This window comes from Pan troglodytes, chromosome 22 (genome assembly GCF_028858775.2).
Source record: "Pan troglodytes isolate AG18354 chromosome 22, NHGRI_mPanTro3-v2.0_pri, whole genome shotgun sequence".
In the NCBI taxonomy this organism is placed as follows: domain Eukaryota; kingdom Metazoa; phylum Chordata; class Mammalia; order Primates; family Hominidae; genus Pan; species Pan troglodytes.
Window position 1 is genome coordinate 14211110 of NC_072420.2, and position 72089 is coordinate 14283198.

At 38.1% G+C, this 72089-nt stretch overlaps 1 long non-coding RNA gene, 1 other non-coding gene and 2 pseudogenes across 3 annotated transcripts; all 4 read left to right on the top strand.

The window, feature by feature from the left end:
- Nucleotides 1-23642: 23642 nt before the first annotated feature.
- LOC134809219 (uncharacterized) lies at nt 23643-24412 on the top strand (annotated as a pseudogene).
- A 13718-nt stretch (nt 24413-38130) lies between these two features.
- Nucleotides 38131-52042, top strand: LOC749566 (putative ankyrin repeat domain-containing protein 30B-like; annotated as a pseudogene).
- Nucleotides 47570-47676, top strand: LOC129138356 (U6 spliceosomal RNA). Its single transcript, XR_008541592.1, has one exon. It is a non-coding gene; the product is annotated as a U6 spliceosomal RNA (small nuclear RNA).
- Nucleotides 52043-60025: 7983 nt separating the features above from the next.
- Nucleotides 60026-67832, top strand: LOC129138274 (uncharacterized). 2 transcript variants are annotated; one of them, XR_008541429.1, is made up of 3 exons: nt 60026-60830; nt 65127-65654; nt 66812-67832. It is a non-coding gene; the product is annotated as an uncharacterized LOC129138274 (long non-coding RNA). The 2 variants fall into 2 exon arrangements; XR_008541428.1 differs by lacking the exon at nt 60026-60830 and having other exon boundaries at nt 63108-65654.
- The last annotated feature ends 4257 nt before the right edge of the window (nt 67833-72089 follow it).

Genomic DNA, 72089 nt, shown 5'->3' on the forward strand with positions numbered 1-72089 from the left:
GAGGCAGGAGATTTGCTTGAACTTGGGAGGTGGAGGTTGAAGTGAGCCGAGATCCCGCCACTGCACTCCAGCTTGGACCACAGAGCGAGACTGTCTCAAACAAAAAAGAAAAGAAAAGAAAAGAAAAGAAAAGAAATTACTTCTTTTACACTTGTTCTTCTGTGTTTAGTTTCGAAATTATCATCTTCATGCAAAGTATTTAGCACAGTGCCTGGCAGATAGAAAAAGTTAACTATTATTTATTTATTTATTTATTTATTTGAGATGGAGTCTTGCTGTGTCTCCAGGCTGCAGTGCAGTGGTGCAACCTTGGCTCATTGCAACCTCTGCCTCCCGACTTCAAGCGATTCTCTTGTCTCAGCCTCCTGAGTAGCTAGGATTACAGGCATGCACCACCACGCCAAGCTAATTTTTTTTTAATTTTATTTTTTAAGTAGAGATGGGGTTTCACCATATTGGCCAAAATGGTCTATGTCTCTTGACCTTCTGATCTGCCCACCTTGGCCTCCCAAGGTGCTGGGATTACAGGCGTGAGCCACTGCACCCAGCTGCTAGCTATTATTTCTAATCCTTTGCCATGCTCAGGTATAATCTTCTCAAATCCAGAAGTAATTTTATAACTTCAGCTAATTGCAGTGATAAATTATTGAAATATTTTCCTAAAGAAAATACACAAATGAAACCTTAAAAATACAAGGACTGGGCCGGGCACGGTGGCTCGCGCCTGTAATTCCAGTACTTTGGAAGGCCGAGCTGGGTGGATCACCTGAGGTCAGGATTTCAAGACAAGCCTAGCCAACATGGCGAAACGTCGTCTCTACTAAAAATACAAAAATTAGCTGTGCATGGTGGTGGGCGCCTGTAATCCCAGCTACTCCGGAGGCTGAGGCAGGAAAATCGCTTGAACCTGGAGGCGGAGGTTGAAGTGAGGCTAGATCTCACTGCTGGACTGCAGCCTGGGGCAACAGAGCAAAAGCTGTCTAAAAAAAAAAAAAAGGCTGGGCGCGGTGGCTCATGCCTGTTATCCCAGCACTTTGGGAGGCCAAGGCGGGCAGATCACGAGGTCAGGAGATGGAGACCATACTGGCTAACACAGTGAAACCCCGTCTCTACTGAAGATGCAAAAAATTAGCGGGGCATGGTGGCGGATGCCTGTAGTCCCAGCTACTCAGGAAGCTGAGGCAGGAGAATGGTGTGTACCCGGGAGGCAGAGCTTGCAGTGAGCCGAGATCGCGCCACTTCACTCCAGCCTGGGCGACAGAGGGAGACTCTGTCTCAAAAAAGAAAGAAAGAAAGAAAGGAAGAAAGAAAGAAAGAAAGATGGATGAAGGTATAGTAAATTATGAAAGAGAAAAAGAGAGAATAAGCATCTTCAACAAGAAAAATGAAAATAATAAAAACTATACAATTGCAAAACAATAACTCTTGTTAAAATATTTTACATGTCATATTGTAAATAAGACACCCTCCGTGTATGCAGAAATGATTACATTAGTATAGGAAACAGCTGTGTTTGTAGATATATAAACTAGAGAAATGCGAATCGGAAATAAGTTTATCAACTAGAAGAGAGAAGAAATTTTTATTTGAGTAAATCTACTGTCTACAATTTAAAAATACACAATGGTATTTCTTTCATTAAATAGCTTTATTTAAATATAAAAATAAAAGCTTATACATAGGCCAGAAGAAATATTGCTGGTTTATAATAAGGTTCATAGGAACTAAAACAGGGTAATTAGATAAGATGGTGTGTAAATAATTATGTTATTTTAGTAAAAATATCCAACACTGTACCTTTCAAATAAAAATATACTTTTTTAAAGGTCAACAAAAAGTTATTGTGCTTCAAATTTTAACATTTATCCTCCAAGTGAAATTACTATAAGAAGAAACAACTAACCTATAAATAAATAATCTACTTTTTGGAAAAGTTAACAAACCTCTCTACACACAATATAATTAAGAAAGATAATAAGAAACATATATAATTTCAAGATTTTCAATTTTTTTTTTACTAAGCCAGAGAAGATAAATGAGTTAATCATTCATGTCAGTAAGTAAATACAGGATCAAAAAACATACCTAATGGAAGGAAATTAATAACAGAAAAGTAAAAATTGTAATCTAGAAAATGAAAGATATAAATCGATTCATAAATGGATAAGACTTTTAAGACTTTTCTTGAAGAAATCATTTCAAACTAGAATAAGCAAGAGGAATAGATCAAAACAAAAAGGAAAACAGTGAAGGTGATATACACATCCTCTTACTGAAAATTAATTTTAAAGAACTGCTTTGTAAACACTAAAACTCAGAGTCATCAATGTGTCTGGATATGGATTCATTTTTACTTCTTCTGCTCAGCACTTGTTTTATACTTTAAATTAGAGTCCTCAAGTCTTTCCTCTGCAATGGAAATTTTATGGCATCATGTAAAGTATACAAATAGTGAAGGCATTGCCAGTGTTTTCTTGTGTGTAAGTATTCTCTACCATTAGAATGGAAACGTCATCAAAGTGGGCCCTTAGTGAGAGTTTGCTGAGTGGATGAATACTGTCCTTAAATATGGCTTCTCCATTCTCTTTGGACTCCTTTTGAAACTCCTATCATACATGTGTTGGGGACTTTCTTGACTGGTCTTTCTGACTTTTAAATACTTTTATCTGGATAAATTCATCATTATCTCCCAATTGACTAATTCTTTGTGTTTATTGCATTTACACTTCTTTTTTATATAATTTTCATTTCTAGAGCTTTTATTTTATTTTTTCCTTTTTTGAGATGGAGTCGTGCTCTGTCACCCAGGCTGAAGTGCAGTGGCATGATCTCGGTTCACTGCAACCTCCTACTCCTGGGTTCAACTAACTCTCCTCCTGCCTCAGCCTCCTCTCCTGCTTCAACCTCCTGAGTGGCTGGAATTACAGGCATGCGCCACCACACTCGGATAATTTTTGAATTTTTAGTAGAGATGGGGTTTCATTATGTTGGTCAGCCTGGTCTAGAACTCCTGATATCATGATCCACCCGCCTCAGCCTACCAAAGTGCTGGGATTACAGGTGTGAGCCACCACGCCTGGCTGCTTTTAATTTTTTATATCAATCTTTACTTTGTTCTTTTTTGCCTGCTTTTTTTCCCCCAGAGTCTTACTCTGTTGCCCCGGCCAGAGTGCAATGGCTTGATCTCTGCTCACTGCAATCCCCCAGGGTTCTATCAATTCTCTTACCTCAGCCTCTGGAGTAGCTGGGATTGCAGGCACCCGCCACCATTCCCAGCTATGGTTCGCCATGTTGGCCAGGTTGGTCTTGAAGTCCTGACCTCAGGTGATCCACCCACCTTGGCCTCCCAAAGTGTTAGGATTACAGGCGTAAGCCACTACGCCTGGCCTTTTGCCTGTTTTTATTTATATTTTTTTTTTTTCTTTTTTTTTTCTTTTTTTTTTTTTAGATGGAGTCTAGCTCTGTCGCCCAGGCTGGCGTGCAGTGGCACGATCTCAGCTCACTGCCAGCTCTGCCTCCCAGGTTCACGCTATTCTCCTGCCCCAGCCTCCCGAGTATCTGGGACTACAGGTGCCCGCCACCATGCTGGGCTAATGTTTTTGTATTTTTAGTAGAGAGAGGGTTTCACTGTGTTAGCCAGGATGGTCTTCATCTCCTGACCTCGTGATCCACCCAACTCGTCCTCCCAAAGTGCTGGAATTACAGGAGTGAGCCACCACACTCGGTGTCTGTTTTTATTTTTAAGTCTTCTATTCTTTTTGATGAATTTTATTTTTTTATTTTTTTTTTTTTTTGGCAGAGGCTCACTCTGTTGCCCAGGTTGGAGTACAGTGATGCCATCTTGGCTCACTACAAAGTCCGCCTCCTGGGGTCAAGCAATTCTTCTGCCTCAGCTTCTTGAGTAGCTGGGATTACATGCACCCACCACCGTGCCCTGCTAATTTTTGAATTTTTAGTAGAGATGGGGTTTCACGGTGTTTGCCAGGCTGGTCTTGAACTCCCGACCTCAGATGATTTACCCATCTCAGCCTCCCAAGGTGCTGGGATTACAAGCGTGAGCCACCATGCCTGGCCCTGGATGTTTTCTTCTTAAAAAGCCAGTTGAGAATTCTAAGTGTACTCACTTAAAAGGAAAATTTAGTTTGCTATAATATTTCTCATATTTGCTGTGGTGAATTCATCTCTAGGAGGTTTCTTTGTATAATTATTTCATTATCTCTCTAATAGTTAATTCTCCACATGTTTTGTAATATTTTTGCGCACTCACCTTGAATGAGAAGTTCTCTACATGTCATAGTCATATAACAAACAGAATTCACCCTCCTTCACCACTAATCACACTTCTGTATATTCAATAAAATGTGCATTTCTTCATGGATACTCTTTGAATCATCTAAATGGAGACTCTTTATAGAAATATTGAATCATTAATCCTTCCAACTACTGTACTCCTTTCCAACATACTGTCTTACTGATTTTTCACTTTTTCCTATTTATATCCATTTTGTTCTACTAACCCGTCTGTCATTGGCCTTCTTCTATAGCCAACCTCAAATTTCAGTTCACACTAGCTGTGAACAGCACTCAAATTGCTGCTGTATTCTTAAAATATAAATTTACTTCATAAAGCAAAAGTGAATTATATGCATGTTACAAAAAATATTCCTAGCAGAGACAAGATGGGATGGTATTTGCTGGGATGTGCAGCATCGTTTTTTCCAAATTAATTTCTCTCAGAATTCTCTCCTCCCTCCTGCCAGGCAGAGCTCACCACTCACATGTCATGAATGACATTTTTAGTCATTTTTCATCTTATCTGATCATATGACTTGAATTAATGTTTAGATCTGCTAAGGGCAAACACCACCATGGAATTAAATTTGCAAGAGGGAAGAAGGAGGAAGCAGGAGAAGGTGGGTAGAGTCTTCAGACTAGGGTGCAGATCTTACACCTGTAGAGGGAAAGAAGGAAGGAAGGCTGATTGGGGTAGAAAGAGACTGCAGCATGGTTCCAAGAATGCTTTGGCCTAGGTCACTGTGGACTCCTTAAATTAAAGTTACTCATTGGAGACTCTCACAACTCACTGGAAACGTCCTCACATGCAATCCCCATGTAGCTCTATGACTGTTGGAAACATGACTGCTGCACAAGTGTAGAAGTGCTTCTAGAGACAGAGGGCTAAAGCCAGGCTGTCGCTGACTTATGCTGTCTGATTCAGGATATCTGCATTGCAAATTTCCTTGGTCATTAAAATCCATTACCCCCACCTCCTAACCCCACCACAGCACACACATATTTGTCCAAACAGGTTCTTCATACCAGCTCTTCCAAAATTCCCATGATCCTCTCTTTTCCAAGTGGAATCTTAGAAAAGGAAGGTTAATGAGACCAACTCTAGCCCATGCTATAGCAGTTGGTCTCAGAACTGCCTTTGAATGCCCAGTTGTGTGAGGGGGAGAGAAAGAGAGAGAGAGAGTATGGGAGTGGGGAGTGTGTGTGTGTGTGAGTGTGTGTGTGTGTGTGTGAGAGAGAGAGAGAGAGAGAGAGAAAGAGAGAAATTATCTCTGCTTCTTTTGTAGAAAAGTAGCCCTACCTCCTCCTGCTAATCAGGGTGTGTTCATCCTGCCCCAGTGGTGACGTATTTCTTGTCTTTTGGTTACTGGACCTAAGGAATCTAAAGCACCCAACAGATAACATTCTTTAGAGAGCAGGACTTGCCTGCCTTCCAGATCCCAGAGCTGCAGTGATGAGAAGCACAGGAAAACCTGAGAAGATTATTGGGAGCATTTGTAATTAGGGACATTCGTTTCTACCTCTGGTTTTCTGAACCTGTAGATTCTTCCTATGGAAGAAGAACTACTATATAAAGATCTGTGATAGAATATATATAAAAGATGGTGCCCCCTGCATTCAGAATGTCTCCTTTAGCATAGTGCCTCAGTTGCATCTTTAGAATGTTTCTCCAGGGCTCCATGAGTCTAGCTGCTTCTTGAAGAGTGTATGTAATACAAATAGTAGATTACATGGTCATGGACCCACTTCTGCCCATCCTTTGCTGTGAACAAGGAACCCTGGTCAGATGCTATACCATGTGGGATTTTATGCCTGTGGATCAGGAATTCTGGAAGCCTCAGAAAAGTGGTCCTGGCTCAGGCTCTGTGAACAGAAGTGCCAAACCCAGCCTGGAATAAGGATATATCCCTCTGAGGATGAAAAGATGGTCATTCAAGGTCAAAAGACTTGCCATATAAGAGTCTCATTATTGATTTATGCTGTTGAAAAGTAGGACAGTCAGATGCAGCAGTAGTTAGATAAACCTTGATACATAGAAGTCCAGGCTGTGGGGCCCATATGTATCGTCCATCTCTGCCAACATGGTCATATGAGTGACTGCATATGTGTGACTGTTGTGCTTGTTGTGGGAAAGCCAATCTCCAAGGCTGGCAGCTTGTCAAGTCATTTTATCTGATTGGTTATTGAGTGCCTCTTCTGTGGTGAGTGCTTTCTTGTGAGTGTTAACGTGCAATACAAGATTCTTTACACTCCGTGCCTGCTCCTGCATGTCCACTCATATGCTTCTAACCCAGCTTCCTTGTCTCAGATGTTTCAGTTCTTTTCTATCTAAGTCTCTGACCAGATGATTCACCCACTGACTACGGCAAAGAAATCTGTTTATATTCCTGCCTTAGGCCATGTTTCTTCTATGTAAAGTAGATGGCCAGGGCCACTGCTCCCAGTGCTGCTAATAGGGAATATTTTAATTTCCTTCTGTCTTTCAGAGTCATTCTTGCATTGGGCTGCAATGCAACTACACCTTTAAACAGAGATTGCCCCTTTCTCCCTCCTTCAGATGGCCACAGGGACACAAATGCAGTCACAGGTGTGAGCTGAAGGAAGGTTGTTGGTGCAAACATGGTGGGTGACATGAGGATCTGGGTTACCTGCTATTCAACTTATCCACTTGCTCTCATCTTGCTTGGCCTTTGTCTCATATTTACTATTTCCACCTCATGATGAATGACTTCTCTTCCCTTCTGGTGTCATGACTTGGTTCCAATAGAACTCAGCCTTCAAGAGGTAGCGCCAGAAGCATGGTAACTTATCAAGCACAGCATCTCTCCTAGGTCCAACGTATAATTCTCTGCTGTGGAAGGCATGGCTTTGTTTCAGAATCCCAGGAGCTGGTGTTGTAATTCTTTCACTGAGAATTGCCATGTGTGCCACACTGTGACCACCATTGACACCTGCAAGAATACAGGTCCTGCAAGATCATATGACCCAAGCTGCAGGGCTGTTCACAATGGAGCCTGGACATGCCTGCACACTTCAAACCCTGTGGTCTTCCTATCTCCCTGACTTGTCTTATGGCTTACTTGTGTTATGTTGCTTAGAGTTTCTTGAGTTTTATGAGTTTGTATTTTTATAACTGTATAGATATAGATGGATATATATAGATATGGTCAAAGAGGAAGAGTACGAGAGAAGAAAAAGAATTTTACAAAAGACTTTACTGGACATGTAGAAAAAAATATCAAACTCCACCTCTATTTCCAGCACTTTGGAAGGCCAAGGTGGGTGAATGAGAAGGTCAGGAGATCAAGACAATCCTGGCTAACATGGTGAAACTCCGTCTCTACTAAAAATATACAAAAAAATTAGCCAGGTGTGGTGGTGGGAGCCTGTAGTCCCAGCTACTCAGGAGGCTGAGGCAGGAGAATGGCGTGAACCCAGGAGGCAGAGCTTGCAGTGAGCCGAAATCTTGCCACTGCACTCCAGCCTGGGTGACAGAGCGAGAATCCATCTCCAAAAAAAAAAAAAAATCAAACTCCATGGTGAGAAGTCAAACAACACAATAACAAAATGGGCAAGAGATTTGAGTAGACGACAATAACCAAAGATATATTAATGATTGATAAACACTGAAAAATGCATCATTAACCACCTGGGAATGGAATTTAAAAATCAAAATGCAATAACACTGCACAGAAACTATAATGGATCCAAAAAATGTCAATTCTGAATGTTTGAGAGGACATACAACACCCTGAATTATCATATTTAGGTGGGAGTATAAAGTGGATAATCAGTTTGGATTGCAGTTTGGCAGTTAAACATACACTTACAATTTGACCTAGAATATTCCATTCTTACTTACTCAAGAGAAATGAAAACATGTGCATACAAATGAACATAGCAGCTTTACTTGTAATAATCAAGGAATAGAAACATGTGTAAATCGTTCACCAACAGGCTAAAGGATAAACATATTGTAGTATTTCCATACAATAGAATAAAATAGAAAGAACCACTGATTTTGCAACATAGGTGATCCTAAAATATATTGAGAGAATGAAACAACAGTAGGCATATTATAAAAGTTTATTACTACAAAATTCTAGAAACTGAATTTATAGTGGTAGGTTGCAGATCAATGGCTGCTTGGAGCCAGAGGTTTTGGTAAGGAGTACAAAAGAACTTTTGAGGTGATAGCTTCAATATCTTCATTGGTGGTAGCCACATAACTTTATATGTTTGTACTTAATTTGGATGTATTTTATTATATTGAAAGTAAACCTCAGTTAAGTTGACTTTTAAAATTTATTAGATTCTAAAACATTAATTTGCTTCCATCCATTATATTTATTCACAAATCCTACAATAGTATGTTTTGGGAGACCTGTAATAGACACAGTAACTGGCATATTCATAAAGGAAATTTCCTTATGTAGGATAGTTTTTAGGGGAAATGCCTGAAACAAAAAAATCTGCATCTGCTTATCATAATTCGCTGCATAAAAGATCTAAATGTGTAACTGGCAATCAGCTTTAGCTTTGATTATCTTTCATAGCAGCGTGGATCAATTATGTTTACCCAGTTGGCTATTTCTCCATGCTAAACTCATATTGCATACATGCCTCTGAAATTCCAGTCATGTATAGTCTATAATGTATACCTATATTACACAATTTGTATACTTTTCCACTTTAAAGGGGGGATTTATACCTGCAAAGGGACTTGACCTACAACTATCATCCAATTCTGTTCCAAATTTTGGATACTATGACTCTCTTCTGGAAATGATTCAGTAGTTTTGTTTCATTTGACTCTTCCTACAGACATAATGTGTTGAAGTAAACCTGTTTTTTATGTTTGGAAAGTAGCCTTTGGATGGGTGTTTTCTAGCTTTTGGAAAACATGTACTCGAAGCAGAAGTAACTAGTTGTTGAGGGAATAGAACCACAGCATTTCTGACCTAGGCAAATTGAAACCTTGCCATCCTTGATGACAAATATGACATGACACATGATTGCCTTTTTCAGGGAGTTCTTATGTAAAATATTTTATCCCCAACTAGTTGGTATCATTCAAATCAAATTTTGTAATTTTACTCTGTATTAGGATGCAGTTTTATAATGTCCAAAGCATCTTTACGCATATTTTTTCTCAAATAAATCCTACAGCAACTGTGTGACATACTCAAAGGTGAGAATATTATCCCCATTTTACAACTGAGCAAGCAGACTTCAAGATTTGTTAACTTTTTAGAGCTGAAGTTTAGTCCACTATTTTATGTTATCAACCTTTGATTTGCTGTGCTATACCTACCAATTTAGAAAAGAATTTACCCAAGATTGTAATATATAATTCAATTAATTTATTTTTTTTTCTCTCCGCTTGAAAACAGAAACAGTGGTGATTATGGAGTATCTACTGATTATTTTGCTGGGACAAGTTGATGTCACTAAATTTATAAATTGAACTGAACTGATAACCTCAGTTACTTTGCCAAAATTCCTTCTTTTAATATTACATAAACTGTAGAATGCAGAAGGGTACTTTTAATTTCTAATTATTTAAGTAGAGAAAGACTCAACACTTCCTTTTAGGCTCACACATAAAATTTCTGGCTGATACATCACCAGGGATTGTGTTTCAGCATGTATGTAAATGCAGCTTTCTGAATAGGCAAACTTACAGGAAATATGGAATATCATTGTATTTACATACAGCAGTATCTCAGACATCATTCCAAAAACTAAAGGACAATGAGGAAATATTTCCAAAAGCCATATTACAGTGCTTTGGGGGAGGTGAAAGAGAGAATGCTGCAATATGTTTTCCTGTTTGACTGACTCAAGCTACATTCTAGGAGATATTTTAAAAAGTGAATAAAATCTCTGTGTCATAGTCAAAAGATGTAAGGCAAACCACAATTATCCAAGGAAATCTGAAATGAATATTACTAAATACAACCTTCTGGATTTGGTTTTACTTACCTAGTATGTTGACTATGTCTGCTTATGGTTTTCTTACTTATGCCTACCTACACCATCTTTTAATTAAATGTGCCGATAAAATTTCTAAGTGCGGAATTTCCTTTGCTTGACACAAACACTTTGTTCTACTGTGAATCAACTGCTGGGGCTTTCTATTGTATGGATGTCTACAAAGGGATGTGCTGTAACTCAAGTATAAGCAGATGGTTCTTTCATTGTTGTAAATCAAATTGGTATAACCTGTGACTGGGTTCGATGTGGCCCCAGTTTCCTGAGGCCTGTGAAAATTGCTAGGTTGCTCGTTTTCATTTTTTCTTATCACCTTAACTGGAGTGGGAGGCCCTTGCAAGTCCAGGACAATGACGTCTTAGGCAACCTCAGTTGTCTAGTGTGACTTAATAGCCTGATGTATGTAGTAGAACCAATCTTTTCTTTTATATATAATGCCATTTTAAGTGATGTGAACCTTATTCTCTAGGTTACAGGTATTGGATTACTTTAGTTCTTTATTATAATAAGCAAGGTGTTAATTTGTTGTTGTTGTTGTTGTTGTTTTTTGAGACAGAGTCTCGCTCTATCGCCCAGGCTGGAGTGCAGTGGCGTGATCTTGGCTCACTACAAGCTCCACCTCCCGGGTTCACGCCATTCTCCTGCCTCAACCTCCTGAGTAGCTGGGATTACAGGCACCTGCCACCATGCCCGGCTAATTTTTTGTATTTTCAGTGGAGACAGGGTTTCACCCTGTTAGCCAGGATGATCTAGATCTCCTGATCTCATGATCCGCCCGCCTCAGCCTCCCAAAGTGCTGGCATTATAGGCGTGAGCCACCGCGCCCTACCCGCTAATTTGATTTTTTAACTCCTAAATTCTACCACTTTCCTTACTCGCTTTCTAATGAAAATTGATGGAGAAAATAAGCTGAAAATATCACAATTCTAAACATTCCACGATTTTGAGATTCTAAAATTATTGGCTTTTGGTGTTCACTGATTCATGTCGGATTTTTAGTAGCATAATCAAACCTTTTTTTGGCAATGGTATAGAGTGCAAAATGCAAAGCCATTTGCCATGGTGTAGATGCTCACAGTATGCCCCTGCATCTAAAGAGATACAATTCTCCAACATAAATCAGACATATAGAAAATACTTACAGCACAGAAAATATGAACTATGGCATAGAAATACATTAAATTAGCTAAATGACATCCCTAATAAAAATCTGAATCTGGCCGGGCACGGTGGCTCACGCCTGTAATCCCAGCACTTTGGGGGGCCGAGGCAGGCGGATCACCTGAGGTTAGTTCGAGACCAGCCAGGCCAACATGGTCTGCAAAAAAAATACAGAAATTAGCTGGGCCCGGTGGCAGGCACCTGTAATCCCAGCTACTTGGGAGGCTGAGGCAGGAGAGTCACTTGAACCAGGGAGGCGGAGGTTGCAATGAGCTGAGATTGTGCCATTGCACTCCAGCCTGTGTGAGAAGAGCAAAACTCCATCTCAAAAAAAAAAAAAAAAAAAAAAAAAAGAATCTATTCTAAAACGGGGAATTTTATGTTTAAGTAGATTCACTTAATTTTTTCCTATAATCTCCTGGGAGAAATAAATGTTTTCAACAGTTGCGCTTAACAAACTGAAGGACTGGAAGGAGAAACAACATTAATAATAATTACTTCCAGAGTGGGGTGTGGCTCACATCTGTAATCCCAGCACTTTGGGAGGCCGAGGTGGGCTCATCACGAGGTTAAGAGATCGAGTCCATCCTGGCTAACACGGTGAAAACCCGCCTCTACTAAAAATACAAAAAATTAGCCGGGAATGGTGGCGGGCGCCTGTGGTCCCAGCTACTTGGGAGTCTGAGGCAAGAGAATCGCTTGAGGAAGGCTGGCCAACATGGCTAAACCCCATCTCTACTAAAACTACAAAAATTAGCTGGGCATGTTGGCGCATGTCTGTAATCCTAGCTACTCCCAGAGGCTGAGACAAGAGAATCGCATGATCCTGGGAGGCGGAAGTTACAGCAAGCCGAGATCACACCACTCCACTCCAGCCTGCTCTACAGAACAAGACTCCGTCTCTCAAAAACAACAACAACAACAACAACAACAACAACAACAACAAACTTCCTACGATGCATGATTAAATTACAAAGTTTTCTATTCTTTTCTTTTAAAAATAAATATCTTAGCTGCCTGTTTTCATTCTGGCCATCAAAATTGCCTAAATTCTTTGTGGGCAATATCATCAACCCTTGAGGGAAATTCAAGATATTCCCAACACAGAAATATTCTTAGCTGAAAAGAGTATGGGATGACAATTTTCAACCTGGCATATATAAAAAGAAGAAAAATGTTGGGTAAATGAACAGCAAAAGAAAGATGACATTCATATGTCCTATGCAATTCTGAATACTTATTTTATGTAGGTGAATATTTTAATGAAAGACATTTATTGATTCAAAATATTTTTTAACTTAACGAACTTTGGCAAAACAATGCCCTTCAGTCAGTGACTATATTATCAAGTTTCACCTACCTCTGATCAAGGAAACAAAAATAATAGTAATTCCATACTCAGTATGTGTGAGAAAATAAGGGTTGTGTTTAGTTCTAATTATTTTGAGTTATGCCACATAACACATAACAGTATACATTTATTTTGAGTTCATATGTAGAATTAGACTACTTTTTAATTTTGGGAACATGGAGGATAATATTATAGGATTATATTAGTAAGGCTGTGGTAAATACTAACATTAAGCTCTCCTTATGTGACACACACAGTTCCTTCACCAAAATGGGCAAAATTTTAGCTGAAGACTTATAATGAAGCCTAGACATTCATGAAGAAATTAAACAATTTGACCATTATTAGAATATAGTAAATACATGCATGTTCAATACCAGCCTCTTTTTTTCTCACTTTATGTTTTTTGAATGCCATTAGATTTACATATCCTGCTAACATAACATAAAAACAAACCTTAAGTTTCAAGAAATTAACAATTCTAGTTACATACTATTTACATGTTTTTCTTATTAACTATTAGTTATTTCAAAACTTACCTTTTATGTTTTGAGATAAAAAATATCTAATAGGTAGTTTTTTGAGAAGAATGCCTTTTTTATTATTTTTATTTTTATTTCTTTTTTTTTTTTTTTTTGAGACAACATCTTGCTCTGTCACCCAGGCTGGAGTGCACTGGTGTGATGTTGGCTCACTGCAAACTCTGCCTCCCAGGGTCAGGTGATTCTCCTGCTTCATCCTCCTGAGCAGGTGGGATTAGAGTAGCATGCCACCACCCCTGGCTAATTTTTGTATTTTTAGTAAACATGGAGTTTTACCATGTTGGCTAGGCTGGTCTTGAACTCCTGACCTCAAGTGATCCATCCTCCTCAGCCTCCTAAAGTACTGGGATTACAGGCATGAGCTACTGCACCTGGCTCTTTTTAAATTATTTTTAAAGGATACTTTAGTTTTCCTAGTAATCCATGTGAATGTATTCTCTATGAACTATAGTGTGTGTGTTTACTTTTTATATATAGAATACTACTGAGGAACAAGCTGTTTCTGTAAATGAAATGGGACTGAACCTCTACTGTGGTTGTGTTCTACATGTTACAGAGACCTGGACAGAGACAGTATGATTATCTCATGAACATCACATAATCTCCTGTCACAGTCCCAAGATAAAACATTCCCTTAAAATCAAGACTTGCTTTAATAACCATCACATTTATTACAATAATACCTTCCCACTATAATCAATATGGATATAAACAGCCTTTGTTCTATTTTTCTCATACTTGGAAGACTTTTGCTTTCATTCCATGAAAATCTTGTATTTCTCCTCAATTATTCTAATTAGAAAAATAGTGCTGGGGGAGAAAAAATAAAACAGCACAGAAAGGAAAGGGGCTCCTGCAATGCGCTGTTTAGACAGATAAGGTAGCCTGGCCAGGTGATGGTCAGGTAGGGACTGCCTTCTTCTCTCTGGTGGTGAGAATTGAGAATTGCTGAGAGGTATGCAAGTGGAGCTGATTGAGCCTGAGCACAGTCCAGCTTTCTTCCATGTTCTCTACATAAAATAATCAATAATCTTCAGCATTAAGACCTCATGATCTCATGTTTTGAGAAGGAGAGTTGAGAAACACCTACTAGTCTTATGATAGGTTGAGTACTTTAAAGAGTTTTGGGCCAGGTGCAGTGACTCACGCCTGTAATCCCAGCACTTTGGGAGGCTGAGGCACGTGGATCACGAGGTCAGGAGATCGAGTCCATCCTGGCCAACACGGTGAAACCCCAACTCTACTAAAAATACAAAAATTTAGCCGAGCATGGTGGCACACACCTGTAATCCCAGCTACTTGGGAGGCTGAGGCAAGAAAATCCCTTGATCTGGGGAGGTGGAAATTGCATGAGCTGAGATTGCACCACTGCACTCCAGCCTGGGTGACAGAGTTAGACTCCATCTCAAAAAAAAAAAAAAAAAAAAAAAGAATTTTGAAGCTTCTTAATTCCATTTATTTAAGACATTATTCTCATTGGGATTAGGGGGGAATCCCTGAATTTTGGTAAAAACAATCCAAGTCACAAAATCAGAAAAAAAAAAGGGGGAAGATATAGGATGATGCGTTTCATTCTTCATATGAATATGCATTTTACAAATATATAACTAAGACCAATTTTGGATTTATTTCCAGGCTTGGAGATAACTTATGGAAACTTTTAACATTAAAGTTAAATTTGCAATTCAGAATTAATCCATACATTATTTCACTGTTTTCTTGTTAATATTAAATGCTGCTGACTCAGTAAAGTTTATTATTTGAATATAACAAGAATGTGTGAATTGTAAATGCCATGCTAAAGTCTGGAACATTTCTACAAAATTCAGTTTAGCAAATATTTGTTAAGACTTCAGTCAAAGCCTTTTACAACTGCGCTGCTCTAGGTTTTGAGGACTCAAAATAATCTCTGCTCACAAACCAGACATGCAAACAAATAAAGTTCTATGTATTAAGGTCAATAATAGAATTTTGCTGAAGACAAAATATTATCGCAGACACAAAAAAATTAGCCAGGCATGGTGGCAGGTGCCTGTAATCCAAGCTATTCAGGAGGCTAAGGAAGGAGAACAGCTTGAACCCAGGAGGCGGAGGTTGCAGTGAGCCAAGATCACATCACTGCACTCATCTTGGGCAACAGAGTGAGACTTCATCTCAAAAAAAAAAAAAAAAAATCTTGATTCCTTTATCCCCCGTGCTTCACAACATTCAGAGTCTTCCATATTTTCTGGGAGTTTCTTGGTTAGTTGGGCTTGTCCTCTCCTCACTTACTGTTGGAGCCTGCCCTCTGTGCTCCAGAGCAGATCATGTTTTCTCTACTCAGTTCCCTCTAGTGAGGAGACTAATTCCACTTTCACCCCCACCTTAGCACCAAGCACCATTAATTCAAGACCACTATGTAGAGGAGATAAGGGAGAATTACACCCCACGAAGAGCAGCAAAATGCATAAACATGCATATATATACACATATATGCATGTATATGCACATATACACACATATACATATATATGCATATATACATGCACACATATATACACGTATACACATATATACACACACACATATATACATGCATATATTGCCACCACTATCCTGAATCTCCTCATTTTTTCCCATCAGAAGGAATTTCTCCACCCCACCCTACCATTTTCTTGGAACTTCTAGTCTCTCTCACATTATTAATTCTACACCTGGGGCTGCCTTGCCCCCTCTTGCTAACTGCCTGGTGGTAACTTGGCACTCCTCTTAGTTACTACTTAATGTTACAGCTCACCCTTTTTTACATCATATTTATGAAGCATTAAATATTCTAAAAGTGGCCAGGTGCAGTGATTCATGCCTGTAATCTCAGCACTTTGGGAGGCCAAAGCGGGTGGAACATGAGGTCAGGAGTTCAAAACCTCCTGACCAACATGGTGAAACCCTGTTTCTACTACAAATACAAAAATTAGCTGGGCATGATGGCGTGTGTCTGTAATCCCAGCTACTCAAGAGGCTGAGGCAAGATAATCACTTGAACCTGGGAGGCAGAGGTCACAAAGAGCCGAGATTTGTGCCACTGCACTCCAGCCTGGGTGACAGAACAAGACTCTCAAAAAAAAAGAAAAAAAAAAAAAAGCTACTTTGTCTAGGGTACCCTATTATACCAAGGAATTTAGTGCCTCATGAAAAAAGACTCTCAAAGATGTTTTTCTAAACAATAGAACCTTCTACCTTAGAAATCATTTATGATATTATCCAACATCATTATTTTTTATTTTATATATATTTTTCACTACAATAAAAATCTTTCAAATATATCCAAATACAATTTTATTAAAACAGAAAAGTTGTTTATTAGATAATCTTTTAATTTTAACATATTAATTTATCTATCGGGGTTCTATGTCATTCACTCAGGAAGAGAATTCAATGAATAAATGTGGTAACTTCACATATCAGTAGAACTTTTTCACAAAAATGGGCAATTTTTCATTTTTCAGAGTGAACACTGAGCCACCACCTGAGGAAAAATAAATGATCATTTTTAACAATTAAAGTTACTATTTTATTAATCATCTGGTCTTTTAAGATGTTTTTAGACTTATAGATCAAGATAAGAAGTTAGCATGCATTTATCCTTCTTTCAATTTGTATCCATCCCTAATTTATTTCTTCCTATTGTGCAATAGCTCATTATTAAGCTGAGCTTCCATTTTACTCATTCATGTTTATTTATGGGTCAGGCAACTGAACTGCATACAAATTCACAAATTTTCTTTCTTTTTTTTTTTTTTTTTGAGTTGGAATCTTGCTCTGTCGCCCAGGCTGGAGTCAGTGGTGCAGTCTTGGCTCACTGCAAGCTCTGCCTCCAGGGTTCATGCCATTCTCCTGCCTCAGCCTCCCGATTAGCTGGGACTACAGGCACCCACCACCACACCTGGCTAATTTTTTGTGTTTTTAGTAGAGACGGGGTTTCACCACGTTAGACAGGATGGTATGGATCTCCTGACCTCGTGATCTGCCCACCTCAGCCTCCAAAAGTCCTGGGATACAGGCTTGAGCAACCGCACCCGGCCTACAAATTTTCTTTGTAACTTACCTTATTATTAAATTGGTCTTCCTCATTCTTATTTTTTTATTTTTTTTTTTTTATTTATTTATTTTTTTGAGATGGAGTCTTGCTCTGTTGCCCAGGCTAGAGTGCAGTGATGCAATCTCAGCTCACAGCAACCTCCTCCACCTCCCGGGTTAAAGCCACTCTCCTACCTCAGCCTCCAGAGTAGCTGGGATTACAGGCATGCACCACCACGCCCGGCTAATTTTGTATTTTTGGTAGAGACAGGGTTTCTCCATGTTGGTCAGGCTGGTCTCAAACTCCCAACCTCAGGTGGTCTGCCTGCCTTGGCCTCCCAAAGTGTTGGAATTACAGGTGTGAGCCACCGCACCCAGCCTGGTCTTTTAAAATTTGACCTAAACAGTTCATCCTGTCATGTTCTTCATGAGAGATAAAGGTCCACTATTTTTCCCTTGTTATTTTAATAAAAACAACTATTTACCTTGAATATACTGAATATACACAAAATACATATTCATTTACACACCATGGCTTTTTAAAAGGGTTGTCCTTAGATGTGGCCTCCAGGGATAGTTAAGCTGTAAATGGAAGGCTTCATATGTAAAGACATTTTCCTTTTGACCTTGTTTCTTATAGTGAGTGTGTGTGTGTGTCTGCTTTTAGTGGTAGAAGTTAAGGGGAATCTCTATGATTGTTTTTCTTTCTCTCCATTTATCCCTCACTTTCTTTCTTTTTTTTTTTTTTTTTGAAACAGAGTCTTCCTTTGTCAGTGCAGTGGCGTGATCTCGACTCACTACGACCTCTCCCTCCTGGGTTCAAGTGATTCTCATGCTCAGCCTCTCAGGTAGCTGGGATTACAGGCACCCACCACAATGCCCAGCTAATTTGTATTTTTAATGGAGACGGGGTTTCGCCATGTTGCCCAGGCTGGTCTCAAACTCCTGAACTCAGGCAATCCACCCACGTCGGCCTCCCAAAGTGCTGAGATTACAGGCATCAGCCACCATGCCCGGCCCCATTTATCCCTCATTTTAATATTTTTTTAAATTTTTTTTTCTTTTTTTGAGATGGAGTCTTGCTCTGTCACCCAGGCTGGAGTGCAGTGGCGGGATTTTGGCTCACTGCAACTTCGGCCTCTCAGGTTCAAGCAATTCTCCTGCCTCAGCCTCCCAAGTAGCTGGGACTACAGGTGCCCGCCACCACGCCCAGCTAATTTTTTGTATGTTTAGTAGAGATGGAGTTTCACCATGTTAGCCAGGATGGTCTCAGTCTCCTGACCTCATGATCCACCCGCGTCAGCCTCCCAAAGTGCTGGGATTACAGGCATGAGCCACCTTGCCTGGACTATCCCTCACTTTATAACATTAATCAAGTTCTTTTATAATTTTATGTTAAAGATTTTTGAATTTTGTTAATCTATTTTATTTTCCTTCATAAAAAGATCAAAGCTAGAAATAACGTTACAAAGTATATCATAATCGTTAATAGAAAGAGCTCTATAATCAGCTTAAATTTCTTTTCTCTCTTTTCTAGTTATGTGATCTTAGGCAAGTTACATAAATTACCTGTGTCCAGTTTATTTATTTGTGAAATGGGGAAAATAATGGTGCCTGTCTCTGGGTAAGATTGTAGTGAGGGTGAATAACAGATTTATCAAACATAAAGCAGTGCCTGGGACACAGGAATTGCCCTCTCTGCATGCCCCTGCATATGTGTGCATACAGGCATGAATCACTTGATGATGGAATAAATTTGGAGAAATATGTCTTTAGGCAGTTTTGTTATTGTGCAAATATCTCAGAGTGTACTTACACAAACATAGATGGGATAGCCTACTACTCTGCTAGAGTATATGATAGAGTATATGTAGCCTGTTGCTCCTAGGTTACAAATCTATACAGCATGTTACTGTACTAAATACTGCAGGCAACTGTAACACAGTGGTAGGTATTTTGCATCTTATCATAGAAAAGGTGCAGTAAAAAAAAAAAAAGGGTACACTTGTAGAGGGCACTTACCATGAATGGAGCTTGCACAGCTGGAAGTTGCTCTGGGTAAGTGAGTGAGAGGTGAGTGAATATGAAGGCCTAGGACATTACAGGCACTGTTGTAGACTTTAGCAGTACTGGATGTACACTTAAGCTATGCCAAATTTATTTTTAAATTGTTTTCTTTTATCAATAATAAATTAGCTTTAGCTTACTGTAATTTTTTTATTTAATATACATTTTTTAACCTTTTGGCTCCTTTGTCACAACTCTTAGCTTAAAAGATAAACATATTGTACAACTTTAAAAAAATTATTTTCTTTATATCTAAGTCTATAAGCTTTTTCCAGTTTTTAATTTTTGTGTTACTTTTTAACTCTTTTATAAAAACAAACACTAACACGCACATTAGTTTAGGCCTATACAGGGTCAGGATCATCAACATCATTGTCTTCCACCTTCATATTCTGTCTCAATGGAAGTTCCTTGGGGCAATAACACACATGAAGCTGACATCTCCTATGATAACAATCCCTCCTTCTGGATACCTCCTGAAGGACCTGCCTGAAATTGCTCTACTGTTCAGTTTTCTTTTTCTTATTTAATAAGTAGTACCCTCTCAAAACATGATAAAAAGGGCCAGGCATGGTGGCTCATACCTGCAATGCAAGCAATTTGGGAGGCTGAGGTGGGAGGATCATTTGAAGGCAGCAGTTCAAGAGCAGCCTGGCCAACATGGTGAAACCCTGTTTCTACTAAAAATACAAAAATTAGGCAGGTGCAGTGGTGGGCACCTGTAGTCCCAGCTACTTGGGAGGCTGAGGCAGAAAAATCACTTGAAACTGGGAGGTGGAGGTTGCAGTGAGCCGATATCACACCATTGCGACTCCAGCCTGGGCAACAGAGGGAGACTCCATCTCAAAAAAAAAAAAAAAAAAAGATAAAAAGAATAGAGTAGTAAATATATAAACCAGTAATATTGTCACTTATTATCATTATCAGGTATTATGTTCTGTAAGTAATTATATGTGCTAGAAGCCTGGCAGCACAATAGGTCTGTTTTCACCAGCATCAGCACAGACATGTGAGTAATGAATTGTGCAATGACATTACATTGACAATGACATCACTAGGAAACAGGAATTTTTCAGCTCCATTACAATCCTACAGGACCAATATGTGGTCCACCATTTACTGAAATGTATTTACATGGTGCATGACTGTAAAATTACTAGTCTTCAAAAATCAGTTGTATCTTCAACATTTCCTACCTCTGCAAAATGCATCACCATTCTCCCAGTTACCCAGGCTTAAAACCTCAGAATTCTATCAAATTATTTCATTTCCTTACATCTCATGTTTAATTAGTCACCGATTCCCATCAATTTTCCCCTATCATGTTTAATAGTACCAACACATTATTTCTCTTAGAAAAACATTTTTCTAGTTTAAGCTCTTAATTTAGCCTATTTTTAAAATATCTCAAAGTTTTCCATAAAGTCTTTATTTCTTATTTATTAAAATATTTTCTACATTTTGGTACAACTAACCTTCCTAAAGCATAAATATCTCACTTTGTCACTTGTATGCCCCCCAAAAAACATAAAAATATCTTCTTGGTCTAGAAAGTAAAATTATAATGCTTGGCATAATGTAGACAGAAATTCCCATTTATCCTTTTTCTCCTTTGCCCCTACACTTTTCTTCTATGTTCACATCAGTACCTAATGTCCCAGACATATGGAATTCATTGTTTCATGATTAAAGCCAACACATTCTAACTACCATGCATTTAGTCAAACCATCTGGCCACCTGGAATTTCCTACCATCCCCCATAAAATTTAAATTAAAAAATTCCACTGTTCTGTCCTCTCTGAAGATGTCCCTGAACCTTTATTGAAACTCATTGACATATCCTTTGGTTCCCGCAGCCTTTATTGTATATGTCATAATTTAGCACATACATTACTCTGCCGTACATTTTAGTAAGTTAATGACCTGTCTCTTTTCACTGATAAAACAGTGTCAGGATTTTTTCATTTTTGTATTCCCTACTGGTCCACAGAGTGCTATGAACATATAATTTTCTAAGTTAATTTTAAATTGACTTAAACTTACTGGTGAATTCACCGATTAACTGTTCTTTTCCAGTATTACTCTTAGAAATGTCCTTCCCTTGATATATTTTATGTTCTAAAAAATTAATTTCATTTTAAGAATCGCATCCTCCAAAACAAAAGAAACAAAAGCTCCCATACAATTCTAATGCTAGTTATAGGTGACATTAAAAAATGGCATACCAACTGTAAAAACCAAAAACAAAAAAACGAACAAAAACAAACAAACAAAACAATTCCCATGAAAGCCAGAGGCAAACAATGCAAATTTTAATGTCAATATTGTCATTTTTTCCTAGGTTAGGGGACAATATAACCACATTTATAAACTTGTTCTTTTTGTCTCTCCTCATGTTGACCTCACACATAGCATATTATGCCATTAAAACAACAAAAAAAGGAGAAAATGCTATATTGAAATCCAGTATTTTCTTACAATTCCTTACTGTGAATTGTGAATGAAAATTAAATTCTTTAATCACTAGGAAAGACTGAGTGTGAGAGTGTTTCTTTCAGCTGATATAAACATTGATAAGATCAAAGCTTGCTCTAAATTATCTGTCTTACCAGGTCTTGACTGAATCTCAGAACAAAATCCTGTAGTTTCTCTTTATTTCAGATAAAACTTTGATCTTTTAAAAATATAGGCACAGCTGGGCACAGTGGCTCAGTCCTGTAATCTCAGCAGTTTGGGAGGCTGAGGTGGGCAGATAACGAGGTCTAGATATCGAGACTATCCTGGCCAACATGGTGAAACTCTGTCTCTACTAAAAATACAAAAATTAGCTGGGCATGGTGGTGCACACTTGTAGTCCCAGCTACTCAGGAGGCTGAGGCAGGAGAATCGCTTGAACCTGGGAGGCTGAGGTTGCAGTGAGATGAGAACGTGCCATTGCACTCCAGCCTGGGTGACCAAGCGAAATTCCATCTCAAAAATAAAAAGATAAATAGGCACACCTGGCTAAGGAAATGGCAAAAAGGCAAAAAGATATGCACAAAATAGTTAGCCACTACTTGCATTGAAAATGGGTTCAAGTTTAAGCTTTTGGCAAGTGTTTGAGAAAAATATGAATTAAGCTCATTTTCTGTGGAGACAAGTCTCTAGGCGTTTAGTTTTGGTTAAGTTAAATACTTAAATCTATTTAAAATTTTAAAGACCTTAGTAATGTAAACAAATGGTGTTGAGTTTGGACTTCTCTACAATATCTATGTGGAATCTTAGGAATGGAAGAGTGAAAGGATACAATACATTTTAAATGGTAGTTCAGCCTAATTCCTAAGCATAAGCATAATACATGGCTGCATTTTTTTTTTGACAGATCCTAACTCTGTCCCCCAGACTGAAGTGCAGTGGTGCCATCTTGACTCACTGCAACCCCAGTCTCCTAGATTCAAGCTATTCTCCTGCCTCAGCCTCCCAAGTATCTGGGATCACAGGCAGACACCAGTCACACCCAGCTTGCTTTTTGTTTTTATGTTTTTTCTTTTTTTGGAGACAGAGTCTTGCTCTGTCACCCAGGCTGGAATACAGTGGCACAACCTCGGCTCACTGCAACCTCCGCTTCCCAGGTTCAAGCGATTCTCCTGCCTCAGCCTCCTGAGTAGTTGAGATTACAGGCACGTGCCGCCATGCCCGGCTATCTGCCTCCCAGGTTCAAGCGATTCTTCTGCCTCAGCCTCTTGAGTAGCTGGGATTACAGGCATGTGCCACCATGCCTGGCTAATTTTTGTATTTTTAGTAGAGACAGGGTTTCACCATGTTGGTCAGGCCGGTCTCGAACTCCAGACCTCCTGATCCACCTGCCTCAGCCTCCCAAAGTGCTGGAATAATAGGCGTGAGCCACCATGCCCAGCCCATTTTTTGTATTTTTAATAGAGGTGAGGTTTCACCATGTTGACCAGGCTGATCTCGAACTCCTGACCTCAAGTGATCTGCCCACCTCCACCTGCCAAAATGCTGGGATTACAGACAAGAGCCACTATGCCTAGCCAATATGTTACTTTTAAAAAATAAGTTATTCATTTTAGTTTTCTTCTGTTGCTAACAATCATTTCTATTTTGTAGGGAAAAGGAAGAGGGATCAGATTGTTACTGTGTCTATGTAGAAAGGGAAGACATAATAAATTCCATTTTGACCTGTACCTTGAACAATTGCTTTGTCCTGAGATTCTGTTAATCTGTAACTTTGCCCCAATCACTTTGCCCCAACCTCTTTGCCCCAACCTTGAGCTCACAAAAACATGTGTTGTATGGAATCAAGGTTTAAGGGATCTAGGGCTGTGCCTTGTTAACAAAATGTTTACAAGCAGTATGCTTGGTAAAAGTCACTGTCATTCTCTAGTCTCGATAAACCAAGGGCACAATGCACTGCGGAAAATGGCAGGGACCTCTGCCCTGGAAAGCCGGGTATTGTCCAAGGTTTCTCCCCATGTGATAGTCTGAAATATGCCTCATGGGATGAGAAAGACCTGATCATCCCCCAGCCCAACACCCATAAACAGTCTGTGCTGAGGTGGATTAGTAAAAGAGGAAAGCCCTTGCAGTTGAGATAGAGGAAGGCCACTGTCTCCTGCCTGCTCCTGGGAATGGACTGTCTCAGTATAAAACCCTATTTTACCTTTGTTCAATTCTGAGATAGGAGAAAAACCACCCTATGGTGGGAGGCAAGACACGTTGGCAGCAATGCTGCTTTATTGTTCTTTACTCCACTGAGATGTTTGGACAGAGAGAAACATAAATCCGGCCTACGTGCACATTCAGGCATAGTACCTCCCCTTGAACTTAATTATGACACAGATTCTTCTGCTCACATGTTTTTTTGCTGATCTTCTTCCTATTATCACCCTGCTCTCCTACCACATTCCTCTTGCTGAGATAATGAAAATAATAATCAATAAAAACTGAGGGAACTCAGAGGCCGGTGCCGGTGCAGGTGCTTGGTATGCTGAGCGCTGGTCCCCTGGACCCACTTTTCTTTCTCTATACTTTGACTCTGTGTCTTATTTCTTTTCTCAGTCTCTCATCCCACCTGACTAGAAGTACCCACAGGTGTGGAGGGGCTGGCCACCCCTTCATATTTTCACTTAATTTACTCTGAATCTATGCCACTTTTGCATTTGAGGCTAATGTTTGTATTGAAGGAAAGGATAGCAAGTCAATTTACAATTGGATTTTTTCAATGTATAGAGTTACATGTTTACTAAAAAGAGTAGCCCTTAATTCTTTTTAAAAAGCCCATAGCAAGCAAGATGATTAACAATTTTCATATGAACAAATGTCTTACAATATTTTAAACATCTAGAGAACACTGATACCGTCTTCACTTACTGACAATGGCATATTATCAATTCACTTTTCCAAAGAGATAGAAATTACTTCTTTTGACTTAGATCTGACTTCTTAAACTGTCAAATGAAGTAGCTGAGTATAACTCACCACCTACAACTTTGATATTTAGCCTCCTCTCTTCATTTGCTTTGTATTATATGTACTGTAGCCCTTACTTTAATATTTCTATATCTTACACATCTTTCTCTCTTAAAAATGTGCTTTCATTTAGATGAGAAATACAATTTTAAGGGAGAATTTGACTCATGCCTAGTTCTGTATTTTTTTTAATTGCTGATCTGTCCTGAGGAAATTAATGTCGCCCTACTGGGTATGATGCTGCCCCTCTGGAGAGATTCCTGCAAGTTATGACCACTGGGGATTTTATAGGTGTCCACATTAAGCCTTTCACTGAGAGTAGAGATTAACTTGCAGTTGCCTCTCTGACACAAATATATCTAAGAAATCAACATAATCTTTTAAAACCTTTCCGGCTAATACTAGTTTGTAGCCACTATTAATATAGTGGTTCTAAGTTCGTTCCAGGGTCTCAAAGCCTTAAATCATTTCATGATTATACTCAGTTATAACTCAGTAGCTGAGTTATACTCAGCTACTTCATTTGACAGTTTAAGAAGTCAGATCTAAGTCAAAAGAAGTAACTTCTATCTCTTTGGAAAAGTGAATTGATGATATGCCATTGTCAATAAGTGAAGATGGTATCAGTGTTCTCTAGATGTTTAAATGTCTAGATGCAAATGTCAACATATAATGCTTACAAGGACATAACTGGGTGTTTCACACTATTATTTTAGTTTTAACCCACTTGATCCATCAAGTTATCTGTCATAGAACAAATGAAAGGCCCCTTTAGAGAAGTCTCATAATAAAAAATAGGCCTAGTTATGTTCGTTGGGAGAGAAGTAAATAAAGCATGGGTTTACATTTTCTGTCTATAAGAAATTGTCATTGTAGCTGTTGTTTGTTTCAAAATCTATGTACAGTTCTGACCCACCAACTGACAATGGCTGCCTGACTCTAACACTCTGGTGTGTTATTGTAAATTCCCTGAGTCTTCTTTATAGCAAGAGAAAAAATCAGGACATTCTGAAAGTAATACACTGTGGAAATTTACATGGCCAGAGTATAATTTTCTCTGCTTAATAATAAAACTTAATAATGAGCTTAATAATAAAACTCACATACAAATACAAAATAAACCCGTGTCAAAATTTATTTCACTTATTCCTGAGGAAATCAGTAGGTGGGAAAGCTGGTTCCAAGAACAAGTAAAAAAAAAAAAATTACAGATTTTCTTTCCCCAAAAACAAGAAATGTTAGAATAAGACAACTATGTTAGAAGCAAAACTGGGCTGGGAGCGCTGGCTCACACCTGTAATCCCAGCACTTTGGGAGGCCAAGGCGGGCGGATCAGAAAATCGAGACCATCCTGACTAACATGGTGAAATCCGGTCTCTACTAAAAATACAAAACCAAAATTAGCCAGGCATGGTGGCCTGTAGTCCCAGCTACTCAGGATGCTGAGGTAGGAGAATGGCGTGAACCCAGAAGGTGGAGCTTGCAGTGATCCCAGATTGCGCCACTGCGCTCCAGCCTGGGCGACAGAGTGAAACTCCGCCTCGAAAAAAAAAAAAAGAAGCAAAATTGATTAATAACAACAAATAGTACTGGGTAAACTGGAAATCCACAGGCAAAATATAAAGTTTGGGCCCTTAACTTACATAATATACAAAAATAAGCTAAAATAGATCAAAGACTTAAAAGTAACAACTACAACCCTTAAACTCTTAGAAAAAAAAACATAGGAGAAAATATTCTTTATGTTAGATTTAACAATGATTTCTTAGATATGATATCAAAGGTACAGGGAATTAAAAAAAACAAAAAAATTAGTTTCATCAAAAGTAAAAGTTCTGTGCATTAAAAGTCACCATTGACCAGGTGTGGTGGCTCACGCCTGTAATCCCAGCACTTTGGGAGGCTGAGGCAGGTGGATCACAAGGTCAGGAATTTGAGACCAGCCTGGCCAATATGGTGAATCCCGATTTCCACTAAAAATACAAAAATTAGCTGGGCATGGTGGTGTGCACCTGTAATCCCAGCTACTTGGGAGGCTGAGGCAAAAGAATCACTTGAACCTGGGAGGTGGAGGTTGCAGTGAGCTGAGATTGTGCCACTGCACTCCAGCCTGGGCGACAGAGGGAGACTCCATCTCAAAAAAAAAAAGTCACCCTCAAGACAGTGGAACAACAACTCAAAGAATGGGAGAAGATGTCTGCAAATCACATATGTGATATGACATCAGTATATGTGGATATAATATGTATAATAGAATAAAGAACTCCAGCAACTCAACAATAATAAATGGTTCAATTTGTTAAATAGGCAAAGGACTTGAATAGATAATTATCTAAAGAAGATATACGAATGGCCAACAAGCACATGAAAAGAGGCTCAATATCACTAGCATTAGAAAAACACAAATGAAAGTAATGATGAGATATCATTTCACACCCATTAGGGTGATTACAAAAAAGAAACTCCAGAAAATAACAAGGGTTAGTGAGGATTCAGAGTCAATGGGAACCCTTGTGCATTGCTGGTGGGAATGTAAAATGGTGTAGCTTCTGTGGACAACAGTTAGGTGGCTCCTCAAAGGTTAAACATAGAACTACTATGTGATCCAACAATTCTATGCCTATATACATGCCCAAAGTAATTGCAAATAGAGACTCCAACAGATATTAACCACCAATGTTCACAGTACCATGATTTACAGTAACCAAAAGCAGGAAGCAACTCAAAGGTTCATCAATAAATGAATGAATAAACAAAATACACCATATTCACATAATGGAAACTTATTTAGCCTTATTAAGGAATGAAATTCTAATATACACTACAGAACTTCAATGACTACAACATACATAAACTTTGAAAACATTTTGCTTAGTGAAATAAGCCAGATGCAAAAGGATAAATATTGCTTGAAGTACTTAGAATAAGCAAATCATAGAGACAGAATAATCATTACCAGGGACTAGTGTGGGTGAGAAGTTATTGTTTAATGGGTACAGAGCTTCTATATGGGATGATTAAAGAGTTCTGGAAATGGACGGTGGTAAAGGTTGTGCAATTTGGTGAATGTAGTGTCCTCTGAACTGTTCATTTAAAATTCATTAAAGTGATAAATTTTACAGCATGTGTATTTTACCACAATTTAAAGAAGAAAATTAAAAGAAAAAAATATGTATTCCCAATTGCACTGTATTTTTTGTTATTAAGCACAAAATTTAAACTTTATTAAACTTATTAGAAAAAGAGAATTGGAAATGTGATATAATGAAGTAATTCACAAAAATGTGTACAGTAAATGCACTCAAGAGCAGTTTTTCTGACGTTTGATGAACTCCTATCAGTTGTGAATTAAAACTGATTAATATCCTTCATGGAAACAGATCCATAAGGTCTGGCATTGTCTTTTTCTACTAGAGAGAAACCTAGAAGTTATCACATAATCGCATAGCATCTAGGATCAAATCAACTAATACATGGCCAAGTCAAAAGAAAATGAAGTAATCTTTGGGTTGGCCTTTGAGATGATAGCTTTTAATAATGTAATATTACACTAAAAATACATGTTTTATGTCAGAGTTTTAGATACTTTTCCTTAGCAGTCCCCTATCACAAATATGTCCTCTGTTAGTGCTAATCCATAATTAACTCAGTTCCTTATTTTCATGTCAATAATCTCCAAGTGTTATTCTTTTTTTTTTTTTTTTTTTTTTTTTTTGAGACAGAGTCTGGCTCTGTCTCCCAGGCTGGAGTACAGTGGTATGATCTCGGCTCACTGCAGGCTCCGCCTCCGGGTTCACGCCATTCTCCTGCCTCAGCCTCCGGAGTAGCTGGGACTACAGGCACCCGCCACCACACCCGGCTAATTTTTTGTATTTTTAGTAGAGACGGGGTTTCACCGTGTTAGCCAGGATGGTCTCGATCTCCTCACCACGTGATCTGCCCGCCTCAGCCTCCCAAAGTGCTGGGATTACAGGCGTGAGCCACCGGCTCGGCCTCCAAGTGTTATTCTTAATCAAAAAAAGAAAAAGTTTATCTGACTATATTCGACCCTGATTATTTATGTAGCTTCAGAAAGAGGAGTTAAACACATAGGTGAAGTCTTCCCTCCACCAGGTTCTAAAATGTAAGATTCATGGCCTTCTGAAAACACTCCCTTACCAGTGTGAGGCTGGAAGCATAGAACAGGCGGAGGACTTAGTAGGTATTGGCTCAACATTTAAACTACAATCTTTTTCCTTAATAGGTATTTTCATACCTTATAAACACATGTATGACCTTGGATGTCCAATTAAATCCCAGGAAAAAAGGACAGATTCTTGATGAAACTATGCAAATAATGAGACAGCAAGTAAAAAGGGCTCCCCAGCAGAACCTCCGACCAGCTTGCACACTGGCAGGAGTGCACACTGAGGTGGAGCCTCGGGAAGTTTGCAGCGGGGAGGAGCCTGGCCTCTTCTGTTCCAGGACGGAGGCTGGGATTCAATCTATGAGGCAGGAAGCTGGGTAGCAGGACTCACTTTACTGAGAGTCTCTGTTTCTCCTTTTTTCCCTTTTGCCCAATAAATTCCATTTTTCTTACCCTTCAAAGCGTCAGTGAGCCTAATATTTCATGGCTGTGTGACAAGAACGCAGCTTTTAGCTGAACTAAGGAGAAAGTCCTACAATAATAATATGTTGTCTTACAAGCATGGAGAGTCAGTACAAATATATTTTTCTGAATTCTCAGAGAAAAATAGAAATTAGACAGCGTTTGAAGGATGTATTTCACTTACAAGCTGTAGTATATAAAATTGAGGATCAGAGCTAGAAAAAGAAACTGTGTAATTAATACTCCTTCTACTGGATGTTGAGTCAGTTTTTTGCTTTCATAAAATTATCTACCAATGAGGCAAAAAATAAATCCTTAAAACAATGAGATTTAAAAGTAAGTTGTTATGCTCAGTACTTTATAGGAGAACATTCAAGTAAGTGTCAGAGGAAAACAAAAACCACCTAGAGAAGCAACTAAATGGCTGTTTATATTTATGTAGTAAACAATAATATAAAAATGGAGAAGAATAAAATTCTGCATTAGGTTCAATACTATCTCATAAAGACTTGACCAATGTTTCACCTGGGGGCATATACCTCTCCAATTTCCTATTATAGTCTCTAATCTGTGAGTTAAATGTCTACAGTTCCTAAACAATTCACCTGTTTTTGTTTTGTTTTGTTTTGTTTTTTGAACAGAGTATCCCTGTGTCACCAGGCTGGAGTGCAGTGGTGCGATCTTGGCTCACTGCAACCTCTGCCTCCTGGGTTCAAGTGATTCTCCTGCCTCAGCCTCCTGAATAGATGAGACTACAGGCATGCACCATGACGCCCAGCTAGTTTTTGTATTTTAGTAGAGATGGGGTTTCACCATGGTGGCCATGATGGTCTCGATCTCTTGACCTCCTCATGTGCCCACCTCAGCCTCCCAAAGTGCTGGGATTACAGGCGTGGGCCACCGCACCCCACCACCATTCATCTTAATATGTAAGATTATGTAAAATGAGCTGAGAAGGCTGAGTCTTTTAGAATTGACCTCATGCAACTCACACAGATGTGTGGAACTAATGAAGAAATATGGGGCATACCAAAGAAGCCCAATTTATTTTAGCCTCATCCATTTTATAAGGCAAAAATTGTCACAGTTTTTCTAGAGGTCACCTAGGAAATCTAAAAATTCTTATTTTTCCCTAAAAATCAGAAAATATTTACTTTTTGGAATTTAAGATATAATTTCAGATGGGCAAAAATTAAGTGTTATCAGAGGAGATATAGTCACTGTGATAAAGATAGGAATACAGGTACAGAGAAGAAAATGGTGGCAATAATCCCAATGACAATACAATATTCTAAAATAAGCATAGAAAAAGATATCATAATTGTTAGAAAATGTATCTGTTTCATAATTAATTATGCTGTACAAATGTTTTTTTCTTATTTTTCTTTCTAGCTTCATTGAAGTATGATTGATAAATAAAAATTGTACATATTTAAGTTATATAATATGATGTGATGTATGTATACATTGTGAAATAATAGCCGCAGTCAATTAACATTTTCATCAACTTACAAAGTTACACTTTCTCTGTGTGTGTCTATGTGTGCTTGTATGGAAATACATAAGACCTACCCTGTTAGCAAAATTCAAGTGTACAATACATTCTTATCAGCTGTAGCTACTATGCTATATATGTTAGGTATCCAGAATTTATTCATCTTTTAACTAAAAGCATCTCCCCATTTTTCCTACCTTCTAATCCCTAGCATCTAATGAGTTCAATTTTTTTAGATTTCACAGATAAATGAGATTATGCAGTATATTTGTCTTTCTGTGTCTGGCTTATTTTACTTAGCATTATGTTCTCTCAGTCCATCAATGCTATCACAAATTTTAGGATTTCTTTCTTTTGTAAGGATGAATAATATTCCATTGTATGTATATGCCACATTTTCTTTATCCACTAATCTGTAATAAAGGCTATTATTCAAAATACACAAGAAACCCTTCAAATTTCACAAGAAAGCAAACAATTCAGTTAAAAATGGGGAAACAATATAAATGGATAAGTCACCAAAGGAAATATAAAAATGGCAAATAAGTATTTGAAAATATATTCAACAACATATGACTTTAGGGGGATAAAGCAATTCTATATATTGAAATTTCCTTTAACAAAGAAAGCAAATAGAAAACTTTCTCAGAAAAACAAAATTTTAGTGATACATCATCAGCTGACCTGTCTTGCAAGAAATACTAAAGGAAGTTCTTCAAGTGGAGAGAAAATGATGCAAGTGAGAAATTCAGATACACAATAAAGAAGTAATAAATGAAAAAGAATAAATTAAAGTTAAAAACTTTTTTTATTCTTATTGATCCATAAGATAACTGTTTAGTCACAAAAATGGGTAATTATAGAATGTGGACAGATGAAATTAACAATAGCAATGTCATAAGGTACAGGAGGTACAATCTGGTAGTATTTTTATGGGATACCTACACTACGTGTGAAGTAACAATTTTATTTGAAGATAGACATAAAATGTATATAATCAATTCTAATTAATTTAAAGATAGACTTAAAATGCATATAATCAATCCTAAGAAAACCACTGCAAATTTTTAAAAGAAGTGATGAGATCACATCTCATGAGGTGATGAGATACACCAAGAGCTGAGACAAAAATGCAATCATAGAAGATGCTCAATTAAAATAAGAGAAGGCAGGCCAGGCACAGTGGCTCCTGCCAGTAATTCCAGCACTTTGGGATGCCAAGGTGGGTGGACCACCTGAGGCTAGCCCGACCAACATGATGAAACACCGTCTCTATTAAAAATACAAAAGTTAGCCTGGTGTTGTGGCACACATCTGTAATCCCAGCTACTCTGGGCTGAGGTGGGAGGATCACTTTAACCTGAGATGTGGAGGTTGCAGTGTGCCAAGACTACCACTGCATTCCAGCCTGGGTGACAGAGTGAGGCTCTATCTCAAAATAAAATTAAAAAAAATAAAATAAAATAAAATAAAATAAAATAAAATAAAATAAAATAAAATAAAATTTAAAAAAAATAAATGAATATAATTAATGTTTATATTCTACTTCAACAAAAGTAGAATACACATTCTTCTCTAGTTTGTACAAGACACACTGCATTATGGGCCATAAATGTCTTAAAATTTTTCAAAGAATAAAGTTCATACAAAGTACACACTCAGACCACAATAAAAATTAAAGTAGAAATAAATAGCAAGAAGAATTGAAAAATTTTTCAAATATTTGAAGACTTAACAAAACATCTAAATGCATCCCAAAAGAAGACTAAACAGTAATTAAAATATTTGGAATTAAATGAAAATGAAATCACAACTTATTAAAATATATGAGATACAGTAGAACTAGTACCTAAATTTATAGCATTAAATGCATATTATTATGAAAAAAGAGATAAAATCAATAACCTAAGCTTCTGCCTTAAGAAACTAGAAAAAGAAAATCCAAAGTAAATAACAAGGGAAAAAATATATAAAGTTTAGCAGATATCAGTAAAATAGAAAACAGGAAAACAATAGAGAAAATCAATGAAACAGAAAGCTGTTTCTTTGAAAAGATCTATAAGCTTGCTAACATTTAGACAAACTAATAAAGAAAAAAAGAGAGAATGCACAACTTACAAATATTGGAAGTGAAACAGGGGTATGGGTTATGACTACTGATTTTGTGGACATTAAAAGGATGATATATTTACTATATTAAAAACTCTATACTCACAAGTTCAATAACCTATATAAAATGGACAAATAACTTGAAAGACACAATATGCCAATACTCACAAAAGAAAAAATAGATAACATGAGTACTCTTATATCTATAAAAAGAATTGAATAAATAGTTAATAACCCGCCCACCCCTCCAATGGTTCCAGGCCCAAATGGCTTTAGTGGTGAATTCTATCAAGCATTTAATGGAGAAATTATACCAATTTTCCACAGACTTTTCAAGAAAATGGAATTAGAGAGAACAATTCCTAATTCATTCTATGAGGTAAATATTACCCTCTTACCATATCCAATAGACATAAAATTAAATAAAATCAATATATCAATATCTCTCATGAACAAAGATTCAATAATCCTTCACAAAATACTAGACAACTGAATCTAACTATGTATTTATTTTAGGTAAGACAGTATGCAAGACTGATTCAATATTAGAAAATTATCTGCAGAATTTCCTAAATCAACAAGTTAAGGAAGAAAAATCATGTGACTGTATCAAGTGATGTAGAAAAAGCTTATGGCAAAATCTATCACCCATCTATAATTTGAGAAACTCTCAGAAAACTAGGAATTGAGGTGAATTTTCATAACTTGACAAAGAACATCTACAAAACCCCTAAAACTATCATACTTAATGATGAGAAATGGGATGCTTTTTCCCAAAAACCAGGAGCAAGAAGAATTTTGTTTTTTGTTTTTTTTTCTTTCACCACTTGCAAAATGAAACCACCACTTTGGAAGACAGATGGGCAATTTCTTATGCCCATAGTTGCTATACTATATGGAAAAAAAAAAGTCTTACATATAATATAGCAATTGTGTTTTTTTTGTTGTTTGTTTTGAGATAGAGTCTTGCTCTGTCACCCAGGCTGGAGTGCAGTGGTGCAATAGAATGATACTGCAACCTCCACCTCCTGGGTTCAAACAATTCTCCTGCCTCGCCTCCAGAGTAGCTGGGACTACAGGCACCTACCACCATGCCCGGCTAATTTTTTTTTTTTTTTTTTTTTTTTTTTTTTTTTTTTTTTTTTGTATTTTACTAGAGACAGTATAACCTGTTGATGTGGGAAATTTTACCATGTGGCCCAGGCTGTTGTCCAACTCCTGAGCTCAGGCAATGCGACCGCCTCAGCCTCCCAAAGTGCTAGGATTACAGGTGTGAGCCACCGTGCCTGGCTGCAAATGTGTTTTTAGGTGTTTATCCACCTTATTTGAAAACTAAGTCCACACTAAAACTGACGCATGAATATATATATAGCAGCTTTGTTTATAATTCCCGAAACTGGAAGAAACCAAGAGGTCTCATAATTGATGAATGGAAAAAAAAATAAAAACTGTGATACGTCATATAAGGGAATATTACTTCCTAAAAAAAGTAAATGATCTGGCAAAAGATTCAGTGAGGAGGTTTAATAGGTGAAGAACGTGGGCATTATTTGGACCAGTCAAAGTATTCTGCATGTTACCACAACTGTGGAATCACAATAGTATGCATTTGCGTTCTTTTTTTTTTTTTTTTTTTGAGACGGAGTCTGCTCTGTCGGCCAGGCTGGAGTGCAGTGGCACGATCTCGGCTCACTGCAAGCTCTGCAACCCGGATTCACGCCATTCTCACGCCTCAGCCTCCCGAGTAGCTGGGACTACAGGTGCCTGCCACCAGGCCCGGCTAATTTTGTTTTTGTATTTTTAGTAGAGACGGGGTTTCACCGTGTAGCCAGGATGGTCTCCATCTCCTGACCTTCTGATCTGCCCACCTCAGCCTCCCAAAGTGCTGGGATTACAGGCGTGAGCCACTGCACCCGGCCTGCATTTGTTAAAAAACAAAGAATCTCACAGCACAAAGAGTGTCACTTAATATATGCAAATTTTAAAAAAACAACAACAACAAAGTAGGTGTTCTGGGGATCCTGGGATGGAATGCAGAATGTGATAGAAAATCTAAAGTACTACAAATGTATAAAGCCACTTCACTCTAGGGAGTGGGAAAAACGTGCTGACATAAGCATCTTAGAAAATGGATGGGCCTTCTGTGGTGGCTCACACCTGTAATCCCAGCACTTTGGGAGGCCAAGGTGGGTGGATCACCTGAGGCTGGGAGTTTGAGACCAGCCTGGCCAAATTGGTGAAACCCCATCTCTACTAAAAAGACAAAAATTAGCTGGGCGTGATGGCGGGTGCCTGTAATCCCAGCTACTCAGGAGGCTGAGGCAGGAAAATCGCTTGAACCTGGGAAGTAGAGGTTGCAGTGAGCCGAGGTCACGCCACTGCACTCCAGCCTCAGCCTGGGCAAGAAGAGCAAAACTCCATCTTAAAAAAGAAAAAGAAAAAGAAAAACAAAGAAAATGCATGAAGACTGAAAGGAAGAGAAACTGCAAACAACTCATGTGATCTGGTTGGTATAGCTGTTTCCTACAGGAAATGGGATAGCGATTCTGATATTGATAGAGAATAAATGTATATTGGAACTAGACAGTTAAGCAAATGGATGACAAATGACAGGAGCCTGGTTTCTCACTATTAAAGTGGGAGGTTACATGTAAGCAAGGGGAGAAGGCCAGAATGATCATGTGATAAAAGAATTGAGTCATAGACATCAGTATGAACTAACACTTATACACATTACATTTAGAAATATTTATAGTTATGTGTATACACAGCTTAGTATACACACATTTATTTCTTTGCTCTGTAAACTAAGACGGTCTAGAACCAATGATATCCCAGCAGAAATGAGCATATCTAACACTCAAGTCTTCAATTCTTGGGTTTTTGTTCATGATCCGGGATCCAGGAGTTGGGCCCTGGGGCTGGGCATTGTGTAGCCTCCGGGATGGTGCTGAGCATCCATTCCCACCCTCCTGCAGCTGGGGACCCATCCCTTGACTTGGGCCCCCTGGAGGCAAGAACATGGTCACCCACTTTAATCACATGGTCCCTATCACATAATCAGAGGGCGCTGTGGGTTTTAACTCTTCAAGCTAGATGTGTAAACAATTCGACATAGATAAGATATAGTGACTAGAAGTCTTTTATTTATTTATTTTGAGAGAGAGTCTCTGTTGCCCAGGCTTGGAGTGCAGCGGCACAAACAATCAAACAATAACCAAAATCCAGAAGACTGAAAAGGTCAAATGCTGTCAAGGATGGGGAGCAACAGGACCTCTCATTCCTTGTTTGTGGCACAATCAGTTTACTGTACCCACGAACTCCCAGGCCCAAGTGATCCTGCCACAATCAATCTCCCAAGTAGCTGGGGCCACAGGCATGCACCACCATGCCTAGCTGATTGGTTTTATTTTTATAGAGATAAAGTTTCCCTGTGTTGTCTAAGGTGGTCTCAAACTCCTGGGATCAAGTGATCCTCCTATCTCGGTCTCCCAAAGGGCTGTAAGTACAGGCATGAGGTCCTGCACCCAGCCTGGAAGTCTTTATAGATAAGTTCAATTTAACTGTTTCTCCATCTGCTCCACTCAGCCGAGTTTCCCTCTCAGTCCAAGGGTGAGAACTGCAGCTCAGTCCCATCCAGGATGGCTGCAGATGACCCAGCGCCACTGCCATACTCCAGATGCTGGTCAACGAGGAAGGGATCCTGAGGCCTGGCAGCGGGCGCTCTCAGGAACCTTGAAGCCCTCTAAACGGGACCCGCCATCCGTGCCTGTCAGAACTGTTGCCGCTACCTGCACTTGGCACACAGGCAAATATGGCCAAGCAACCCCAAACTCCCCTCTTCCCCTCTGGGCCCAGGCGGCGCTGAACCTGCTGCTCAGCCACATCCTGGCGAGTGCACAGTGCCCAGAGCCTGCAAACCAGCACTCAGGGCGCGAGCCAAGGAAGAGCAGGGCCTAGAGTGGGAGGGCGTGTGCCACACGGCTACCCTCAGGCCGTCGGGCCCAGCCCTGCAGCCTCTACCGTGGGCTCAGCTGCAGCTGGCATTGGAAGGTGGCAGCAGCGGTGGCAACCCCAGAACCTGTCCGCGCCACCAGCAGGCGAACCCCAGGGTCGGACACCGCCACTGCGCCTAAGTCAGGCAGTGGGACCTCAGTTGCAGGATCGTGGGAACCTGCCGCAAAGCCTCGTCGCCACAGCTGTACAGGGCCCAGTGGTCGCAAGCCTGCGCTGCCGGCGCGAGCCGAGGAAGATCAGAGCCCCGGGTGGAAGGGCGATGTACTCGGCGATGCTCAGCGGCCTGGGCCCAGCCCTGTAGCCTCTACCATGGGCTCAGCTGCAGCTGCCACCTGAACATGGCACGTGGCAGGAGAGGCTGCAACCCTGACCCTGCCAGCGCCACCAGCCACGCGGATACTTGGGCCAGAAGCCTCCAGGGCGCCTAAGTCAGGGGTTGGGTCCCTGGCTGCAGAAGGCCGGGAACCGACGCTCAGCGCCACCCTGGAGGCTGCACGATGCCCAGCGCCAGGGCCCAGCTCCTGGATCTCAGGTTGAGGAGGGGCCGGGGCGGCTCTGTCAAGCAGGCCATGTGGCAGGGAGCCCCCCACGTTCCTCTGCAAGGAGCCCCGCCAGCCCGATAGCGCCTCAGTGGCAGGTGCCACCTGCACGCCGTGCTGGGCGAAGCGCAGCCAGGGCGGTTTCCTGCCTCGCGTGTCTCCCAGGTCTGCTGAGTTGCGCATGCGCTGTTGCCTAACGGTTCTGCTCAGCTGCCTAACGGTTCTGCTCAGCTGCCTAACGGTTCTGCTCAGCTGCCTAACGGTTCTGCTCAGCTGCCTAACGGTTCTGCTCAGCTGCCTAACGGTTCTGCTCAGCTGCCTGACGGTTTTGCGCAGCCATTTTCTCCCGGGAGAGGCTGAAGTGCCCAAAAGCTTGGCCGACTGAGATTTCTAGTCGTGTCAGGGCGGGTGCAGGGACTGAAGAAGGGCGAGGGCGAGCGGCGGGGACTGGGGAAGGGCGAGCGGCGGGGACTGGGGAAGGGCGAGCAGCGGGAGGCACGGGCTCTCTCTAGCAGGTGGCTGCAGCCATGAAGAGGCTCTGTGCCGCCGCTGTCAAGGGCCAGACGGGCCCAGTGCGCCCAAGCCCCTTCAGTCAGCTGGTCTACACCAACAACGACTCTGACGTGATTCACCATGGGGATCTCAGGAAGATCCACAAAGCTGCCTCCCGGGCCAAGCCTGGAAGCTGGAGAGGATGATGAAGAAGACGACAATGGACCTGAACATAAGAGATGCGAAGAAGAGGTACCAGGCCCTGCCTGAGCCGGGGCTGCAGGAGGAGGAGGAGGCTGTGGGAGGATCGCCCCTTCAGAGTGGGGGCTGGGGGTCCTGGGGACGAGGGGAGCAGGTGGAGGAGTGGCGGGCAGCAGGGCGGCCGTCCTGGCCCCCGAGGTCTTGATCTTCTTCCCGGTAAGGCCCGCCAGGCCTTGGATGGGGGCGCCCTGCAGGGCGGAGGGCCCAGGCCACCTTAAAATCAACCCCAAACTTTAGTTAGCTGCTTTCTCCTTCACTCCCACTTCCTCTCACAGAGCACTGTGTAGAGAATTTTAAAGTGATTTAACTTACAAAATTAAGTACATACAGGGTTTTACTTTTAATGTACAGGTTTTAAAAGATAATGTTAGATACATTATGAAATGGTGCATAATGAAATAATTCCCATAATATATTAACTTCTTGGCTAAAAATTTTTTGGATAAAGTCCAGTATCCATTTCAATATCAATGAATGTCTATGTAAATACATTCTTTGCTGAGGGACCTTAGAAGGTAACTTTGAGGTGGGAAGATGGTTTATGTTTTCGAATTTAAGAAGACTCATTTTTCTGAAGATGCAAGTTCTTTATCACTTTTACATAAACCAAATAAAGTTATCAACGTTTTAACATTTTTAAAATTACACACGCTGTCTTTTACTATTGTGATGACATTTAACAAATTTTGTAACGGAGTAGAAAAGTCTTGCCCTTCTAGATTTCAAAATGTGCTATTAATTTGCACAAAATGGGCCATGGCCAGGCGCAGTGGATCATGCCTGTAATCCCAGCACTTTGGGAGGCCGAGGTGGGTGGATCACGAGGTCAGGAGATCGAGACCATCCTGGCTAACACGGTCTCTACTAAAAATACAAAAAATTAGCCGGGCGTGGTGGTGGGCGCCTGTAGTCCCAGCTACTTGGGAGGCTGAGTCAGGAGAAATGGTGTGAACCTGGAAGGCAGAGCTTGGAGTGAGCCGAGATCGCACCACTACACTCCAGCCTGGGTGACAGAGCGAGACTCCGTCTCAAAATAATAATAATAAATAAATGAATAAAATTTGAAAAAAAAAAGGGCCAGACGTGGTGGCTCATGCCTGTAGTCCCAGCACTTTGGGTGGCCGAGGCAGGTGGATCACCTGAGGTCAGGAGTTTAAGACTAGCCTGGCCAATATAGTGAAACCCCAACTCTACAAAAATACAAAAATTAGCCAGGCACGATGTCGGGAGCCTGTAAGCCCATCTGCTCGGGAGGCTAAGGAGGGAGAGTCGCTTGAAACTGGGAGGCGGAGGTTGCAGTGAGCTGAGATCCCATCACTGCACTCCAGCCTGGGCGACAGTGAGACTCTGTCTCAAAAATAAATAAATAAATCACAAATTATTTGATAACAGCTGAAAAGACAGGTAAATGAATACAACACAGTAGAAAATCCAGAAACACTCAAATATCTAAGAATTCAGAATTTGATAATGCTCACACTTTATACTAGTAGGGAAAGAATTAGTTTCATAAGTGAAATGCCTGCTTTTTGGAGAAAACTAGATTTTTATGCCACAAAGTAAATTTCTGACGGAATATAGATTAATTTTTTAATATACAAAATGATAAAAGCACCAGAAGAAAACATAAATGCCTATTTACAGAGGTACATTTTTGTGTTGACAACACCTTTCTAAGAAGCTCAGAAGCAAGCAGTCTGAAGGATAATTAAGCAAAACAAAATTAAACTGTAATGAGAAAAATAAAAGGCAGCATACTTGTAAAATATTTACTACACATGTATGTGCATGTGTGTATACATATTAGATTTTTAAATCATCATTTTATAGATAATTCACTTAAATCAACAAAAAACCCTCTAATTTAAAATTGAGCAATTTAAATTAGAGATCTAAATTGCAGATCTAAAAATAGTACTTTGCTTCTAATTTAAAATTTGGAAAGTATTTTCTTAAGATCTGTAAGTGACCTATGCACACAGAAAACAATATTTAGTGTTCCTGGTTACAGAAGGCATTTAAGTTAAAAGAGGAATCAAATACTGCTTTCTATCTACAAAGTTTGTGAGGATAAAGAGCAGTGATATTTATACTGCTGTTTAAAGTTTAAGTTGCAGATAACTTTTCAAATAGACAATTTGGTGGTAAGTACCATATTATTAAGAAGAATCCATATAATGACTTTTATAAATATATTTCAGTGAATTTACAGCATGGGGTAATATGTGACCACTGAAGGTAGAAATATGTAGAGAACTAGGTGACATTTGAAAATGTATTTTGGTGTATCCAGTGAGGGTAAAGTTCAGTTTGATTATACATACACACAGACTACAGTCTTGCGTTATCTGAAGTTGTGTATGAAATATGATAAAGTTTGTTATTTGAGGGCATTTGTTTTAATATAAAATGTTTTTCCTTTTTATTATCTTTGATTTCCACATTGAGCATGTACAATGCTATTAGAAAAAGTTTATTATTAATGAAATAATTTTTGGGAAGAGCAGGAATATAATTTTGCACCAATAAAAATAATTTCTCACTTTCTGTATTTTAATTATTATTTTTTGTGGATTAGTATATTCTGTGAACTTTTAGCATCTTCAAAAGACAATCTTTTTACCTGTGCTTGTTGATTTACATATACATCTTATTAGGCACATATTTTTATTATATATAGATTTCTTACATATATGTCAATAATTATAGATTAATTAGTGTAGTTTTATTATTAAGAAAATAAAATAGAAAATATAAATGCTTTATTTATAGCAGTTTTTTTAAGGTATTGAACTTCTCAACTGTATTTATCCTTTTAATCAATTTATCACATGTAAGCTGAATGCCTATTATGTAGAAGATACATTAACTCTCAAGATCCTTTCATCCTTAAAAATTTCACATTTACCTGCTCAGCCTTAGCAAAGTGAGAGATTTAAAGTTGGAGTACTAGGAATGAATCTCAATTGAAGCTTTTCCTCTCATCTTTAAAATAAAAACACTTCTGAAGTAAGAAACTAGTAAAAGATAACTACCAACCACGATTTTGGAAATTTATAACAGCTTTAAATAGTAATATTAATCACTGGAAATACCTAATTTGCATGCATTCTATAAACTTAAATATGAATTTACATACATTCTGTAAATCTAAACATGGAATAAAATGAGCCATACCTACTTGAATCCCAAGTTTTCTTTGGCTTGAAGTTTTAAAAATATTAAAGAAGTACTTTGTTTTAACAGTTTGTTTTTATTTCAACTCTCCTTTTGTATAGCACTCTTAAAGCTAAAATTTCTTTAAGTGTTAATCCTATGACTAGGACTGCCATCAGCCTGTTGTATATACCATATTACACTTCATGGAAGGCACGGTGAATGGTGTGATGCCTCCTTATTTATGTAACAATAAAAGATCATTTAAATTTCTGCAAAATATACTTGTAACAAATAATGACTTATAAGTGGCATTTCAATGTCAGAGATGTTAAAATATGAGAAATAGAGTATCTTAGAATTATTAAAATAGTTTTATCTCTAACCTTTAAAACATACCACAAAGTAGGCATAATTGTACCATTTTACTTAAAATGTTTTCTTTGTTAAGTAGTAGAAATAATTACAATATCTATCAATTACTGAGCTGTTACATGTGCTAGGAATTCTTCGAAATACATTGCACAGATTCTCATGAGGCATCACAGTGATGTCCTGTGAGATAACTGCTGTATTCATCTTCACTTTATTGATGAGAAAATTGAGGCACAGAAAGGTTAAGTGATAGCTAGAAGGTGAAAGACTTTAAAGTAATATTCAAGCCCAAGTTGAACTGAATCCAAAGGCCAAGCTCTTTCTATTCAAATAGGCCACTCTTTCATTAATGTAGTGAGTAATAACAGTGAATGAATGTTGTAGTTTCTTCAGGAGAATATTAAATATTTGTTTTGAAGGCAGAGAAAGAGCATGGTATTTAATGTTGACAATTACATAAATCATTCTATGTTTTGAGACAGTGGACTAAACTTTCCTTAAAAGGCATCTCACTCTTGTAGGACTGCTCTACACTGGGCCTGTGCCAATGGCCATGCAGAAGTAGTAACACTTCTGGTAGATAGAAAGTGCCAGCTTGACGTCCTTGATGGTGAAAACAGGACAACTCTGACGAAGGTAAATGGTAGCCAGTTCTTTCAGCAGGAGATGGATTTGGTTTAAATACATAGAATAAAAATGAATTTATCTCATTGAAATATAACTAGTTTGTGAAACCTGTGGAATATTTATTTATATTTCCTATAATTTATAATTTACTTCTTGCTTTAATACTGACAGGCTCTGCAATGCCAGAGGGAGGCTTGTGCAAATATTCTCATAGATTCTGGTGCTGATCCAAATATTGTAGATGTGTATGGCAACACAGCTGTCCATTATGCTGTTAACAGTGAGAATTTGTCAGTGGTGGCAAAATTGCTGTCCTGTGGTGCAGACATTGAAGTGAAGAACAAGGTAGACATTAACCAATGTTATTTTCAAAATATTTGAAATCCATTTGTTTTAACATTAACATATGTAAATTGTTTTATATTTGGAAGCTCAAACATTCCTATTTTTCTATGAAAATAGTTTGACAAAACTTAATTGTCTAGGATTTTGCTTTAAATATTAATATTTTTACAAGAACTATTAGTATGGTTTTTCTGTGCATTATGATAAATATTTAAATTTGTTAAAGGTAAAACATTTTCAAATATTCTTTCCCACCCAAGTTTTTTTTTTCTTTCCAGTTAGTGTAAAACTACAAGAAAGTAAAATTTGCCTGCATAAATTGAGTCAACATGTAAAATTTAGGAGACATGCAGAAATCTGGATTTCCTCTTAAAGGATTGAATCTTGTGTCTCTTGAGCCCGTATGACTGTTTGGAAACTATGAAGACATTCTAGTTTTACATAAAGCATATGTTTCCAGTTTGCTACTGTGCCCACCTAGTTACATCACTTATTCAACTTACCTATTTTGCCTCTGTAAATATTTCAGTTATCAATTCCTCTCTCATAGTACATTTTGGTAAAGATTTCAAGTTATTGAAGACAGTTTATAGGTGTTTATAATATATAGTTTATATTTTACATTAATTCATTAATAATGGGGTTGTCTTCTAGAATTTAGAATATTTTTTAAATGATGATTTTTCTTCATATAAACCATAAATAATCATCTTCTATTAGAAGGCCTTTAAGCCTTTTTAGATTAATCATGGTTATATTTGAATAGGTTATGCATATTGCAGAAAAAAATATTATATCTTTCTCCACAGAATTATCCCTTAAAATTCAAGTGATTTAGTGGCTTCTATTTTGCTAAGCCACATACATGAGTTAGAACTTTCATTAATAAGCCATTTTATTCATACTTCTGATATTTTGCCAAAAAATAGTATCAGTTACAATAGAAACCAGAATAAAAATGGATTATTGCATTTTAAGAAGTAGATATGCATTAGGATCCTAGGAGTATCATTATAATAGAGAATAAACTTTTATACTAAATTTCTTTTCTTTTTTTCTTTTTCTTTTTTTTTTTTTTTTTTTTGAGACAGAGCCTTGCTCTGTCACCAGGCTGGAGTGCAGTGGTGTGATCTCGGCTCACTGCAATCTTTACCTCCCTGGTTCAAGCTATTCTCCTGCCTCAGCCTCCTGAGTAGCTGGGAGGCAGGCATGTGCCACCACGCCCAGCTAAATTTTTTGTATTTTTAGCAGAGATGGGGTTTCACCATGTTGACCACGATGGTCTCGATCTCCTGACCTTGTGATCTGCCCACCTTGGCCTCTCAAAGTGCTGGGATTACAGGCATGAACCACTTTGCCTGGCCTTTTATACTGAATTTCTAATAGCTGAGATAAAATCCTATTGTCTGGTAATAGGATAAACCCCATGGACCATTTAAGAATAAGCAATCAAAGTTTATTTGAAGCCAATCTCTTTTAATTTAGAGCCACTTTCTTAGTGACCCATTTAGAGCAGGAGTGCCTGACATTGGCATTTGGAATCTTGGGATCATTGATAGAAGATAATCAAGTGAGTTTGTATCACCCAGAGGAAACCTCCATTTTTGGGGGGAAGCTTCCAAAACTGCATCCCTGAAATTCTAATTTGTCAAATGTTAATGTTTGCCACAAAAATATACTGTCAAATAAGGATTAGGTAAAGTTCAATTCATTTCTTGAATAATGAACATTTAATTCACAGTTTTATAACATTTCTTGAACATAGATAATGGTGGAATCTGTCGGGGTACAGTGCTTCTGGTAAGGTAATTATTCTTTGGAATAAAGTTGAAGAAACACTGTTCTAGAGGTAATAATTTAGATTACTAATTTAGTAAAAAATAAAGTATTTACTACTATGTCTTAGGGTTTAAGGATATAGAGGTAAAAGATACAGCCCCTGCCCTCAAGAAGCTCTTGGTTTACATGGGAAACAATAAAATCATTACAATGTAATGATTTTTGGAGATAACCAGAGTTAATGTGGTGATGCAGAGGCTGAATGTTTACAAGAGAAGGTGCAGTGCATGGGAAAGCACAGAAAAGTGAGAAAGAAGGGATTGCTATTGATTTACTTTCCATTGTTTAAGTTCATAGGATATTATATAAGGTATTCAATTCAGCTGAGAAATATGTAATTTCATGAATTATAAATTGTTTTTGCTGTTTTACAGGCTGGCCACACACCACTTTTATTGGCCATAAGGAAAAGAAGTGAGCAAATTGTGGAATTTTTACTGACAAAAAATGCAAATGCAAATGCAGTTGATAAGTTTAAATGGTATAGTAGTTTTTTTATTAAAAAACACTTGAGTAGTGTGCTAGAGTAATAACACTCAAGTCAGAAATATTAAATTAATAACATTTACTTAAAATTATTAGATTATACAGAAAAATACCAACACAAATTATCAGTTAGGAAGAAAAGCAATTATTTGGACTGGTCAACACAAAGAACAGTATACAGTAGGATTTTCTTCTTTTATTATATTGACTGATTCTTATTTGTAATCTGATGTTTTTGGTTGCATTATCTTCTATTAGCTAAAGAGGTTCCGTATTAGTTTTAAGAAGTATGAATTTTTAATTTACTTTATAATTCAATATTGAATGATTAACACCTTTATAGTATTTTTCTAACTTCTGTTTTTCATACACTTTTAAAAAATGCAATATTTGCTGGGCATGGTAGCTGTTGTCTGTTATCCCAGCACTTTGGGAGGCCAAGTGGGTAGATCACCTGAGTCCAGGAGTTTGAGACCAGCCTAGCCAACATGGTAAAACCCCATCTCAATGAAAAATATAAAAATTAGCCAACCATGGTGGCACAAGCCTGTAGTCCCAGGTACTCAGGACAATATTATTCCTAATATTGTTTTAAGTCTTCAGATTGCTCTCACTTGTCCAACTTCTAGCTAATTTTGAAGTACAAAATATTATATCAGACTAAGGAGGAAATAGATAATTCTTCACTTAAAACTTTGCCTATTTTAGATTAGTGAACAGAACATATTTTCTTGCCCCTCAGTGGACTTTATGTTAGCCAATTCTACTATGCCATATCCCAGTGAGACATGAGTCTTTTCACCCCTTCCTTTTAGCCTTCGCCATGATTTACAAGGATAAACACTTGAGCACTCAAGATACTTAACATTTGTTAATACATGTAAATGGTTAATTCTATACTGACAGGCACATATTAAATTGGTTCGTTCCTAATAATGAAGTTATCTCTGTTATTTTAGCACAGCCCTCATGCTTGCCATATGTCATGGATCATCAGAGATAGTTGGCATGGTTCTTCAGCAAAATGTTGACATCTGTGCTGAAGCTACATGTGGAATGATTGCAGAACTTTATGCTGTTGCTTGTGGATTTAATCTCTAAGTGTTTACATTTAAAGGCTAGGTGAGATTTTATAGTTTGTTTCAGGTAGTTTTTGAGTGACAGTGAGTTAGTTCACTTCATCAGCCAGAAACTAGGCAAAAAGCTAGACTAGTTAGAAAGATTAATGGCTCCAGGATTCTTTATTTTAGGGCTTTAGGGACGCTAATGTTGTCTACTTGATTTGAAGTATAACCCCTATGCATGGGATAAATATAATGTCACAATTTTGGTTTTTCTAATTAGTTATTTGGGTCTCAAAATGTCCACTTTAAGCAGAAAACCTGATAGTGTCCCCAGGGGGCTGTCTTCCATACCTTCATTCTTGAATTTTTTAAAGGAATCTGAACCTAAGTCCAAGGAAGACATTCCTTTTGTACAAGTCAGAAGGATTGGGGGGTGGGAAATGGCCATTCTCTTCATTTTGCTGTTTCCATTGATTCTGTTGCTGCATCGTTGCCATTGAAACTGCTCCTGCAGTCTGGTAATGATTGACCTTTGTGACCAGGATGCCCTTACTAACACAGATTCCTCAGTCTTCATGGTATAGACTTCCAAGTTATGACATGTTTTTAAAGTTCACGTACATATTCTCAGCCATTGTTTCCAAAGTACCAGCACCCCACTCTGGCAGCTAGAACTTTTAGCTTTAGCCACACACATAGTGAGCAAATTGACCCTTCTCCTCACACTCAAAACCTGATATGAAACCCACATCTTAGCCTGGACATGGCCTAGACCTTCATGGTAAGTTATCCTTTGAGTGGCTTTTTTCTATTTTCTCTAGCCAATATTAGTCGTGGTAGTCTGAAACTGTAAGTCAGGTTGAAATAATGTTACAGGAAGAAATTGGAGATCCATTTTGTCTTTGTTACCAGATCTATATCCCTGGCCCTTTATATCCTGTGTAGCACCATTTTGTAGGTAGTGGAAGGTCTCATCTTATTCTATAAAATCCCATGTCATCTTTCCCAAGTTGTAGTGGGTTCCAACTTGTGGTTGTCCCCTCAAGTGATTCTTTTTTCCTAAAAGTAAAAATCTCCCATGCTACTTACATCTCCACCTCGAGTTTCTAAAATATTTTCAAATGCTGCATCACCATGAAGGCATTCAATAGACTTCACTAAATCTCAAGTAAGTTGGTTAGATTTAACAGAGCTAAGCCTCATCCATCACTGATCAGTCTTCACGTATAAAAGTAAGGATTTGTGCTGGCTTCAGTGGTACATATAGTAAAATTAAGACAACGTTGAGAAGATCAGCATGGTCCCCGCACAAGGATGACATAGAAATCTGTAAGGTGTTGCATATTTCTTGCAGTCCCCAAAAGGACACTTTATTACTTTCTAACTAGCTCCAAGGAAATGGTGTGAGTCAAAGCAAAATGGGTGACACCCAGTATTGCAATTGTGATTTTCATACAAAAAATTATTTACGTAAGGTGATCTATGAAATGAGATGTGGTAACACATAGGATCTTGTGTGCAATATTTTGTTAGTAGGGATCTCAGAAATGAGAAAATACCAACTTGCATCTTCTTTGTGGAACTTACAAAAAATAAAGGTAGGGTTTTGTCTTCCACAGCAGCTGGAAATGAACATAGTGACTAAGCATCATTCTAACAAAGATTTGTTGGTTCAGAGTTTAAGGAGGTAGATAAAGAGTAGTAGTAGTCCAAGCCACATGCTGACATCTATTAGTTTTCTACCCTTGGTGTGACTGATGAGCTCGGTAATAGAGTATAATTAGGTTATCTGATTTAATGATTTAATCTATTTATAAATAAATTTCATTACAAAATATAAAATAGCTTAGATGCTCTGAATTACAAGCCACAAAGAATAGAACATCTAATATCCAAAAGTAGGAATTAATAACAGAAAATTGCAATATTTGAATATTATAACCTATGAAGAAAAACATTTTTTTTGTTTTTGTTTTTTTTGTAATTTAATTTTTGTTGACACATGGTCTCCCTATGTTGCCCAGGCTGGTCTTGAACTTCTGGATTTAAGCAATCCTCCTGTCTCAGCATCCAAAAGTGCTTGCCTCACAAGCATGAGCCACTGCACCAGGCCAATATATTGGGTTTTATTGGGAATTTAAAATTGTTTCAGCAATAAGGCTCAAGAACAAATAATTTTTTTGCTTCATTTTTTATTTTAAGCATTTTAAAAATGTTATCTTGTTAAATCTTTATAATAACCTAGTGAAATAAGGCCCTAAAATCCTCATTTTTAGAAGACATTGACTCTAAGAGAAGCAACTTGTTCAAGAAAAAATACCTGTTGGTAGCCGTGCTAGGACTTATTCCGAGTTAAGGACATTTTCCATATGTCAAGCTAACTTTAGTTAATTTACTGAGTTATACTGCCCTCACTCCATGAGTGTTTTATCTTACTTTCTTCTTTAATTAGAAGCTTAAAAAGTTCATAGAGCTTACAAACTTAAGTCTATGGAAAAAGTAATGTTCTGATGTTAGCTCTAATATTGTCTGAAATACTCTAAGAATGTAATAAATTTGGTAAATGTTTTTTATATCAATGTTAAAATAGTGATTTTATTTATTTCATTTTTATACATGGCATTCATCAACAACTTTTGGAATATAAACAAAAGATATCTAAAAATTCTCGAAATAGTAATCCAGGTAAGACCTCTGATAGTAAACTACTCTTGGTGGTGCTACCATAAGATTATAGGAGTGTTAATCACAAAAGAGCTATTAGAAAAGCAATGTGTAAGTAGCATATGTTTACATATAGACCTATATGTAAGTGTTTTTTTATATACAAAGCTTTGATTTAATTTTTTAGTTTATAATTCAGAATTCATTAAGAATTTAGTTGTAGGTAGTTTATAATCTCAAAAATATTATCTGAAAAAATATTTGTTTAATTGTGGTCCCTAATATCCTATATAATACTTTTGTATAAATAAGTAAAACAATTTTTAAGCTTATCTATTGTATGTTTCCTCAACTGTCATAAAAATTTATGCTTGTTATAAAATGTATAATCCTTGGTGTGATTGATGAGCTCAGTAATGGGGATTATCAGCTTATCCAATTTAATGAATTAATATATTTATAAATAAATTTTATTACAAATTATAAAATAGCTTAGGTGCCTTGAATTACAAGCCACAAATAATAGAACTTCTAATAATGAAAAGTAGGAATTAATAACAGAAAACTGCAACATTTGAATATTATAACCTATAAAGGAACACAATTAAATAAACTGTTAAATAAACAAATATTTGTTTATTAAACATAAACAAACATATAAAATGTTTATTTGTTAAATAAACAAATAAATAATTTATTTGTTTATTAAACATAAACATATAAAATGTTTATTTGTTTGTTTCTTTATTGTAGAGACATGGTCTCCTTATGTTGCCCAGGCTGGTCTTGAACTTCTGGGCTTTATTTAATTTTTACAATAAATGATTTGCATTTAGAAAATTAGAATTAATTACAGTTGAGTATTGAGCAACATGAGAGTGAGGGTGCTGATCCCCCCATGCAGCTGAAAATCTGCTTTATAGGAAAATCTGTTTCTTTTGACTCTTCCAAAACTCTACAACTTTCTACTGTTGACCTGGAGCCTGAAAAAAGGTGAAAGCATAAGCAGTCAATTAACCCATAGTTTCTATTTTATATGTACTATATACTGTATTCTTAGAATAAAGTGAGCTGGAGAAAAGAAACTGTTATAAAGAGGAAGAAATATATTCACTATTTATTAGATGGAAGTGAATTATTATACATAAAGGACTTCATTCTCATTGCCTTTATGTTGAGTAGGCTGATAAGGAGGAGGCAGAGGCGAGATTTGTCTTAGTATCTTGCAGTGGCAAAGGAAAAGAAAAATCTGTCTATTAGTGGGCTCCTAGAGTTAGAACCCTTATTCAAAGATCAACTGTGTGGCATAGTGACTTGCGTCACTAAAAAAGTAACTATCTTTAGAATTTGGAACTCAATAATACTTTTCTTGCACCATAAATGAATGTCAATAAGAATTAACATAACTTAGCAAGGGTGCATCAGTACCAATAGGAGATTATTTTTCAAAGATACCTACTGAGTGCAGAAGTCAGAAAAGCAATTCTTTGTTGAGAAGCACAGGTTATGTTACATAGTCTTGTACCAACAAGGTCTCACTATTATCAACTTCATTCCCTCTAAGTTGAAACCAAATAAGATATATTTACTTCATTAGAACAAGATGTGTTGTTCTATCTGCTGGATAATTAGTGTGTTAATAGTAATTTTGTTACAACAAGTTACTCTGTTCCTACTAGCCAAAATATTATCATTATAAATATACAACTAGCTCAACTCTAGGCTCAACGAATTATAATAAAAGTGGAAAAAATTTTCACAATAACAAAAGTGCTACTGTGATACCTAAATATGACACAATACATTGTACAATATGAACTGTATGAACACATCTTTAATTTATTACATATTTATCAAAGGACTTCTATAAGTTAGATTTTGCAAGTTGCAGGAGACCAACATGGAATACACATAGTCTGGGTCTTTAAGGTGCTCATAATACAATAGAGCTCTCTCTATTGAATTTCTTCATTTTTCCAACAGAATTTCCTAACTATGTTTTCTATTTGTTTATCCACTTGTCCACTTAACAAATAACTGTCAGGTATCTTTAAGGTACTAAGCATCTTTCTTGTTATTATCATTGTCATTTTTTATTATTTACTACTTTATTAAAGTACTAAGCATTTTTCTTGTTATTATCATCTTTTTTATTATTTACTACTTTATTTAGTGCTTACTCTGTGCCAGAACCCCTTTGGGAGCTTATAATTATCACTTATTATGTCATTACCATATTCAGTATGTGTCAGACATTTTATATCCAACGTGAAGAATTAAAGCTTTAAAAAGTTTGGTAGTGTCCAGGAGCGGTGACTCACTCCTGTAATCTTAGCACTTTGGAAGGCCAAAGCGGGCGGATTGCTTGAGCACAGGAGTTTGGGACCACCCTGACTAACATGGTGAAATCCCATCTCTACTAAATACAAAAAATTAGCTGGGCCTGGGTGGCATGCATATGTAATACCAGCTACATGGGAGGCTGAGGTAGGAGAATTTCATGAACCCAGGAGGCGGAGGTTGCAGTGAGCTGCTGAGATCGTGCCACTGCACTCCATCCTGGGCAACAGAGTGAGGCTCTTGTCTCAAAAAAAAAAAAAAAAAAAGGAGAAAACAAAAGTTTGGTAGTATTTAAGGAAAGCAAGCTGAATGAGTAGAAGTTTTCCAGGTAAAGAGTCAGAAGGATGATATTTAGCAGAAGGAAAATTTAACCAGACTGTGTGTTTGGCAGAAGGAACATGTGAAGGAACACCTGATGAGGCTGCACCCTTGGCGGAAAGAACACCTGACACGGCTGAAAGCTTGGTGGAAAGAATACCTGACGAATAGGATACAGTGAATTCTTCTTCAAAGATTTTAGCCTGTAAACATCCTTTAAAATTCAAGAGGGGGAAGATTAAGTACAATGAGTTCTGAGTTCCTCATCAAAGAACAAATATATCAGTATGTTCAGCTTCTCTGTTCTTTGTTCTCCGTTTTAAAGTTTAACTTCCTCGTTCGTTATGCCTCCTTGCCCCTAGTTTCATTAAACAACCCCCTTCTAGCCTCTAACACCTGCTTTGTCTTTAGTCATTCTTAGTAACCTGCTCTGTCCTTAGTCATCCTTAGACATCTGCTCTGTAACTGTCTTTCCCGCTGAAACTACTCACCCTGCCACTCCAGCTCATACCCCTGCCCTCTTTGAAATAGCCAATCTGAATTGGCTTAGAGTGTGCAGTCCAACCCTATCCAATAGGGAAAAGACACAACAGTAGGGACTAGCTGCGTTAGAAATAAGAACACTTTCCCTTCCCTTGTCCAATGTGATCTTGCCTTTGCTCCATCTGCAAGACCACTCTTCCATAGAAGTAAATTTGCCTTGCTGTAAAAACTTGTTGCTGGAGTGCTGACGGTTCTTTGTGGCACCAAAAATTATTTTCCACAAATTTGAGGGCCCACCCAGCATTCCCATTCTCCTCTGGGGGAGGGTCCAGTCCTCTCCCTTGAGGAGGCACACCCTGCTGCCTCATTGCAGTGGCCATAAAGGTAAGGAATCAAGACTCAACTGGTGCGATTAATAAACCTGGGCTCTCAGCAACGTGGAAAGAAACAGGCCAGCAACTTTGGGGAAAGGATCTTCACATACCGTGGCGACCAGGTAACTGTGCACAGACCAAGGTAAGAAATGTCGCAGGGGTGACAAAGTATTTCCTTGGTGGTCGGGATATTCTGGAGGTTGAAAGTGTGTGTGAATGATCACAAGCACTACTGCTTGTGGTGCTGTTTGTGTGGATGATACTAAGCATTATTGCTGTGAGGAGTGAGTGGGTCCTATCTGTGGTTTTTTATTTGAATAAAAAACCTTTGAAGAGGAATTCACTGTATCCTCATAGGGCTCAGGGCAGATCTTGCTGTGGGGTTTATACCATGATGCCAATGCTAAGAGGGACCTAAAATTCCTGGGAGGGAAGCAGCCAGAGTGGATGAAGTGAAAGAAGGGTGCGAGGAGCCTCCAGCAGGTGGGGATAAAGGATAGGGAAGAAATCTCTAGCATGCGGGATTGAGCCTAACCAGGACCTAATATGGGAAAAGCCCCAAGTAAGATAGGGAGCAAAAAAGAAGAGGATAGTAACAAAGACATGCCCCTGATAGTCCCCTGGGTCTCATGTTAAAATATTGGAAGGATAATGAGAGGACTAAACATAAGAAAAAGCATTAGAGGATAAAATATTGCTGTTTCATTTGGACCCAAGGTCCCATTTTCAAACACTCAATCTTCTGGCCAAAGTTTGGGTCGATTGAGAATGTAATATGTCAACTTCTAATTCAATATGTTAATGATAAAAATCTGGTTTCTCAAGAACTAGACTATGCTCTTTGTTGGAGACAGGGACCTGTCTTTATTCCCGTAAAGACAACTAGGGAAGAACCCGATCCAGTATCTCAAATTGAAAAGTCAGATGAGCTGACTCCCACACCTAAAGCCAGCACATGGGATCCCCTGTACCATTTTGCCCTGCTCAGTGCCTCTGACCCTTCCCCTTGGGCAGCTGCTGCCACCCCATATCCCACCCCAGATCCTTCTCCTGCTCAAGCTGTTACTCCTCCTTACAACTCTAATTCTTGGGAGTTATCATCCCATGAGCCTGTCCCCTGTCAGCTTAAATACCTCTCCCTAAAGGGACTCCAGCATGAGGTACAGCAATGTAAAAAGGACGTTCAGAACTTCTCTTTTCCCTCCACACCTAAAGAGTCAGCCCCAACTCTCTTCCCCTTAAAAGACATGCCACAAGGAGGAGGAGCCATTGTATTTGTGAATGCTCCCTTGACCAGTTCAGAAGTCTGAAGTTTGAAAAAGGAAATTAAGCCATTGTTAGACGACCCTTATGAGGTGGCAGATGAGGCTGATCAATTCTTGGGACCTCAGTTATACACTTTGGTCGAGTTTATGTCCATCCTAGGCATCCTCTTTTCGGAGGAGGAAAGAAGCATGATCTGATCCGTAGGGCTGCTATGGCAATTTGGGAATATGAACACACTCCTTGTCAAAACGTTCCTACCACGGACCAAAAATTCCCTGCCCAAGATCCCCGGTGGGATAATAATAACGCAGCTCACCAAGAAAACATGCAAGACATAAGGGAAATGATAATGAAAGAAACTAGGGAATCAGTACCCCAAACTCAAAATCTCTCCAAAGCATTTGATATGCAACAGGAGAGAGATGAGTGGACTATGAAATTCTTAGACAGACTAAAGGAGCAAATGAGAAAATATGCAGGCCTAAATTTGGAAAATCCCCTGGGACAGGGAATGTTAAATCTCCATTTTTGTCACTAAAAGTTGTCCAGATGTCTCTTTTTATTTTTTTGAGATGGAGTCTCTCTCTGTCACACAGGCTGGAGTGCAATGGTGCGATCTTGATTCACTGCAAGCTCCGCCTCCCAGGTTCACTCCATTCTCCTGCCTTAGCCTCCCGAGTAGCTGGAACTACAGGTGCCCACCACCACGCCCAGCAAATTTTTTGTATTTTTAGTAGAGACGGGGTTTCTCCGTGTTAACCAGGATGGTCTCAATCTCCTCACCTCGTGATCCACCCACCTCGGCCTCTCAAAGTGCTGGGATTACAGGCATGAGCCACTGCGCCTGGCCAACGTTGTCCAGATATTTCAAAAAAGTTACAAAAATTAGAAGATTGGGAAAACTGACTTCAACTGAACTTCAATGAGAAGTGAACCTCAAGTGAAGTGACCTCTAGTGAACCTCAGAGAGACTCAAAAAGTATCTGTGAAGAGAGACGAAGAAAAGCAAAAACAAAAGACAAAACTTATGTTATTCACCTTCCAGCAGATGGCTCCAAACCCATGTACCCCTAAACAAAGCTTCCAGTGGGCCAGAAACTATAAAGGTTCCAAACCCTCCTTTAAAGGACCCAAGCCTCCATTGGGAGGATCAAGGCTCTCGTCTACCAGGCCATCTAAATAGTATAGGGGAGTAAAATCAAAGAATCCCAGAACTGAGAGTGGGGAAGGGCAAGGTAGGCACTAAAAATGTGGAAGAACAGGCCACTTCAAGAGAGAATGTCCCAAATTAGAAAAGGAAAAAGAAGCCCTTCCACTCATGGCTTTTGAGGAAGAATAATGGTGTCAGGGGATAAAAGAGACATATCTGTCTCTTTTATCTTGAGTCCCACCAGGAGCCCTTGATAAGTCTAGAAGTGGGACCTAAGCATGAGTTTATAACCTTTTTAGTCAATTCAGGAGTGGCTCGATCCTCTGTTTGTTTCCCCCTCATCTAATATTGCCTGCTCTTCAGAGGAACTTTTGGTTTGTGGGGTAAAGGGAGAAGGATTTAAAGCAAAAATTTTAGAAAACACAGAAGTCAGATACCAGGCTCAATCAGCTCATATTCAGTTTTTGTTAATCCCTAAAGCAGGGACTAATTTACTAGACAGGGATTTAATGTTGAAGTTAGGCATAGGCCTGCAACTCAGCCCAAGAGGATTCCTCACCTTATTAAAGCTACTCACCACTGCAGATGAAAAATATATTAATTCTAATGTCTTATCCAAAGAAGGAAACTGAGGGAAACTCTGAGTCCCTCCAAGCACATCAAGGTAAAAAACCCCAGGGAAGTAGTAAGGAGGAAACAATACCCCATTCCCCTAGAGGGCAGGATACGGTTGAAACCTATAATTGAAGGTCTTATTAAAGATGGGCTTCTTGGGCCCTCTATGTCCCCTTATAACAGCCCAATATTGCCAGCCAAGAAATTAGATGGGTCATATCGGCTGGTACAGGACCTTAGGGCTATTAACCAAATAGTCCAAACTACCCACCCCATTGTCCTCGATCCTTACAACATTCTCAGCAAGATTCCATATAATAATCAATGGTTTACTGTAATAGATTTGAAGGATGCTTTTTGGGTATGTCTCCTGGCTGAAGATAGGCCAGATATATTTGCTTTTGAGTGGGAGGATCCCCATTCAGGGTAGAAACAACAATATCGATGGATAGTCTTACCCCAAGTGTTCACAAACTCCCCTAACCTTTTCAGTCAAATTTTAGAACAAGTATTAGAAAAAGTTATCATCCCAAACAAATATACCTGCTCCAATACGTTGATGATATTCTTATATCTGGTGAAGATATAGAGAAGGTAGCTGGCTTCTCTACACATATTCTCAACCATCTGCAGTTCGAGTGGTTATGAGTCTCAAAGGGAAAGCTTCAGTATGTAGAACCTGAAATTAAATATTTAGACCACTTGATAAGTGCAGAGAAGTGAAGAATAGGGCCTGAACGAGTTGAGGGAATCGTGTCCCTACCCTTGCCTCAAACTTAAACAAGAACTCAGGAAATTTTTAGGGTTATTTGGATACTGCTGCTTATGGATTAACTCACATGCACTAAACAGTAAAATTCTATATCCAAAACTTGCCCAGGGGAAGACTGACCATTTCCTGTGGACTTCTGAGGAAGTCGATCAGGTTGAAGAGCTGAAAAAAAAGGCTTATAACAGCCCCTGTCTTAGCCTTACCTTCCCTAGAAAAGCCATTCCACCTTTTTGTCAACGTGGATAATGGGGTAGCTTTAGGAGTGCTCACTTAAGAACACGGAGGCCATCGGCAGCCCATGGTGGCCTTTCTGTCAAAAGTCTTAGATCCAGTTACTTGTGAGTGGCCTCAATACATCCAATCCATTGTGGCTACAGCACTAATGGTCAAAGAAAGCAGGAAGTTAACCTTTGGAGGAAAATTGACAGTAATAACGCCCCATCAAGTTAGAACTATCTTAAACCAGAAAGCAGGGAGGTGGCTTACTGACTCAAGAATCTTAAAGTATGAGACTATTCTGTTAGAAAAAGATGATTTAACATTAGCCACTGATAATTCCCTTAACCCAGCAGTTTTCCTAATAGGGGATCCAAATCTAAAGAGATAGCACACATGTTTAGATTTAACTGATTACCATACAAAGGTCTGACCAGACCTAGGAGAAACTCCCTTCAGGATGGGATGACACTTATTTATAGATTATTTATAGATGGTTGCTCCCAGGTGATTGAGGCAAAAAGATGCAATGGGTATTCAGTAATTGATAGGGAAACTTGAAGAAATTGAGGCAGGAAAATTGCCTAAGAATTGGTCTGCCCAAACTTGTGAGCTGTTTGCACTCAGCTGAGCCTTAAAGTACTTGCAGAACCAGGAAGTAGCCATCTATACCAATTCTAAGTACGCCTTTGGAGTGGCTCATACATTTGGAAAAATTTAGACTGAACGAGGTCTCATTAATAGTAAACATCAAGATCTTGCTCATAAGGATCTAATCACTTAAGTATTGAATAACTTTTAGTTGCCAGAAGAAATAGTGATTGTCCATGTCCCCAGACACCAGAAAAGTCTTTCTTTTGACAGTCCAGGAAATAGCCTAGCAGATTACATAGGCAAACAGGCTGCCATTTCTTTTAAAACATCTATTTTTCACTGAACTCTTTACCTTCCTCCTCCTACCACAATCTCCATTTTCTCTTCCACTGAAAAGAGAAACTAATAAAAATAGGTGCTAAATAGAATTCAGAATAAAAATGAATATTGTCAGACCAGAGGGAAATGTTGTTCAAATCCTTTATGAGGGAAAACTTGTCCCAACTGCATCAAGGAACCCACTGGGGGTCCCAAGCTATGTGTGACACAGTTCTGAAAGTTTTTGGGTGTATAGGAATTTATACTCTGACCAAACAGGTTACAGACATTTGCTTAGTATGTAAGAAAACTAATAAACAAACTATAAAAAATTACCCCTTGGGAGAAGGAGTCCAGACTTAAAGTATCCTGATTGATTACACAGAGATGCCTCCAATAGGTTGTCTAAAATATTTACTAGTGACAGTAGATCACCTTACTCACTGGGTCAAAGCTATTCCCTTTTCAAATGTGATGGCCAATGATGTAGTTAAGGCCTTAATTGAAAATATAGTGCCCAGGTTTAGGCTAATAGAAAACATTGACTCAGACAATGGAACCCATTTTGCCTGAAACTATTACATTTGATCCTTGCCTTGTTATACCTTGTGGAGACTTGTCAAGTTGAAGACAGCTCTCCACTTCAGAAAAGTACCTCTGTACTTCCTGGCTCTCCTCAGACTGGACATTAGTGAATTTGGATCATTTAGTCTGCGAAAGTTTCAATGAAGACCCCAGTGTCAACTGGGAGGTTGGTCCCAGTTGGTCCAACTACGTGCAAGTGAGAGCAAGGATGGACTGCCCCAACCAGTAGTTGTAATTCCTAAAATCATACATTCATTTTACTAAAGATATAGCTCCCCCTAACTTTCAGGTAAACTAGTGCAACCCAATACAGGTTATTATTTCACACCCTCAAAGTTCTTCCCCTTCTCTAAGCCAATTCCCTTCTTTAAGCTGGTTTTATGATATGGGGGCTGAGTTTTCAGAAACGGACCCTATTGGATCTTTTGGAATATGCTTCATTGCTCCCCTATTGCCTACAGCTTCCCCTAAGTCTTCTTCCAAAAACTCTCACAATGAAACTGTTGTTCCTCCTCCATCTAATGAGAAGACCAAGGTAGCTATTGTAGAAGTTAAAGACCTAAAACAAACTTTGGCAACTGAGACAGGATATCAAGATGTGAATGCCTGGTTGGAATGCATCAAATACTCCGTTCGCACTTTGAACAAAAGCAATTGTTACGCTTGTGCACATAGCACACCAGAGGCCCAGATTGTCCCCTTTCCACTAGGATGGTCCTTCAGTCGACCAGGCATGGTCTGTATGGTAGCTCTTTTCCAGGGTTCCACAGCCTGGGGTAACAAGTCATGTCAATCTCTCTCTCTGCTATATCCCAAAGTTCAACACCCTGCAGGTCAGCCTCCAAGGGCCATCCAGCTTCCGTCTCCCGACACTAAGTTCACTTCATGTCTCTCACAACAAGGAGGAAACTTAGCATTGTTTGGAGGCCTAAAAGGATGCAGTAAGCTTAAGACTTTCCAAGAGCTTACCAATCAGTCATCCCTTATACACCCCTGAGCAGATGTATGGTGGTATTGTGGTGGACCTTTACTGGACACTCTGCCAAGTAACTGGAGCAGCCCTTGTGCTCTAGTCCTGTTGGCTATACTTTTCACTCTGGCATTTCATCAACCAGAAAAAGGGAAAACACAACATTGTAAAGCAAGGGAAGTCCCTTACGGGTCTTTTGACTCCCACATTTATTTAGATGCTATCAGAATCCCATGAGGAGTACCAGATACATTTAAGCCTAAGATCAAATAGCTACAGGATTTGAATCAATATTTTGGTGGGTGACAATAAAAATGTAGATTTGATGAATTACATCTATAATAATCAACAGTGGTTTATTAATTCCACTAGGGGTGTTGTCAAAGGAATAGCAGAACAATTGAGGACAACTAGCTGGATGGCCTGGGAAAACAGAATGGCCCTGGATATGATATTAGCTGAAAAAGGTGGTGTTTGTGTTATGATTAAAACTCAGTGATACACCTTTATCCATTGGGGGCAAACAACACTGCCCCCAATGGGAGCATAACAAGGGCCCTACAAGGATTTACCACTTTATCCAATGAATTAGCTAAAAATTCTGGGGTCAATAACCCTTTCTCCAGATGGCTAGAAAGGTGTTTCAGTAAATGGAAAGAAATCATAGCCTCAATTCTTACTTCTCTTACAGAAGTAACGGCTGTACTCATTCTTGTTGGGTGCTGTGTCATACCATGTATCCATGGGCTAGTGCAAAGGCTTATAGAAACACTTTCTAAAACCTCCCTTAGCTGTCCTCCACCTTATTCAGATAGGCTTTTCTTTTTAGAGGATCAAGTTGAAAAAGAAAAAGCCAAGACATGTTAAAAAGGTTTGAAGAGGAAGGGCTATAAAAATTGAAAGAGGGAATTGTAGAATACAGTGAATTCCTCTTCAAAGGTTTTAGCCTGTTAATGTCCTTTAAAATTCAAGAGAGGGAAGATTGTGAAGTACAGTGAGTTCTGAGTTTCTCTTCAAAGAACAAATATGTCAATATGTTCAGCTTCTCTATTCTTTGTTCTCCATTTTAAAGTTTAACTTCCTCATTATTTATGCCTCCTTGCCCCTAGTTTCAGTAAACGACCCCCTCCTAGTCCCTATCACCTACTCTGTCCTTAGTCATTCTTAGTCACCTGCTCTGTCCTTAGTCATCCTTAGTCGCCCACTCTGTAACCATCCTTCCTGCAGAAACTACCCACCCCGCCACTCTGGCTTGCACCCCTGTCCTCTTTGAAGTAGCCAGTCAAAATTAGCTTAGAGTGTGCGGTCCAACCCTAGCCAATAGGGGAGAGACACAAAAGTAGGGACTAGCTGCATTAGGAATAAGAACCCTTTCCCCTCTCTTATCCAGTGTGCTCTTGCCATTGCTCCATCCGCAAGACTCACCCTTCTATAGAAGTAAATTTGCCTTGCTGGAGTGTTAACTTGTTGCTGGAGTGCTAACTCTTCTTTGTGTCACCAAAAAGTTATTTCCAACATGAAGCTGCACCCTTGGTGGAGGGAACATCTGACGAAGTTCAATGTTTGGGGAAAGCAATATCTGGAAAGATTGAACAGTCAGCAGGAGAAACACCTAGGAAAATTACAAGGCCTGTGAAAGAAACATCTGAGAAATTTGCATGGCCACAAGAAAGACCTTCAAAGACCACACGGGAGGAAAAAGAAACATCTGTAAAGACTGAATGAGTGGCAGGAGTAACATCTAATAAAATTGAAGTTTTGGAAGAAGGAACATCTAAGATGATCATCAAGATCTAAGATATCCTACAAAAAAACAGCTACAAAAGCAAGTACAAATGGTAAGATGCTTGAGTGAACTTTGTAGAGTTTATTGGCACTTTGGGTTCCCTAATGGAAATAGTGTGGTATGGGAGTAGTCGGGAATGGCTTGAATGTCTAGATAATGCAAGCTTAGGCAACACATTTTAATAGTGTAGAAATGAGTAGATCTTATTCTGTAGGCCCTGGAAAAATTCCCAAAATAGTTCTGGCTGTAAATAATAGATGAACTAACTAACAATTGCTAAAACCATAGAAACCAAAGTTGTTTTGGTGGTACAGGGATGTTATAGGATCTCACTCCCCCCCCCCCCATTATTTGTTGTGCTATTGGCAGTGTTTTGTTCATGTCTCCTTTCTTGGTTGGCTAATTAGCAACAGCTCCAATCATCATGCTATCTCAAGACAATATCTGAAGGCTGGGAGGGCTGCTTTTGTTCACTTTTTTTTTAAATAGGAAGAAAACTTGGAAGCTTTCAGTAATCTTCCTGTAACATTTTATTGGCTGGATTATACCACATGCTTATTTCTATACCAATCACTAGGAAAGCAAATGTAATTACTGTGATTAGCTTACAATAATGATTTTTCTTTTAAGATGGGATGGGGGTAATGGAATAATAAATATCTAAATGAGCATGTGTTTCTGCAGCAATAAAGAATAAATAATGACTATGCATAGGAAGCCAGCAATGTTTTCTGCAGGAATTCAGTGGAAAAGTTTGAGCAGGGGAGTCACAAGATTAGATTTGAGTATCAGGGCATTCTGGTCATGGTATAAAGCAGAGATTGGCAAACTTTTCCTGTAAAGTGCCAGATAGCGAATATGTTGGGCCATGTGGTCTCTATTACAGCTATTCAACTCTGCCATTTAGAGTGAAAGGAGTCATAGATAATGTATGGGCAAAGAGGCATGATTGTACTCCAATAAAAGTTTGTATAAAAAACCATTTAGAAAGCTGAATTTGGCCTGTGGCCTATAGTTTCTGGCCCTTCATATAGAAGATAGATGGAGGATAATCACGTAAAAAGATTGAAAGATTAAGCTTTTGTAGTAGTTCATGTGATAGTCTTTTTTTTTTTTGTAACCAATCTGTGGCCTAGTATCAATCTATTTTGAAAGTTTGATCCATCAAGGGTAAAATGAATAAAGTTCAGAAGCTCAATTTACACATTTAAACATGTAGATCCTTCTTTGGCATTATTTTATTTTGATTAATTTTTTTTAACTTAAAAAATAAGAAGAGTAATTTGTAGGGTTTCTTTTTCCCTGTGAAAGCCATCAGTTAAGGGGCCACGTTTAACAAGGAAATATAAATATAAAATAAATAAGTTTGTATTTTCAGTGGCACTGGAAAGATAAAGCAAAGGCAGAAAAGAGGTGCAGTTAATATGGCTTAGTGATAATTGAGTTTAAAAAGCTAGGGGACAGATAAAATCTCAGGTCATTCATAAGTTTTCAGATTGTGCACAAGCATTTACAATGCTCATGGGGAAGGAGTAGGAATTTGTCAGGTTAACAGGGAAGTGCAAACAGTCATGGGACAGACCAACAGTTTTCTTTACATATTGAGTTCAATGAAACATTCATGAGGGATACTTTCAGTAGGTAATTGGATTATATGCATTTCTAGCTGGAGATAGAACTCTGGTTGAAGATGCAGGCTTAGAATACCTTTATTATAATTATTAGGCAAAGCCATAGATCTCAATGAGCTTATCCATGAGGCAGAAGATGTAGAATAAAAAGAAAGCCATTGAAAAAACCCTGGGAATATCAACATTTCACAAGAGTCAAAGGACTTGGTAAAGGAGACTGAGCAGTGGTTAAACAAATGTAGGAGAGGAGTCTGAAAAAGTGATGTTGCAAATTTCTTTTAAATGTGAGAATTTCAAGCAGTAAAATTACTCAAAAGGCTACTGGATTTAACTTACAAGTTCTTCAGTGGTAATCTGTTCAAAAGAATTATTTTAGTTGTTAGGTATACTGTTGATGTGGTTGATAATTCTGGTATCCAAGAAGAAATCTCCCAAGATCCTACCTAACTTTTTGTAAGTAAAGCGGCATACACACACAGGTAGTGGGAAAATGTCTAGACTGGTGAGTACACATGCCAACATTTTTCCAGAATTTTCTGCCTCCTTATTATACCACTTGAGTAAGGTGTTTAGAAATTTTAGGCTATACTTGGGAATTTGTCTATTTCTTTTGCAGTTCTATCAATTTTTGTATCATATTTTGAAGCATTTATGTTATTATATACATAAATATTTAGGACTGTTATGTTTTCTTGATTAATTGAACCATTTGTCACTATGAAATGACCTTGTTTATTGCTGGTAATATTTTTGCTGTGAAATGTACTTTGGTATTAATACAACCACTCTTCCTCAGCCTTCTTTTGTAGTGTTAGTGTGATATACCTTGTTTCATCTTTTAACCAATTTTTGTCTTTATATTTAAAGTTTACTTCTTATACTCATTATACAGATAAGACTTGCTCTTTTATCCATTCTGATAATCTGCCTTTGAGCAGAGGTTTTTAGACCAGTTTAATTTATAATGTAATTATTGATATGATTAGAGTTGTCTGTCATCACACTGTTTGATTTCTATTAGTCTCAGATCTTCTTTGCTTTGCTTTTTTCCTTTTCTGCTTCCTTCAGACTAGTTTAGTAATTTTTATGATTTAGTTACATATCTGTATATGCATAACTTTTTAAGTTATTAATCTAGTTTTACATTTCTTTACAATTTAGTCATATCTTTTTTGGTATAAGTTTATTTGGTATTAGGTATAACTATTTGCTGTCTTAGTAGTTGCTTTAGGATTTATAATGTATGAATTTACCTCATCACAATCCACCTTCAAGTAATATTATATCATATCATAGATGGTATAAGAAATTACAATCATATTTTCATTTCTTTTCTATCAACCAGATCCCAGCCTAGATCTGTGGGATTATGGCTTTTGTTAAGTTTAGAACATATTTAGCCAACTTTTCCTCAAATTTTTGATTCTGCCTCTCCTCCTACCTCTTTGGGGACTTATATACTACCTGCTGGAAGTTTGCTCATAGTTCACTAGTGTCTCAAATTTGTGAATCTTTTCTTTCATGATGGCGAATTAATCTATGCTCATATCTACTCAGTGTAGCTTTCATCTCCAGCATTGTAATTTGTATCTCTAAAAGTGCAATTTGGTTTTTAAAAGTATCTTCTATTGCTTTATTTATCTTCTTGATTTTTATAGTAGAATAGAGTTGAGTTACTTATAAACAGCTTGATCCTTTTCATTTTTCTTTTTATGGTGTGAGCTAACTCCCCATACCTGAGACAAGGCCTTTCTGAGTATTCATTTTCCTGTGAAGTCTGAGTTTTCCCAGGCAAATCTATAAAAACAGACACTCTTCTTGGCACTGTATGAGCACCAGGTGTGATTTCCTCTAATTTTATAAGCCAACCCCCACCCCCACCCGGTTTGTTCTTAGGTAGTTTTCTATCTCACATGCAATTTTCAAAATTTTGCTAAATACTGACAGGGGGTTTCTTGCCGTTTCTCTCTCTCCTCCTCAGTGTTTGTTCTGTAATATCTGCCTGCTTTGGTTTTACCAGACTCTAAGCTTCATCAGTGTAACCAAGAGAGTCTGGTAGATCCCACCTCAGTTTTTTCTTCCTGTGTCATGTCTCGGAATCTCTGCCAAGACAGGAAGCTGAAACATTCATAAGGTTTGCTTTCTTTTGTTTTTTTATTTTCTGTTTTTCAGGGATTATTATCTTCTTTGCCTAATGTCCAGTATCTGAAAAATTGTTTAATGTATTTTGTGTGTTTTGATTTTAGTTATTTTAGCTAAGAAGAAAAATCATACCTGTTGCTCTCCCTTGGCTAGAGGAAGACTACACTAGAGTTTCAGCACATGCCACAGACTGGCTAAAATGCTTTCCTTCCCTGTTTGCTCAACTGCTTCCTTTTCATTCTTCATTCCTCAGTGTAGCTATACATCCCTCGGGGGAATTTTCCATGAGCCTAGTATAGATTTAAATCTTAGCAATCTGTTTTCTTAACAGTATTTATCTGAATTTATAACTGTCACTTTTCTGGGGCTTTGTCTTTTAGCACATTTTAAGTTAAACAAATGCAGAGGTTTTTGTTTTTTTCTGTTTAATCTGCAGAGCTTAGTATAATGCCTTCCACGTGGCAGGCATTCAATATATATTTGATCAGTGTATGAATTAGTGATTGTTAAAATATGCAGTTCTCTACATCCCAAAAGTACTAATACATTTTATTTCTATCTCCTCCTTGAGACAGATTCAACTAGCCTATCAAAAATCTTGGATGCAGTTCTTTCTTGTGAAAGAGCAAGGGAACTTAAAAAATATCCCTGTGGGCCAGGCGCCATGGCTCACGCCTGTAATCTCATCACTTTGGGAGGCCAAGGCGGGCAGATCATGAGATCAGGAGATCAAGACCATCCTGGCTAACACAGTGAAACCCCGTCTCTACTAAAAATACAAAAAAAAAAATTAGCCAGGCGTGGTGGCAGGTGACTGTAGTCCCAGCTACTCGGGAGGCTGAGGCAGGAGAATGGCATGAACCCGGGAGGCAGAGCTTGCAGTGAGTGGAGATCGCACCACTGCACTCCAGCCTAGGCAACAGAGCGAGACTCCGTCAAAAAAAAAAAAAAAGGAAAAAAAAATCCCTGTGAACAACTTACAGCAAAAATGAAACAAATGAAAAATAAGCTTCGTGTACTACAAAAGGAACTAACAGAAGCAAAAGAAATAAAATCATAGAGAATCAAAAACTTAAAAGAGAACAAGAGCTCTGCAGTGTGAGGTATGACATACTAGTATATAGGATACTTTTTGTACTAGCTGACATACCTTCTGAGGTTTAACTGGAGAAAGAAATCTCTGTCTTGTAGAGTGTCAAATTCATTTAAATAATACAATTTCTTAACTGTGAATACATCTCCTGATAATTAAATGCATATTTATTTAAATCACAATTTTAATGGCTGCATAGAAGGCCATTATTTGGAAACCCCATTATTACTTAACAAATTAATTTTTTTATTTTTAATTTTTTGTGTTATAATAAGTGCTGCAAGGCATAACTGCATGTAAATCTTTTTCTATCATTCTAATTATTGACTTGGAATAAATTCTTCACTATAAAAATATTTGCTTAAATTATAGGTTCCTCTACCCCCAATAATCATTTTCCTTTAATTATACACTTGTAATCTTAATATGCATGGAGTATAAAGAAAAATATAGATTAATTTATGACTAGTATATTCAACATCTCTCTCTCTCCTACATAAATAAAATTAATTCAGGGTTACACTTATTATTTTTATATTTTAATTAAATATATTCTGTGTTATTCTAAAAGAGATTTAAAATTTGTTGATAAAATGTATAATAATCAACAAGATACATTTAAAGTATTACTAAAAAAAGAAACAAAACATATATGGGATAACAGATATTAGATTTTTCAGCCTAGTCTCAGATTTTAATATTATAATTATTTTTAAGGATACTTGCCTTATTTTATAAAGATGAAAATTTATGTCTAATGAATATGTAAACTTGTTTATAAAAAGTAACGTCATTTTAATTAGTTAACTCTAAATGATCTGTCCTTATTGAGGAGTAATTTTGACTGTTATATTTTTAAAATAATAATTTTCAACTTATAATTTTACTGAATAACTTCCAGTATTCTTTTCCATAACTGTTGTTGAAGTTACTAGTAACAGAATCTTTCTAACTAGAAGATGTTCTTTCTCATTATTTTTCAAGTATGTGCATCATTTGGAAGAGAGTTCAGTAATAAATTAAATACCTCAGAACTAGAAAGAAAAAACATATTCAAGAATATAGAAATTTTATTGGAATAATAAACCAATATACGAAGAAGTAGATCTCAAAGTGAATTCTATTTTCTAACAAAATGAATTTTAAGATAAGTATATTTAATGGCAGATTGACTTTAAACCAAGAAGAAGAGAAGAGAAGAAATGCCAATATATTAAATGAAAAAATTAGGGAAGAATTAGGAAAAATCGAAGAGCAACAAAAGAAAAAGTTAAAAGTGAAGCAACTTGAGCTCACTCTCCGAATATACAAAATATGGAATTGAAGACTGTAAGAAGTAATTTGAATCAGCTCAATCAATCACTGGTAAAAATTTTATATTTCTAACTTTATTTCATCAATATTACTTTTAATATCCCTTCGATTTAGTATGTATTATTCAGAATTATGATAATGCCGCTATAATATTTAGGTACAAACTTTTGTATATTTCATTCATAAGTTTTCATTTCTTTCGGGTATGTACCTAGGAATGGAATTGCTGGGTCATAAGGTACCTATGCATAACCTTTTCAGCAATCACCTCACAGTTTTCCAATATGTGCACTATTTTACTTTCCCACCAGCGATGTATGAAAGATCTAATTTCTCTACGGCCTCACCAGGGTGGAGTGCAGTGGCGCACTCTCAGCTCACTGCAAGCTCCAACTCCCGGGTTCACGCCATCCTCCTGCCTCAGCCTCCCGAGAAGCTGGGACTATGGGCGCCTGCCACCATGCCCGGCTAATTTTTTGTATTTTTTAGTAGAGATGGGGTTTCACCATGTTAGCCAGGATGGTCTTGATCTCCTGACCTCGTGATCCGCCCACCTCAGCCTCCCAAAGTGCTGGGATTACAGGCGTGAGCCACTGTGCCCAACCATTTGTCATTTTTTATTGTGGGTACACTAGTGGGTGTTAAGTGATATCTGCTTATGGTTTTGAATTTGCATTTTCTTGATGGCTTGTGATGTTAGGCTTTTCTTCAAGCCCTTATTGGACGCTCTTATATCTTCTTCACAAAAATGTCTATTTAAATATTTTGTCTATTTTTATGTATTTTTTGTTGTTGTTGTTGAGTTGTAAAAGTTATTTGTGCATTTTGGATACAGATTTCTAATCAAATATATAAGTTGCAAACATTTTATCCACTTTTCTGGTGGTTGTTTTATTTTCTTTGTTACGTCCTTTGAAACACAAATGTTTCTAATTTTGATGAAGCCCAGTACATTTTCTTTTATCACTGTGCTTTTGGTGCCATATCTAAGAAACTACTGCCAAATCAAAGGCCATAAAGATTTATTGTTATTTTTTATTCTAAGAGTTTTATAGTTTTGCAATTCAGAAACATAAAATCAAATACTGCATGTTCTTACTTAAAAATGGGAAATAAATAATGTGTACACATGAACAAAGAGTGTAAAATGATAAGACACTGTAGACTCAGAAGGGTGAGAGGGTGGGAGGGGTAAGGGTGATGAGAAATTACTTAGTGGATACAGTGTACATTGTTCCAGTGATAAACACACTAAAAGCTCAGACTTCACTCCTACCCCATATACCCATGTAACAAAATTGCACTTGCAATCCTTAAATTTATACAATTTTAAAAAATGGTTTTAGAGTTTTGGTTCTGTGATTAATTTTATAATGTTTTATTGTGGTAAAGCACATATAATAAGCTTTGCCATTTTAAACATAAAAGTCAGAGGCATTAATTACATTCAGAATGTTGTGCAATCATCAAAACTATGTATTTCCAAAAAAAATTTTCACCCCAAACTGAAACTCTGTACTCATTAAGCAACAACTCCTCATTCTCCCTTTCCTCCCAAGTCCCTGGTAGGAATAAATTTTATGGTATTTTAATTAATTTAAGTGTAAAAAACTAAAAGCAGCTGGTGGCTATCATACTGGACCTCACAGTTCTAACACCACCAGTATCAACCCCTGGACAGATATAACCATTCCTAAGCTGCCTTTACATTTATTATTATTCTATTTATGGTAATCTGTAATCTATTCTCCCGCAAAGCTGGACTATTCCTGTAAGAACATATCTTATACCATTTCATTCCCAGCTCTGAATCCTCCAGTGGCTACCTATCACAATTAACAAAGAAATCAAAGCTCTTTACTATGGTCTGTGTTTATCTGCTCCTCAGACTGTGCATTCTCCTTTCCTCCTCCCAGTGCCTGCAGCCTGACTGGACTTTGTAGTGATCTTTGAGCTCATCAAGTGCTGTCTGTATTCAGACTCTGCACAGTGTCTCTTCCCTCTACCCTCTAGACATTTGCTTAACTTACTCCGTCATACCATTCTGACCTGCTCAAATGTCATCTCCTCAAAAAGATTGTTCGAGAGCTCCCTATCTAAAGTAGCAGTGGCTGACACCATGAATGTGATTACCCTACCTTATTTTCTTTGTATTATTATACTTTTTATTTAGACAGGGCCACAATCTGTCACCAAGGCTGGGGTGCAGTGGCACAATCATGGATCACTGCAGCCTCAAACTCTGGGGCTCAAGCAGACCTCCTGTCTCAGCCTCCCAAGTAGCTGGGACCACAGGTGAGCACCACCACACTTGGCTAATGTATTTCTTCATAGCACTTAGTACATCCATCACTTTAGTGTGCAACTGTTTATGCATTTATGTTCTATCTCTGTCACTGTACTGCAAGCTCCATAAAGACAGACCTTCTCTCTCCAGTTCCCATAATACTACCCAGCATAAAATAGGCTGTAAGTAAACATTTATTGAGTACATAAAAGAAGAATCTTATTCATCTTAAGGCTGTAATCTATGTTAGAATCAAAGAGATAGTCTCCTGACTAAATGGAAGTGTTTCTTTATTGAAGCATGCCTTTAAAAAAAGTTTTGCACATGGTGGATAAGCTTTTGTATGTGCTGCTGGATTCACTTTGCCAGTCTTTTATTGAGGATTTTCACATCAATGTTCATAAGGGATATTGGCCTGAATTTTTCTGTATTTGTTGAGTCTCTGCCAGGTTTTGGTATCAGGATGATGCTGGCCTCATAAAATGAGTTAGGGAGGAGTCCCTCTTTTACCATTGTTTGGAATAGTTTCAGAAGGAATGGTACCAGTTCTTCTTTATATCTCCAGTATAATTCAGCTATGAATCCATCTGGTCCCGGGCTTTTTTTGGTTGGTAGGCTATTAATTACTGCTTCAATTTCAGAACTTGTTATGGGTCTATTCAGGGATTCTACTTCTTCCTGATTTTGTCACAGGAGGGGGTATGTGCCAGGAATGTATCCATATTTTCTAGATTTTCAAGTTTATTTGCAGAGAGGCATTTATAGTATTCTCTGAGGGTAATTTGTATTTCTGTGGGATCAATAGTGATACCTCCTTTATCATTCTTTTTTTTTTTTTTTTTGAGATGGAGTCTCACTCTGTCACCCAAGCTGGAGTGCAGTGGTGTAATCTTGGCTCACTGCAACCTCCACCTCTGGGGTTCAAGCAATTCTTCTGCCTCAGCCTCCCCAGTAGCTGGGACAGTAGGCACACACCACCACACGCAGCAAATTTTTGTATTTTTACTAGAGATGGGGTTTCACCATATTGGCCAGGCTGGTTTCGAACTCCTGACCTCGTGATCCACCTGCCTCAGCCTCCCAAAGTGCTGGGATTACAGGCATGAGCCACTGCACCCAGCCCCCTTTATTATTTTTTATTATGTCTACTTGATTCTTCTCTTTTTCCTCTGTTAGTCTAGCTAGTGGTCCATTTATTTTATTAATCTCCTGGATTCACTGATATTTCAAAGGGTTTTTCATGTCTCTATCTCTTTCAGTTCTACTCTGATCTTAGTTATTGCTTGTCTTCTGGTAGCTTCTGAATTTGTTTACTCTTCTCTAGGTTTTTTAATTGTGATATTAGGGGGTCGATTTTAGATCTTTCCAGCTTTCTGTTGTGGGCATTTAGTGCTACAAATTTCCCTCTTAACACTACTTCAGCTGCATCTCAGAGATTCTGGTACGTTGTCTCTTTGTTCTCACTGGTTTCAAACAACTTTTATTTCTGCCTTAATTTCATTACTTACCCAGTAGTCATTCAGGGGCAGGTTGTTCAATTTCCATGTAATTGTGTGGTTTTGAGTGAGTTTCTTAATCCTGAGTTCTAATTTGTACATGTACAAATTAGAGTACACCATGGACTATTATGCAGCCATAAAAAAAGCATGAGTTCATGTTCTTTGCAGGGACATGGATGAAACTAGAAGCCATCATTCTCAGCAAACTAACACAGCAACAGAAAACGAAACAGTGCATGTTCTCACTCATAAATGGGAGTTGAATAATGAGAACACATGGACAAATGAAGGGGAACCTCACACATAGAGACCTGTCAGGGGTTGGAGGGGAAGAGGAGGGAGAGCATTAGGACAAATACCTCATGCATGTGGGGCTTAAAACTTAGATTACAGGTTGATAGATGGAGTGAACCACCACAGCACATGTATACCTATGTAACAAACCTGTACATTCTGCACATGTATCCCAGAACTTAAAGTAAAATTTTTAAAACAGATATAAATATTGTATACATAAAAAAGACACACAATGTTTATGAATAGAAAGATTTTATATTGTGAATAAGTAATTTCTACTCATTAAATTATGGTTGAATGCAATCCTACTCAAAATCCTATCAGGTAATTTGAAAATTGACAAGCTAATTTAAAACTTTTTTGAAAATTTAAAAGGACAAGAAGAACCAAGAAAGTTCTGAAGAAGAACAGAGCTCAAGAATGTATACCATCAGATGTTTCCAACTTTATTACAATTAAAATAAGATGGTATTAGCAGGACATACAAATAGAGAAACCAAAAACAAACTCATACTTATACCATCACCTGATTTATGACAAAGGTGAAACTGCAGTGCAGTGAGGAAATAATAATCTCAACAAATGGTGGTAGATAATTTGGATATCAAAATTGGGGAATAAAAGAATTTAGCCCTTATCTTACTTCACAAACAAAAGTCAATCGTAGGTGGGTTATAAAGCTCAATCTGAAACCTTAAAAATTCAAAAAGAAAAGCTTCTGTAACATAGAAGAATGCCTTTATGACAATGGGGTAGACAAAAATTTCTTAAGCAAGACTACATAAGCATTAACTACACAAAAATAGTCTGATAACTTGAACTACATTAAAATTAAGAAATTGGTATTAACGAATTCACCATTAAGAGAAAGAAAAGACAAGTTAAAGTGGGAGAAGATATCTGCAATGTTTATGTCCAATCAAAAATTTATATCCAGAATATATAAAAATCTCCTACAAATTTTCATATATTCTGGATAAAAATTTTTGATTGGACATAAACCAAAAAAAGTCCAGGACCAGACGGATTCACAGCCGAATTCTACCAG